The sequence below is a fragment of the Hydra vulgaris genome, chromosome 09 (assembly GCF_038396675.1).
Source record: "Hydra vulgaris chromosome 09, alternate assembly HydraT2T_AEP".
Lineage (NCBI taxonomy): Eukaryota > Metazoa > Cnidaria > Hydrozoa > Anthoathecata > Hydridae > Hydra > Hydra vulgaris.
The window spans coordinates 64,623,034-64,685,000 of NC_088928.1; the positions used below are offsets into that span (position 1 = coordinate 64,623,034).

The 61,967-nt window shown below is 28.3% G+C and overlaps 1 long non-coding RNA gene across 1 annotated transcript; it reads right to left on the bottom strand.

Annotated features, from left to right (window-relative positions):
- Positions 1-23,759: 23,759 nt before the first annotated feature.
- On the bottom strand, positions 23,760-45,472 carry LOC136084940 (uncharacterized). The gene is made up of 6 exons (XR_010640955.1): positions 45,387-45,472; positions 39,290-39,350; positions 28,759-28,806; positions 28,442-28,611; positions 24,527-24,686; positions 23,760-24,087 (listed from the first exon to the last, which is right to left on the bottom strand). It is a non-coding gene; the product is annotated as an uncharacterized LOC136084940 (long non-coding RNA).
- Between the last annotated feature and the right edge of the window lie 16,495 nt (positions 45,473-61,967).

Genomic DNA, 61,967 nt, shown 5'->3' on the forward strand with positions numbered 1-61,967 from the left:
TTATTTTGCATAGGAGACTAGAACATAGACTGTTTAAAATATAAAGTACACGCCAATACTAAAACCTTCTTTGATAATTTATTTCAGCACGGTATAATCCCATTAATAAATAAACCCACACAAGTCACTTCAACTTCAATTATTGCCATAGATAATATACTAACAAACTCATTTCTTGATGCATCTTATAAAACAGGAATTTTTAAAATAGAAATATCAGATCACTTCCGATTTTTTTTCACTTGCACAATACTCAACCTCATTAAACAATGCAAAAATTAATTAAAACATATAAAAGAAAAATTAACGAGTTTTTCTTTGCAAATTTAAAGAATCTTTATCGAAAACAAATTGGTTTATGTTCAATGCAATCAAAGGCTTACAAATGCTGCCTGTAACACATTTATAAACATTTTTCATGAACAATACACCTTCCACTTACAGAAAAAGAAATAAAAATTAAGTTATTGAAATGTCCATAGATTACAAAAGAAATAAAAAAATTCTCTAAGAAAAAACAAAAAGTATACAAAAAATATTTAAAAAATAGGAATCAAAAAAATCTCACGATCTATAAGCAATACAAAAACATTTTTAAAAAAGTTAAAAAAAATCTAAAAAGTTGTATTTTTCCCAATCAATTACAAAAACATAGTGATAGTATTAAAAAAAAATGGGGCGTTATGAAAGAAATTATTGGTAAAACTAAATTAAAATCAGAAACTTTACCCTCCAGAATCGAAGTGAATGGATTTGAGTATACAGATAAAGAAATCTCCGAAAAATTTAACAATTTTTTTGTAAATGTTTGCCCAAACCTAGCATTACAAATAAATAGCTGAAACAAATCATTTAATAACTATTTTACTGACCGTACTAGCTTACATCCTGATAATGATCTAAAGTTAGAGTAGTTTAAAGAAGCAAAAAAAATAACACAAAAAAAAAACAAAGCTTCAGGCATTGATGATATTTTCAGCAATGTAGTAATTGATATTTTACCCTTTATAAAAGATCCTCTTTTTAATATTTTTAACTCATCAACTCGAACAGGAGTTGTCCCAGAAAAATTAAAGATAGCGAAAATTTTACCAATATTTAAAACTGGAGACGCGGCATCACTAACCAATTACAGAAATATCTCAATTCTTCCAGTATTCTCCAAGCTTCTTGAAAGAATAATCTACAATAGACTCTATAAATATCTAACAGAAAACAAAATTTTAAGTAAATACCAGTACAGTTTTCTAACGAATCATTCAAGGGAACATGCAATCATAGACCTCACTAACAACATCAGTTCATCTTTTGATAAAGGACAGTTTGTATTGGGAGTCTTTATTGACCTTACAAAAACTTTCGATACGGTCAACCATAAAATTCTGATTGAAAAAATGAAAATGTATGGTATAAAAAACAAAACTATTAAATGGTTTACCAGATATTTAAATAATAGACAACAATGTATCATAATCGACGATATTTCTAATTCAAAGCTATTAAAAATAGAAGTTGGTGTCCTACAGGGATCAATTCTTGCCCACTTCTTTTTCCTTATATACATTAACGAATTTCCTAAAGCTACAAATCTTGATTGCATTATGTTCGCAGATGATACAAATCTGTTTTATTCATCTTCTTCCATCGATGACCTTTTTGACAAGTAAACCTTGAGCTTAAACATCTTAAAACATGGTTCAGTGCTAATAAGTTATCAATAAATGCACAAAAAACTAAATATATATTATTTCATTCAAAGCAACAAAAAAGGCACTTCTATCAATTTTTCCCCCGCTAAATATCGATTTCAATAATATTGAAAGAACCCAAACAATTAAAATTCTTGGAGTGGTTATAAACGAAAATGTTTCATGGACAGTCCAAATAAAGGCCATCAACACTCAAATATCTAAAAATCTTGGTTTAATTTTCAAAGTTAGAACATTTTCGCAAAAAAACTTAAAAATACTTCTCGTTTATAAATACTCATCTTACATACGCTAACATTGCATGGGGAAGCGCTCACAAGACAAAATTAATGTCTCTTTATCGACGGCAGAAACATGTTTCTAGAATTATATATCATATAAACAAACATACATACGCTAAACCTCTATTAAAAGAAATGAAAGCGCTAAACAATTATCAAATCAATATCTATGCTAGTATACTATTTATGCTAAAATATAAAATGGGATTAGTACCTTTACGATTCGCAGAAAACTTCTTTCATTCAAATACTACTAAGTTAAACACGAGAGCAACTGGTAACTTCATCGTATCCCAAAAAAAAAAAAATCTCTCAATTCTCTATCTCTTATCGCGGTCCCTATTTATATAACAAATTAATTCCGAAATACTCCTTAATTACTCTTCCTGACAATATATTTTCATTAAAGTCAAAACTTAAAAATGTTGTACTTAATACAGATAATTACATAGAATTGTTCTAGTACACATGATAAATCAAAATTTGAACTAAAACAATCTACAACGTGAGAAAAGTCGGATTTATATATATATCTAAAAAACATTGAATAAAAAAATAAAATACACACACAAACCATAATACAACTAAAAAAAGCAAAACAAAATTTTATCACAATAATATTTAAAATATTTGTGCATTAGAATCACAATGTTTATGTGTATCTTGCGTAACACCCCAAGGTTTTCGATGATAAGACTTATTCAGTCTTCAACGAGTTTCCTATAACAAAATAATATGTCTTTACAAGTCTTACATAATATACGCTTACAAAATATATGCTTACTAAATTTATTTTTTTCAATTGTTTCTTCTTTTTTAACTGAGTATTATTTTTTCTGTTAAATATATATATTAGCAGTATTTGGTTAAATAATCTTTTGTAACTGAAGTATATTTTAATTAAATTACGAAGTGAAAAAATTGTAACTAATATGTAGTTGTGAAAATGTAAATAAAAAAAAAAAAAAATGGCAGGGTTAAAAGTAAATTTGCTTAGATTCCCAATCTTATTAATCGATGACTTAATGATAGAGAATCAGCTTTAGGTGATAAAATACGAAAAATTTTTCGAGAACAAGGAGTGACAGTAGCAGTTATTCTTACAGCTATAGAAGCGATTATTGCAGCTAAAGTGGAAAATTTTTCAAAGCTAGGTGGTGCCCAAATTCATCAAAATCTAACCCTAAACCAAAAAAATATTTTAGATCATTTGGCTAACGGTTTAAGGTGGGTTGCTGGAAAATTTGGCCTTTCGGGTATCATATGAGGAGTTCTGTCATAGATATTCCGCGTTGCAGCTAACGTTGTCGGATGTTTAGCAAAAAATTTAAGGCTTCTTCTTATAGCTATTGACGTTTTAATTTTTAGAGTTGCTAGTAGTTATCTATAAAAAAGAAAAAGAGCTAGAAATAAAAAGCATTAATAAAAATATGAAAAATGAGTTACTATAGACCAGAAACAAGGTTATACTTAATACCAGATGACGCTCTTTGGTTTTTTTGATTTAAAGTATGCTTTAGTTAATGATAACACAATAAATATTAGAAAATCAAGTAAAGTTGCAAAATATTATGCTATTAAAGCGGATCAAGAAGTTCTACTAGAATGGCCACAAAAGTATCACATTCCAAATAGTAATCAAGATAAACTCCCAAGATTAGTTAACAAACTACCAACTGGAGGTGATGGTGATTACATAGGAGGTGGTTAACATTATTATCCTTATAATGAGTATAAAAAGTGTTTATTAATAAACCTCTTGAAGATCTACTAAATAATGTTCTTCGTTGTTTTAATGAGGCTAAACGTTTCACTTCCTAATGAAGCACGCTTTAATGCATGGAAATGCAATTATAATACAAGGTTTTAAATATTCATTCAGAAAAAAATACTAAGGCGTGGGAGTATGATTATGATCCAAAAAGGTTAGTTCAAGATGTAAAACCGGTGATTATTACATTATTAATTTAAGTGTAGGTTAAACTCCTGATGAAACGGATGGGATAACTAAAACTGGTTTTGTGGCTATTTCAGAAATCATTCGCGAATACGGTACTTGTCTTTTGTTGGCACAACTAGGCACTCGGATTACTTGTCTTATGTTGACACAACTAAGCACTCGAATTAACGCGTTGGAATTGCGTATTCATCGCCAAGAAAATAATACAGCTGGTATATCTAATTATTAAACAATAATGCAAAATGCTTCCAGACCAATTGATTGCTATGTAGTCCCATGCTCATTGCCCTTGTTAGTGCTCCTCTAGGCATAGCAACATTTACAAAATCAACGGACAGCTCGACGACTCAACAACCAAAACAACAAATACTATTGAAGAAAGCGGGAATGACTAGAGCAAGGAGCTGACAAGTATTATAATAGCGGGAGCTAAAATAGTTACCATTGTGTATGCTCTGAAGTATTAGACAGAAAAGGTAAATCGTTTATAAAAACACAACAAAGCAAACTCATATAACTCACCAAGAAAGTATTACAGGTACTATGACGGTTACTTTAACAGTACCGATTACAACAACAGCGCATGTTAAAATAGCTTTACGAAAAGTTATTTACTATGCAGGTGTTGATACTTCACCTGGTGCTATATATATATATATATATATATATATATATATATATATATATATATATATATATATATATATATATATATATTTTTATATATATATATATATATATATATATATATATATATATATATATATATATATATAATAGAATGTGATAAGATATCTTCAAACGCGGAAACAGTTAAAGGAAATCCTCAAAGAGTAATTGACACTATATTTACAACATCTTTTTTTTTTTTTTTTTTTTACATCTTCGCTTCCAACAAGGCTGCAAGCAGCCACTAATTAAAGTTGGAAGTTACTGAAAGAGAAAAGATGAAGATTGTAGAGCAAGATAACGATTGACGGACGACTTAAAAGATTGCAAATTATATGAATCAGGAAAGCAAGATGAAGGAAGCGAATTCCAAAGAGCTGATGTTCGAGGAAAAAAACTAGACGAATAAGCGTTTTTGGAGCACTTAGGAACAGTCACAGAAAAAGGATGACACTTAATTGAATGACGAGTAACACGAGAATGAATTTTAGTAGATGGCACAAGAGACGCTATCTCTTTAGAGCAGTGCCCATTATAGTATTTATAGAAAAGAGAAAGAGAAGCAACATTACGACGATGTGATAATGGTTGGAGGTTGGCTGCAAGAGCAGGTCCAACTATGTTTACAATGCGTTTTTGCACCTTGTCTAAAAGAGAAAGGGCATCATCAGAAGATCCGCCCCAGATATGGCAACAGTATTCCATACAAGGCCGGATTTGAGATTTATAGAGATAGAGAATAGAATCCGAAGTAAGAAAGTGACGAGCTCGATAAAGAGATGCAACCTTAGCAGATGCTAATTTTGCAACCGATTTGATATATGGTTTCCAAGAAAGATTGGAAGTAAGAGTTAATCCTAGAAGATGAAGAGTAGGTGACTCATCGAGTACATCACCGTTCATAAATATAGGAAGATCTAAACATCTGTGAGTCAGTTTTATTATTATGAGCCTAAATCTTTGAATTAGTTTTCTTTACATCCTTTTCAAGTAATTGACTGACTTACTTTTAAATTTATTGTTTATGATGGAACAGCAATTGGTTTTTCTCAAGCTGTTTTAGTTTTTGATGTTTAGCATAGATGTTGTTGCAAATTAAATTATAAAAATATAAAATTTCAAACATTTTTAAGATATGTTGATCAGTAGGTGCAAAAAACGGAAGCTGACGAGGTAGACAATTATCCAGAAACGCTTAAAGATATCTAAAAATATCTTACCATGAGACAAGCTTAGTTTAACAAACACTCCAGCAATCTTTTAATAGTTTTTTTGTTGGTTTAAAAGTGGGTTGAGCTTAAATACTCGAGTTTTGAACCCGAATAAAAAGATCTTGAGCTTGAATAAAAGGCGCTGATTTAATAATTGTAGGACCAGGCAGATCGTTATTTTTTCGAAAAAAGCATACAATGGCACCAACTTCATTAACAGCTTAAACAAATTATGCATTTTCAAAATTGAAAGAAAACTTTTCTTTAATGATCTATTGTTTTTACCTCTTTTTCTATTATTTTCATTTTTTTTTCTTCCAAGTTTAAAATTTTTTATTTTTTCTTACCAAGTTCAGAAAGTAAATCTTGTCGTTTGTCTTTTCGTTTAGCAGCAGCAGCTTACCCAGAGAGTATTTTCTTTTCAGATTAAGCTATGCTTCTTCCCATTCACAAAGTGTATTTGCTATACAGCAACTATTTCATTAGAGGCCACATTATTCAGTTCTTGGTAATTTAGCTTCCTACCAAGAAGTTTTAAACTGTTTCCTTTTGAAACGCATTCTGCTAGTCTTGACTTATACAAACTAACAGAGTCTGTTTTGTGTTTATATGTGTGTTTAACTAAAATTTCAACTAAGTCTTACACCGTCCCTTCCACTATAAGCTCTACTAAAATATCTTTCATCATACAGTTTTTAACATATTTTAATTTTTCATTTCTAAATATATTTTTCATTTCCAAATATATGTGATAACCATTCCTAAGATAAAAAAACCAAGCAAAGCTGAATTAATTATTTCTAAAATAATACCAGCTTAATTCTCTCATGTGCGTGAGAATGTAAATTTGTCAAAGCAGCAGCATAGAGTTTAGAATGAAGATGAATTTTTATTTGTTTTACTTGAGTATCACTAATAAATTGACCGTTTCTTCTATAATCAATTTGAAGCTAGTAATCTTTTAGCGGTATTATGACGATGCAGCTTAGCTGGTCTCGAACAACCCAAGGTATCTCTGTATACCATTGACCTAAAAGCCACAACGACTGTTTTATGTGGCAACCTAATATGCTAATCTTAGCTAGCAGTGACCTCCACGAATCCAAGTCAAGTTTTTATAAATACAATCGTCAACAATAAAAACACACTCATCTCTTTTCATTACATAGCTAATAAGTTTGCGAATGCATTGAACACCGCATCGATCGATCCAGAAAGGAGGTACAATGTTAAACCTTTGGTTGCGAACAATTTTTTCATTGTTTTTATAGGTCTCATTATATGCAATAGTTGAAGATATTAAAAATGTTTATGCTTCTCGCCGTCGATACAGCAAATGGAGCACAAGTTCTGTTCTACTTGAATTTGTTTCTCTCACAAAAAGTAGATGCCCTTCGATGAAATTTTTATCTAATTAAGATAAGGTTTTATATAAATAAAAAGTTTACCTTAAAATGAAAAACTTAAGTCCACTTCTCTTATACCTAACATCTTCCAAGCGAAGCAATTCGCCAAAAAGTTTAGAAATGACGATTTTGAATTTGTGCGACAGTTTTGTGTTAACTTTACATTAACAGAAAAATGGCTCGAGAGACTCGACTTTTTTAAACCTAGATGTGGAATAAAAATTTCTCAGTATTAAGCTTCAGAAAAATTCTTGGGGCGACACGTTTAGCTCTTATTTTGAGCAATGGTGTGTATTAATATATAAAACTACCGAGAAGACAGCTGTATGTTAAGTTTATTTCTGGAAATCTGGTATGACCGATTAAAAACACATAAAGAGAAACTAACTACAGCAAATTTTTATCGTATTGCGAAAAGCCTTGAACTTGTTAAAAGTCAAGCTGCAGGAGTCAGTTTACTGGACGTGCTGTTGGCATCCACGGTGATCTTGTCAGGAAATATAACCCTTTCTCAAAAAATTTCAGGAGGCTTTTAGTTCATAATAAACACGCGTGGCTCTTTGAGCGTGAAACTAAGGAGTTTGACCAAATCTTATTAAGGTGGTAGTATACCATTAAAAAAAAATCTTGCATTTCAACATTTTTTTCAATTTTTAATAGTTCATAACATATATTATATGAATAAAATAAAAGTAAAAATTTAAAAAAATTAATTATGCGCATAATTATTGATAGACAAAAGCCTAAAAATGAATAACTGGCGACAGGGTTTTTTCAGCAACCGTAAATAAATTTGAACTGAAATTTTGGCTTGTGATCCTTTACTTATGCAATTACAACATACACTAAAAGTTTTGCATTTTGACCAAAAAAAGTCAAAATATATGCATTTTAGTCATATTTGGAAGTTTTGGTGTTATTTGAGAACACAAAATCACTCACAAAAGTAGAACACAATTAGCTGTAAACATAATTCTAGTAGAGGTTGCAAATACATGTGTTACAAACAAGTGTACCAAATTTCAGATCAAATCGGTTATCGGTTTGAAAAATATCTCCGTCGCCAGGCTATAAAACATGATTTTGAGAAAAACTCAATTTAAAAATAAAAACAAAAAAAAATTGTTCAAAACTCCCCACTTCCATAAACTGCACCTTCTAATGTTTCATTTTGTTCACAAAAACCTTTTTGTATAGCTCTTAGTTTCTTGCGTCTTAATTTCACTATACTTGTGCATTGTTTTTCTGCTTTAGAAATGCGCTTTGAGTCATTTATAAGACAAAAGTTATGTAGATTGCAACCTACTGTTATTTCAAGCTTATCAAATAACGTCTCTAAAAACTGTAGTCCATTATTAAAGTATAGGACAGCTGATGCTACTCCAACACATAAGGCAGTTCTTTCAACAAATATATCTTTGGGACACCGCTTCCAAATCAATTGATTCAAGGATTCATTAGGATTTTGTGTTTTACCGTGCAAACACTTTTCTAAAAGAATATCACTTCCAAGATCTATAAATATTGGTTTTATAAAATCTCGAACAGCAGCAGGAATACTAATATTTTCTTTGTATGTTTTTTTTCCAGTTACTTTATCAGCCTGGAATTTGCACCAAGAATCCTTAGTGCGCAAACAAAATTGATGGCGTGTTTCATTGTCATAACTTTCAGAACAGTGAAAAAGAACAGCTGCTACACTTTTTTTCATTGCATATAAATTACCAATGTTCTGTCTGATTGCTTTGCCATAGTAATTTTGCAATGTGTTAATAACATTTTCTGTCAAACGACCTGCTCCTCCTAGTTTTTTACCATCACTTAAAGTTTCTTTGCTGCTTTTTTTCAAGTTTCTTAAACGCGTGCCAACTCGTTTTTGAATATGACCAATGCACTCTGCTTTTTTAATTTCTACATTATGTCCATAAGGTTTAGCAGCAACAACACTGGTATAAGAACTACTATCTCCGTCACCAAGATATGTGGTATACCTTAAATTGTTTTTCTTTTCAGAACGATGAAAAAGTTTTAAAACACCACTTGATTCCATAGCCGATGATGATCCAGTATGACTAATTTTACACTTTTGGTAATGTGATGACTGAAACTTTTCATATTCAACTGGGTACGTGTATTTTTTTAACTTCCATATTGAACATAATTTACATGTTTTTGTTTCTATTTGAAAGTCAATACATTTACCACTTTCAACTGAAATTGCAGAAACAACTCCGTTGTTTGAAGTAAAACCACGCTTTTGCCATGAACCATCAAAGCTACACATAATGTCTCTTGATGTTTCACCTGCAGGGATTAATTCATCAGCAGCATTTTTCATGTTCTGGTCAACTAAATTTTGATAAACATCTAACAGGTTATGTAAAGTTTTATTGTAGCTTTTTTTGTTCATAGGTGGCTTCATATTCATTATTCCACAAAATTTTTCTAATGATGATAACCCTTTACCCATTTCACGAAAAGCCACAATGACACGTGTGTTAATATCAAATGGTTTTTGTCCACTACATTTGCTTTTACTAGGCTCTTGTTGTTCGATTAAATTTTTTTTACAAAATGTAGCAGATGAAAAAAACTCAGTTTTCCAATTGCAACTGTTACAACATATTTTTAAACCAATACTTAAACCATACTTTTTTGAGGAATCAAACATTAAATAAACATTATCTTCACACAAATTCGGGCATTTCAGTAGCGATATAACGTTTTCCAACAGACTAAAGTTCATAACAAAGTTAAAATCTGAACTTTGAAAATCTTGAAAATCTCTATCAGCAATATTTAATTTTTTTGAAGAAGCAGAATGTGTGGCAGATTCAACAAAAGATAAAGTTTTCGTTTCTGAAGAAGGAATCTTTGTATATCTGTTTCCACGAAATTTTGCTTTTTTATTATTATATATTCTATTTGATAATTGTTTTCTCTTTGATCCACCCATATTATTTTTATTTTAAAAAGATAAAAGATTTACTATAGCATAAATAATAAAGTTTGAATGCAGCTTGAACCAAGAAGCGAATTACGTTAAATTAAAACCAATAGCGAAATACTAAACTAATTAACAAGAAGTCATTGCAGTCTACAACTTTTCACTTAAAAGAGTTGACAAGGTAAGTATTTTTTGGCTTTTTTATGGTTTAACTTGTTTCTAAAGCGCATAACAACGGAATAAACAAAGCGTTGCTAGGGGGGAAAATAAAAAACATTTTATACCGATACATTATAAACAAGTTTTAACATGTGAAGATTTTTTTATTTAATTAAATCAACTAAAAATTCGAAATCTGCGATGATTATATTGGTTAAATAATAAAAGCAAAAAAAAAATTTTTTTTCACTTTTATTGGTGTACTACCACCTTAAAGACACCCAAATAGCACAAAATAACATTATAATTGATAACAGAATAACATATCCTATTGATAATTAAATTTCCGAGTTACTATCAAGTTTTTGAAAACCACCGCCCAAACCCACAGGTGTACCGACAAAATATGTATCCATGGTTGAAGATTTACTTAGCGTTGAACCAGATGTGTGCAGCGTTGTGAAAAAAGTTTTGTTGAAAAAATTTTTTAAACTCTATGGGAGTTGCGATAAAGCAAGAAAAGATATTGCTAATATGATTTTTGGACTCTGCATTAAAAGCCGGAATCAAAAGCAAGTTGCCTCGGTGTTCTCTGACAAAAATGAAGCCAGAGAAACCGAATTCTATTCAGAAAGACTTGGAACTGGTTGTTTTTCTGTTAAACAAGATGTAAAAGATTTAACTGAAAGATACTTGCCCGTTGGTCGACTTGTTCTAGACAGAATGAGAAGACGTCTGCCTATGACTGTTATGGCTCTAGCTGCCGTTATTCTGCAAGAAGCTAAACTAAAAATTGTTAATTTTGAAAATCTTGGCAAAGAAGAAGTGCAATTTCTACAATTTGCAGCAACGAGATTGTCTATGATCTCATAGCTGCAAATTGTGGAAATTACATTTGTATAATGATATTTAAAAACGCTATTTAAGTATCATTATACAAATGTAATTAACAAATTATCATATATTCAAATAATAGTAATACTTCATGTTTTCATAATAAAGGTAACTTTAGTTTCAAAAAAAATATAAAATAAAATTTTGTTTTGCTGTTTTTTTGCCACTTCAGTACGTTTATCCAAACATTTTTCTCTGATATAAAGACCATCGATTGAGAGTATTTACTATTTTTGAAACCATCATGGGTGTAATGAAACAAATCTAATTTTTTTATAGTGTCTTAAATTAAATAGAAATTAATTAAAATTTAAAATTTCATTAAACAATCATTTGTTGTTAAAAAGTTATAGATATTTTAAATCTATAAAAAATATTTTTGATAAAGTTTTTATTAACATTTTCGAGTTTGAGCATGGTTGGCTCCGATCACATGGATTAAAAAAAAAAAAAAAAAATCTCGATCTTTTTTTTGAGAAGTTTAGTGATACTTAATATAACAAATTTATATCAAGAATTTTATATTTTACTTTTACAAACAAACTTTTCATAATATATAAGTTCCACTGAGAAGATGTACCAAACCGGTACATCTTCTCAGTGGAAACACTGACAAAAATTAATTAATTTTCTTTATTATTTATTCTATGTAAAATAACACTAAAATCCATAAAAAAAAAAAGATCAAAAACTTTTTTAATTTTTTTTAATCCAAGTGAAGGAAGCCAACCCTACTCAAAATCAAAACCTTTATCAAAAATACCAAAATAATTTTTTTTTCAGGGTACATGAGTTATTCGAAATACCCGACTTTGAACTTAAGAACTTTTCCCTAGTGTAAGACTCCTTTTTTTTTCAATTTTGTGTTAAAGAAAAATTAAAATTCATTGCCAGATTTCAAATTTCATCCGAAAAAAAAATGTTCGTTCAAAAGTTATAAACATTCAAAGTTATTTGTTGAGATCGACAATTAATAGACCTAAAATATTTATAGCTTTTTAATAACAAATTATTTATAGATGAAACTTTAAATTCTTGTAGACAGTTTGCGTAAAAGATTTAAACCAGTTTCTGATTTTTTGACAAAGCTTAATCTACAGTATACCGATGAAGCGTTGAAAGACATAGCATCTTATTTCATCCTCTTTAATGCTATACCTTTACTAGAGATTGACTTAAATTTAGAAGTTGCAAAGGACTTTTTTATTCCCCCAATCAAATCTAATGAGTGTTGATGATATACTGGCACTATCAAAAGATATTTTAACATTCGAAAAAAATATAACAATTTAAATGACACTTGCAAATATTGAAGAAATAGGGCAGTTAACTAAAGGTCAAAATAAAAACAATTTCTATTTAGTTTAGATATTATTTAAGATATTAATTTTATTTCACTACACCCATACATAAAATCAGGGACCCAAATTTTTAGTTTGAGCAAGTTCTCAGGTTCTCAGTATCAATATTAAACAGTTTCAAATTTGCACCATTCAGATTTAAATCCATTCAGGATCCGCTCCTTTAACCTTCCTTTATTTTATATTATATCGACAGAATATTTTCAAAATTTAGACTACAACTGTACAACGTTTCTGGCAGGACTGTGGAGTCGAAGTTGGAGTCGGAGTCTTGGAGTTGGAGCTCAACATAATCGCGACTCCGACTCCAATAATAAAACTTCTCGGTTTTGCACGTGCAAAAACTCACAATATATTAACCTTTAGGGTTAGGGTTTTTCATGTATTTAGGAAAAAAAAATTTATTTAAATTAACGCGTAATATTTTTTAAAGAATTAAAAGAATTTTTTTTAAAAATTTTGCTCTAGAGTCGGAGTTGGAGTCGGAGTTGTACTCCTAAAATTTCAATAATTGGAGTCGGAATTTTTTTTTACGACTCCACACCCTTGGTTTCTGGTTTTTTCACAAGCAATATTTCCACGAGGGTGTGTTATATTTATTTCAAAGTTTTATGAAAGTTTGTAAGAAAGAGATTATTGTTGAACCGATACATAAAAGTTAAATGCTGACAGATATCTATTTAATGTGTCAACACATTCGAATATGCCAACATTTTTGGTGCGCTATATTTGAATTTATTTGACCAAGCCAGAATAAATGTCTATTAGCAAGAGTACTTTATAATGTTATAACGGCTAATTTTTTATTACCTAAAAAACAAGCCATTATAAGACTAACCGTTTACAATAATATTAGACAACTTAAGGGAAAGATTTTCTTGACATTTTTTTTATGAAACAGTTTATGGTTAGCTTTTTCAACGTTAAGTGAGAGTGTCAGCCTAAACCATGTATTTACTTTATTTAGTTCAGGCATAATCTATCATAGTTTGTCATACATAATTTATCATATTCATATCTAAATGTAGTCCCTCGATCTATTATTTGCTTGTATAAAATAGGTTTGTATTATCAGCAATTTAGTTTTAAGAATGCTTTACTGAATTCAGTATCAAGAATGCTTTACAAAAATCATTTATATAAACTAATAATAGAAGCGGACTAAGAAAAAATCCTTGGGGGACTCCAAATAAGATATTTAATACTCAAGATTGGACAGTAAGCGCAAATTGCTTTTTATTGGTATGATTTTAATCAAGTAATTATTCCAAAGTACTTTATTTATTTATAAGTCCACTAAGAGGTTGCAATAGTCCACTGTATCATATGCTTTTTATAAGTCAATAAATACTTTTAAGTAAATGTGTTTTGTTTAAACCTTTCAGTTATTTGCTTTTTAAATTATTGAAAAGTTTAAATATCAATTATTTGATATTTAAACTTTTCAATAATTTTATGCAATTAAGTTGAAAGAGTTTTTTACAATCCAAACTGATTTGGGTAAGATAAATGGTTTTAAGTGAAGAAGTAGTTGATGTAATTATAATTTACACGTTTGAAGAATTTTGAAAATACAGAAAGATTGGATATTGTCAATATTGTGCAATTAATCATTACATTTGTATTGAGGTTTTACTTGTGCCATGGCCTTCTTGAAATACAGGCCTTGTCAACGCGCCGAAATTTTTATTGACTAGAGGCCGAGAGAAGCGCTAATAAGTAAAGTGGATGCGAACAAGGAAAGCAAAAAACTATAACAATATATACGAGCTGTCTTAAAAGTAAAACTACAATAAAGTTAATAAACTATAATATACTTCTTATATAATATAATAACATTTAAATAAAAACACATTTTCATGACAGTTTTAAAACCTTTTGCCTGGACTCCTTGGAGCATCTTGGAGATTTTATTATTGCTAGATTTTTTAGAAAAATATTTGCTAAAGTGCGGCAATGTCGGTCATAAATACCAAACTGAAACTTGTTTGATACAGATATGAATTGGTTCATCAAAAATGTTCGACAAAATTCATCTGATAACTAATCAAATAAAACCAAACAAATTATGCACCATTGAACAATATTGTCAAAGGGAATAACAACACCTCCTTTATTCAAGTTATCAATGTAGGCACCACATTTTTTATAATAAAATTGTGTATCAGTATAATCATAGCCATTTTTTCTTTGAGCATAACCAGCAATATATATAATTGAAAGTAATGATTCTGCTTGAACTTTATCCTCGAGTTCTGGTAAGTTATCAAAAATTTCGCACTCATGCTTGTTTAAACTACTAAAACAGTTTTTACAGGAATGATCATTGGTACAATTATCAAAAATATCCATTTCTAACTGTAAAGAAAGTTTAGCATGTTGGATTTTAACTTTTTCTATGACAGATTAAGCAGTAATGAAATAGGTTCCCCCAGAACCCTGGCGAAGCTTGCTAAAAGTTTTTTCTAATGGATCAGTTGTGAACCACCCCAGGATAACATAATCATTTCAACAATCCTAAAGATATCTTGAAATGTTGACTAACCCCCTACACACATGAGAAATACATTCAGAGGTATCTTTTGCAAGCTGCTTAATAAAGTTTTGCGCCTGATTTTTTCATTTTTTTAACCATATCTGCCACATCTAATAAGAATAGCAGGCTTTTGTCTGTGCGTGATCTTATAACTGCATGGAACTCATCTTTATAACGAATAACTGCTCCAACACCTTTCACATTACAAATTTTCCAAAACTTCACAAATATAGAAATAAATTTGATGGTGCCAATTACTTCATCTTTATTAATGGATGGATGATTTTTAAGTGCAGCAACCGTTTCATCACAGAAAACTCGTAAACAAGTGTCAACCTTCTGTCGCTCAATTAGACTTGGAGAGACGGAAATTTATTTTTAATTTGCTAAGTTTCAAAAGATTAGCAGATTCCAATTCCTAAAGATTTACTAAATCACTCCATCACTCAATCACTGTTTGTTACCTTTAAACTCAAAAACTAATTCTCCCCTTTTTTCAGTTAACCAATTATTACGAACACACTTCATGACATGAACATAATCAAACAACAAAAATGTGTTTTCATAATCTCCGCACCAAGGGTTTTTTTCAATTTTATTCATCATTTTAAACAACTTTTGATTTACTCTATTTCCATCAGTAATAATTTACAACAGTTTTGCATTGGGTTGATTGTTAATTGTTTCAATAATTGGTTTGCATTGTTTAAAAAGAAAATCAGAATCTAAGTGACTAATTGGAATCATTTTTACTAAAAACTCTGGTCCACCAAATAAATATTTTACCATTATAGCCAACATTGTTTTGGCAAGAACACCGGGTTGATCAGCAGAATTTCCAAATAATACACCATGATGGTAAGTTAATGTGGATTTAATATAAACTTCATCAACCAGCAATATACATTTACGTTGTGTATTTTCAATACTCATCATAACATTTTTCAAAAATTCCAGACTATCTTGTGATTCGACTTTTGAAGTGATTCTTGTCAAAGTTCTAATACTGGGTAATTTATAATCATTAGAAATTTGGCTGTACAGAGACCTAGATATAGCAAAATATTCAAATGCTCGATTAATTATATCAGGAGAGTAAGAAAATTCACCAACTTTCTCTTGAGACACACAGTTCATATGTTCGAGTAATACATTTTTTTTATGGCAAACATCTTTACTTTTTAAGTAACGTATGATTTCATCAAAAACTGACCAATACTTACAACATGATGATGTTGACATTAAAATGGGAATACTGCAAGATGACCCAGGATGAAATGAAGTTAATGGTAAATCCCTATTAATGATAACTAAAAACTTTGGAATACCACATACAAATTCTTTTGACTGAATGTAAATATTATCTTTATCGTCATTTATGTTGTATACAATAAGATCATTATTATGCAAGAGTCTCTCTTTTATTCTATAAAATCAAAAAAAATCATGTTTTCTAAAGCTATCCAGCTCATCTGACGTTGTATTTCTTATACTGGAAGATGACAATTTTGTTGTTCTGGGTTTAGAAAAAGGTAAACTCAGACAGCTAACTGGTATGTTGGAAAAGACAGTTGGTGGTTCTGTAGGACGTTTTTTTCCACGATAAAATATAAAAGATTTGCAATCTACAGGCCAATGAAGTCGGCACACTAATGTGTATTTACAATCTTAATTTATAACTTTTTAACGGCACACTATTGTGTATTTACAGGTTTAATTTATAACTTTTTGTTAGATAAATATGTTGCACTTACAAAAAGATTAACCTTAAACTGCCATTTTTTCGTTGCAGATTAAATAACGCTACACAGTCGCTAAAAATTTGTGTTTAGACCAATCGCACTTGATTATGACCATCGCAAAACAAAAATATTTCATTCCATGAAATCTATCCATAGAGAATTGGCCAGTCAAAAGAAATTTTATCGCGATGTATTTTTAGAAGGCCATGATTTGTGCTCATTTAAGTCCGAAAAAATCTCAGAGGTTATTGAACGCTTTAGTATATAGATTAGAAGTGATTTTGCTTGCAAGAAATAAACAACTAGATACTTCATGTAAATCTGGTGGTTTTTAAAGAGTACAATTTACCTTAAAATTCTTTTTAAATGAGTTTAAGTACATAAATAAAGGTAGTTTTTAAATGAATTTGAATGAAATGAAATGAGTTTGCAAGATTTGTACCAATATTTGAAAAATATTACGTTCTTCCGAGAACTTTTTACAGAATATGCCAGTGTTGTTGATAATAGTTTTTTTTTGACAGAGATGAATCTCTGTCCACCTAGATGGTGTTGTTGATAATAGTTTTTATAGAGATGGTGAATTTATCTTTTCTCTTCCTGTTATGCCATTAATGACGAACCACATTTCTTAACTATCAAATTTGCATTTGATAATTCGATTACCGTAGTGTTCTTATATAGCATTTTATTTTAAGTAACTTATTTTACAGGCCTGTAGCAACCGGAGATCAGTTAGGGCATTTGCCCCCTTTCCTCAATAATTTTTCAAATAAATAATTTCGATAAAAATTGACTGAAAAAATGACTTTAAAAAAAAAAAAAAGGTCCTTAAAACTATTGAGTAAGTTTTAATCCGGCACTGCCTTCCCCTCCTTTCCTCCTACCTCCGCCAATATAATTTTTGTTCCTGCCGACTTGTTTTATTCTAAATTTAGTAATCAAATTTTCGCTTTTTTTTTTCAATTTTAAAAGCGAATAATTAACAGCAAATAATATAATCCATTAACAATCATCTTTTTTTGTCTCATTTTTATGACCTCATGAGGAAAAGTTTCATTAAAATACTAAAAAAATGTACTTAAAAATTATTGAAAATACTTGGTTGGTATTGACGAGTTACTGAGGAGCTTTTTTTGTCTTCGTTATTTCCGGCTATAATTTATGCAAAACTATGTGAATAATGAAAATAAGGAAATTATTTTAAATTTTGATAAATGGTTTCCGAGTAATGACAATTTATGTTTGGTGCAATAACTCGTGAAGATTTGCTTAATTTTCTTGAAGGATTTATTGCACCAAATCTTGATATAATATTTAATTTTCAAATGCCATCTATGCAAAAGAGTTTTATTAAAGTAATTAAGATAAATTATTTTTTGTTAAGATTCAAAGCATTTATATTTACTGTTTTTATGATAAAAAGGATTCCAGGACTCGCTTCGTCCATCTCGGGCAATTGTATCAAAAGCAATTAAAGCCCTGTAAAACCCGTGAAAATTAACCTTAGTAAAAGAAAAAGAGCTTTTCCAAATTGTCAGAGTAAAAATAAGTTCATTTACATTTATAGATATCTGAAAAGATATGTAAAAATCTCAGGGCATGTTTCCCTAGTTTTGGGCAAATTAGACCAAAAACAACTAAAGTTCCGTTAAAACTATAAAAATTTTAACTTTCGTTTTAATAACAAAAGCTTTTTCAATTTGTCAGAGTAAGCAGTTTTATTTGAATTTTGAAATATCTAAAATATAAGTAAAACCTCAGGGCTTGTTTGCTAAAAATTTTAGAAAAAATTTTGTTCAATGGAATGTTCAACTATTTCAATAACAATAATCTATTATACAAAAATCAATTTGATTTAAAAAAAAATAACTCAACTGAACATGCAATTATTCAGTTTGTACGCAAAATCTCCTATTCCATTGAAAATTCTCAATTTACGTTGCGCATTATTAATGATCTATTTAAAGCATTTGGTACTGAACATCACTATATTTAGCTCCATAAACCTAAAAATTACGGAATAATCAGAGTTTTACAATAGTTTCAAAGCTATTCATAAAATCAAAACAATTTGTATATCATAATAAAATTTATTTAAAAAAGAAATTTGTTAGAAATATCCTGAGGTGTTCTGCAAGGTTCTATTCTAGGCCCACTTTGTTCTTGATTTACGTAAATGATTTTTATAAAGCCTCGAATCTTTTAAGTATCATGTTTGCAGATGATACCAATTTGTTTCTCTCTAATAATAATATTTAGCAGCTCTTTTCGACTATGAATGATGAACTGCAGAAAGTATGAATTACATATTTTTCAAAAAGTATCAAATTCTTTCAAATAAATCTTAAACATAAACAAAACAAAATAAGTTCTCTTTCGTTCCCTCTCCAAAAAACGTTTCTTGCCGACAAATATGTCGCAAATTTTTATTGATCAAGTTGAAATAAAAAGAGATTTAGTAACAAAATTATTAGGTGTTTTTTTTGACGAGAACATCGCATGGAAACAACACCTTAATTTCATTTGCGCAAGTGTCTAAAAGTATTGGAATCTTAAACAAGACCAGAATATATTTAAATAAAAAAAAGTTTAAAAAATGTTTAACTTTATTACTCATTAGTTCTCAGTTATAAAAATCATGCAGTTACTGCCTGGGGTAGTAGAGGCAAAAATAAGTTAAAACGTCTTTACCGCCGTCAGAAACATTCAATGCGTTTAATCAATTTTCCAGACCGATTCTCATATACCACAGCCCCAGCGGGCACACGAAGTTGGAATAACGTTGAAATAACGTTGATCAACGTCGATCAACGTCAATCAACGTTATTTCAATGTTATTCCAACGTCGTGTGCCCGCTGGGAGTTGGTCAGGTTGCTTATTTTTGTGTTAAATTTTTTTTATTAAATAATACTAAATTAGCTTTAAATAACATATTTGGAGCTTCTAAATATATTTTTAATCAAAAGAAAACTTTTTTTAGTTGTATTCTTAGTTTCATAGTATAATTTCTCAACGTTCAAAAATTAAGACTATATAAAATTTGCAACCCCCTGAAATTGAAAGGGGTTTAAACTTTATATGGTCATATTTTTTGAACACTTTAATATTTTACTATAAAATTTAAATTTTATCGATGAATATAAGTCTAGTTGAAAATAGTTCAAAAATTGTTTCATCAACTTGTTGCTCTTACGTTTGGGGCAGGGAGAAGGGCTAAAATTTTGGGGTTTTTTGTTCCCAGGCTCCAATTATCGCAATTTTTTGCAAAGCATCCTTATTTGTCATAAGTAAAACATATAAATGTTTGGAGTTTGCTCAATGTCTCAGAGCTAGATATCTTGAAGACCAAAAAATGCTTGCACCACCCCTTCCGATGTCTAAAAGTTATTTTTTAGACAAGGTGGTACTTTGTTGAGGCTCTAACCAATTTTAAATCATTATATATATACTTAATAAAGATTTTAAAGTATTTTCTGACTGGAGGATTTTGGAGCTTTTTTTAATTAACTAAAGAAAGTAAAAATTTGCATTCAAAAAACATACAAAAACACATCAACTTCAAAGTTTAATAGAATTTCTTACTTACAAGCAAAAAACTTGCAGCAAAGTTCTGTTGTTTAAAACAAAAAATCTGTCAATATCTAAAAAATTAATAGCGCATATAACTTTGATTCATAAAACAGTTTACGAATTGTGTGTGGAATTTTATGTTTTTTATTAATTTTTGTTTTGAAATTTACAAATCAAAATAAAAATTTTATCTTCAGCAGGTCATGTGAACTTTGATTTAAAAGCTAATGACTGACGAATATCATTTAATTGAGGCTTCGTGGGTATGGAAAACAACTGTTGCCATTGAACCTATATTAAACACATTTTTTTTTTGAATTTTGGCACACTCTGTGCATACTAGAATATTTTATGGAAACGAGATTACTCAACGTATATGAATTAAATGTATTTAATGTTTTATGTTTCATTTATATGTGTAAAAACGATTTATGCCTGTTTGGTTTTTAAAGATTTATTTAATTTGAAATCCATAAACAAATAAGCCTTAAGAAATAATAATTTTGTAAATGAACCGCTTTGTAAAACAAGATTTAATCAATTTTGTATTTCATATCGTTCACCACATCTATGGAATAGTTATACCAAATTTTGATTTGTTGATTACTCTTCCAGTCTTCAAAAATAAGTTAAAAAATTTCATTCTCTCAATTAAAAATATTTAAAATTTTTATTTTATTTTATATTTTTAAATATTTTTTAATATACGGTATATAATAAAACTTTATGATTCAATGTGTTTATTTATATTATAGGATCTATATCAGATACTTTTGTTTCTACTTTAATTTATATATATATATATATATATATATATATATATATATATATATATATATATATATATATATATATATATATATATATATATATATATATATATATATATATATATATTGTTACCAGACTCTGAATTTATAAGTCTACGGACTTTGAAAAGACTGTTATAAATAATTTTAGCATTTAATACAAACACAAAATATTAAAAAAAAAAAAAAAAAAAACCATAAAAATTAACATTAGTTAACAAATTGCAGATTTTATGGAAAAAAAATACAATTAATGCAAATGTAAAAATACACAAAACCAAAATTAAGAAAAAAGCAAACAGCGAATTTAAAATCATCATTAAGCTTTTTTTTTTGTTTAAATTATATCACAATCGCAGAAGCATTTAATCGTAGAAGCATTTAATCGTAGAAGCATTTAATCGTGGAAGCATTTAATCGTGATTATATTTTTCTGGAAGTAAAATAAAAAGTAAAAGTAAAATGTTAATAATAAATTTGGTCATCATTTGATTATCAATATTTGTTTACATTTAAATAACAACTTTACCAATAATAATAGAAAATAAAACTTTAAATAATAGTAAAAAAACTTTAAAGTGATCCTACCTTTTATAAAACTTTAACCTGATCCTACCTTTTATAACAAGATCATGTAACTAAATTCATTTACAATATTTGCTCTTTCAGAGATGCCTTCCTTTTGTACCTGCTTTGAATTGCTGTTTTATTTTCAAAACTGAATTTTTTTTTTGATTTTAACTCTACTTGGCGCTCTTTATGTTTTAACTTTATTTTTTCAACACAATGAGAAACTTTTTCTATTAACAAGTAACGCTCTTCTTATTTCTATGAAATCAATCAAAAGGGTTTTAGGTACTGTCTTAGTTGCAAAGTTAGTAGATGTAACTTGCAAAAAAAGTTTTACATTTTCTTAAACTTTTTGTAACAATTCTCTCTTTTCTTTAAACTAATAATTAAAAAAACAATAATGCACACACACAAAAAAAGTAAAAAATATTTTTTTTTTCTTAAAGCTTAAATTACATGAATCTCCATTATTTTCTTTTCAAAAAGTCTGAATGAACTTCTTTTCATTTTTTTTTACATATTGTGAAAACTTTTTGAGTTTATATATATTGAGTTTATATTTTTTGCATATTGTGAAAACTTATTTATTGAGTTTATATTTTTTACATATTGTGAAAACTTATTTATTGAGTTTATATATTGAGAAAAGTTAGTTTGTAAAAGTAAAATATAAAACGTTTATTGTAAATCTCTTATGTAAAATATCACTAAAGTCCATAAAAAAAGATCGAAATCTTCTATTTTTTAATTTATGTGTAATTTTTTAAATCCTACGATAATTTTCGATGTAGTTAAAGATATTATGAAAAAAATTAAATTTAATTTCATTACACCCATGCATGGGACCAGAGACCCATTTTTAGAGGGCAGATATTCTCAGGCATTAATCACCGCAAATATCTGTAAACATTATATGACTCCGGTATCAATATTCCAAAGTTTTAATTTAATGTTCAATATTAAATTAAAACTATTCAGCAATATTCAATATTATTGAGTTGTCTCTTTGTAACCTTTTAGGCTTTTCATTAAAATCCGGTATTGTACCAGAGTTCGAAAATTGTTAAAATCACACCTATTATCAAGACTAGTGATGTCACAAATATAATTATAGACCTCTTTGTTTTACCATGTTTATCGAAATTATTAGAACTTATTATGTATGTAAGACTGTAAAATTATTTATCTGAGAATAATATACTATATAATAAACAATTTGGGTTTAAAAAAATCACTCAACGGACCATGTCCGTTGAGTGATTTTTTTCACCAGTCATCGAACTAATACATTATTCATCCTATAGGTTCGATAACGATTGATTACTTACAATTATTTACATACACATGCGTACCCAAACAGCGCTTGTAAACGACCGTGCATCAATATTTCACCTTTTTTTTTGTAAAAAAAATGTTTTTATTTACAAATCGTGCTCTAAAATATATGGAATATTGTATATTAACCTAATAAAACAAACAAAAACAAAAACAAAAAAATTATAATAAAATACGAAATTTAGTATAACTCTATCGAAAATAAACAAATCAAAAAACTAGTGTATTAACTTAATAAAACGAATAATATATATATATATATATATATATATATATATATATATATATATATATATATATATATATATATACATATATTTATTTTTTTAAGTATAATTCATATCTTAATAATTATTCGGCATGTATGAATATTAAAAATAAAAAACGAAATAAATTTTTTTTAGCATTTTCAACTTTGTGTCAAAACTACAGACAATTTAACACCGAGTTATTTTCCATCACCACCAAGTTATTAATTTTCCATCGAATTTGCCGAATTATTTTTCTATTATATTTTTCTTTAATATATTACATTACAACAAAAATTTATTAAAATGATCGCCAAAAACGAATAAAAGAAAAAACTCTAATAGAACTTTTCTTGGAACCAATGCACAAATATTTTGATGTTAAAATTACTTAAAAACATAATAAAGATTTTAAAAATATCTTAATAAAAAAATTTATCGGATCATTATTTAATGTTTATAACTTACTAAATTGTTCAAGTATTCAAAATATGAGCAAAGTAAAAATATATTTTCAATTAGTAACAATATTTAAACTTTTTATTTTTTTTACTTAGAAGGTATTCCGCGTAAATTTTCGCGTAAGACACGAATTGTACTTAAGTAGTCATCCATGTTGATATAGCAACCACTCAAACTACGTTTTCCAGTAAATGATGTGCGTCCATGAAGAACTCTAAAATAATTCACGATCTCTTAAAATTATAGAAAAAAATAGAAAAAGACCAAAATAATATATTGCAATAGAAGATTGCACAAGAAAAGTAGATTAATCCCAGCCGGCACAAACACGTCTTTTAGACGTTTTTTTTTCGCATCTCAAACGTTAACACCTTTTAGAGGTCAAAATTCAGATAAATATAAGACATCTAATAGTAGTCTTCTTTTAGACGGCTTAAGGCAGCTATTATTTGTTGTCTCAAAGATAAATACAATTAGATGTCTTATAGTTATTTGAATTTAGACGTCTAAAAGGTGTTAACATTTTAGATTCTAAAAGTTCATTTTAGTGCCGGCTGGGATGTTTATTAATATATATGCATCATTAGGAACATTATGATATAAATGTTGAAAAAATTAAAATATGCAAATAAACTTTATTTATAAAAATAAACCTCCAGTTGTTGACAATTAATAAATTTCCAGAAGTTAGTTTAAGGTCGAAACTCTTGTTCCTTGCTATATATGATATCCAAAAAAGCTATGCAATGATTATAAAATTTTTCAATTTCATCAAATGATAAGCAATATAAAACATCACGATCTCCATTTATTCTAAAAACAAAAAACATCATGACCTCTATTATTTATTCTAAAAACACAAAACATCACGATCTCCATCATTTATTATAAAAATGCATAACTTTCCTCAGATTTTCAATTTATAGTTTTGTAAAGAAAACATCAAAATCAACTAATGATAATTATTTTAAATGAAACACACAACCACTTAGTTTTGTGATTTGACCCCAGATATTGTTATACATTGTTGGATTTGTTACAATGTGTAGATTTTAGGCGTGATATTTCATTGACATAACAAAATTCCTTTTATCAAAATATTTATGTTTTCAGGGGCCCATAGGGGCCAAATAACGAACTTTTGCTTCACATAACTTAGGCATTTAAAAAAAATCATTTTCTACTTTAAAAAGTTTAATAATAGATATATATATAAAATAATTTTCAAAAAAAAAATGTGATCATAAAACAAACAGAAAAAAGATTTGCCATTTTTGTGCACACAAAACATCAAGACTATTAAATGTTTAAAAGAGAAAGAGAAAATTCATTGTTCAAAACTAAAAATCCATTTGACATATGTGAAAATAAATACATAAATGTGGAAACAATATCACTCAAAAAAACCTACCCAGTGGGCATTGGGCGTCCTAACACGTCCATTGGACGTCCCTTTGACATTCTTCGGACATCTTAGGACGTCTAATGCCCACTAGGTAGATACTTTCTAGATTTAATAATAGACTGGGCTCTATTTTGAAATCTGGCAAATATTTTATTTAACGGGTAAACAATGTTAAGGCTTTAACCGGCAATTTGTCATTGCAACAATTTGTCAGTCACTGTCACTGCAAAATTTGCAAACTAACAAGTTTACATGGGAGAACCTGAACAAGAAGCAGTAGTAAGTTTTCCAAGTCGCGTTCCCCCCATAAAAAAATGTGTTAAACTTGCCTTTCAATCATCGGAAAGGGAAAGAAACACATATACGGAAATAAAATTTTAGATACAAAAATATTAGAAAAAACTTCAAACCTCAATTAAAGTTAAAGAACAGATTTTAAGTTCTCAGAAAAGTATAAAATTAAGGATAAAAAAAAAAGTAAATTTGCTACAAATATCTTTACAAATATCAGCATGTATCACTTGCTACAAGTGCCTTTACAAATATCAGTAGAATCCTTGAAAAATCAATCTTGAGATTATAAATTTAAAAAGGATTCAATCAAGATTAACTTAGTCCAACAAGAAACTGATACAGCCAGCTAAAGAACTAAGGTAAAACAATTTTTTGAAGGATATCATGTGGTAAAACAATTTTTTGAAGGATATCATGTTCTTTTTAACTAATATAGCTAATCTTAATGTTTAGACAAAATTAATTAAAATAAAAATTAGAAAATTAGAATAAAACATCAATTAAAGAAAAAGATTTCTTAGAAAACTATATTTCTTATTTTGCTGAAAACTTGAAATGCATAAATTCAAAATCAAGAGAGAAAAAGTTAACAATGGATACCCCGAGTGCTTTGCAAAAAACTTCTAAAAGATTAGCAAGCAGTGCCAAGTATTTGTTGAATTGCTGTGTATCTTATGTATTGTTAGGACATATGCAATCAGATGCACTTGAAAAACAGTTTGGGAAATATCAGCAAGGGTTAGGTGGCACATATCTGATAACTGTGCGAAATGTTATTCAAAAAATTTAGAATCGACAAAACTAGAATGTTGCTAGACGAGCAAGCAGATTTTACAATATTTCCTCTTGATCACCACCACTGTGATAACTGTGAACTTGATGTGGAGTTTGATATGTCAATATGTGAAAATTGTGAGGATCAGTTGCCAAATAAATGCAAATAAGGGCATTATATATTGCAGGTTTTATTGCTTACAAGCTTCCAGAATTACATGCAATTTAGTCTACTTTGTTATTTATTGTTTTTTTATATTTGAAGTGGCACTTGTGAATAACGTTTCACCATTGCTGTGCAAGAGAGGATTAATTGACATTTTTATTAACTGCAATAGTAAATTTCAATTGCTTGCTTGAAGTGTTAAAAAGGTTTCCTGCATTTTGGCAAACATTTTTTTAAACAATAATTGTAAAAAACACTTTGAAGATTTTGGGAAGGAATGTTTAATAAAACAGGCAAAACTTTCAACTTCAAAACAAAATACTTTGAGTCAAAAGAGTCAAAATAATTTTAATAAAATAAAGTTAATATATTTGTTTATTTTTATCAAAAAATTTATTATTTGTTACAAGTGTTAAACAGCTAAAATTAACATATAGTTTTAAAAATGAGATTTAGTCATTTTTAGCTAAACTCTAATACTTAAATTAAATAATTTAAATCTTTATTGTAATTAACTTATTTATAGATGTAAAAAAATTTCCTACAATATTTGCTTTCGAAATTTAATCAAAATATTTTGCCCTCATAAAGCTCTTTATTTGTTTCTGAAGTTTGTTTACTAAAGCAAGGATACAAAATAATTTAACAGTAAAAAAGTGGGCCTTCGTTAATTTTACAGAAAATGAGCTGTCGCAGCCTGTTTGAGATGGCCTTGTCTCAGATCAGAATCAGTAACCATTTGTGGTTAATGAATCTTCTGAGAAGCTAATTGTTTTATAATAATAATAACAATAATAATAAATATTGAAATAATCTAAATTTTTATTGAAACAACAGTAATTACTTAAACAATATAGTATAAAAATTGTGGTATAAAATTGGTAACCAATCTAGTATTAAAAACAATAGAAATCAATCTAGTATTAAAAACATTATTGATAAACAAAAGCATACCATCATTTTTGTATCAACTAGATAAGATTGTCACAATCTATAAGTTCTTGCTTTGAAAAATTAAATTATTATTTGTCCTTGTATATAGGACTGCTGTCATATTTAAGCTTAAACATCTAATAATGCCCTTTTCTAATTTAGAAAAGATGGAGAAAACATGAAAATGGATTTCTGCTCTAACTACTATTAAGCTTTAGGCTCTCTCCTATCATTGTAAGGTTGCACGTCATCAACTTTTTTACAAATACTACTTCTCTGCTTGAGTAACCTATTATCTCTTGTTCCATCAACCAAAACTCAATCTTTCCCTTCATGCTCTTAATTCATTAAAAAATTTATTTTTAGAAATTGCTCTCATCATGTTTTTCTAACTCCATACAATTGACAGTTTTCTAACTAACTTTTTCTCACTAACTCCTTCTTAATTTTAAAGTTAAATAGTTACTTGCTGCCATTTTGCTGAGAGTTTTGAAAAAAAAACACTTAGTTAAGTTGTCTGTGAAGGTGTCATAAACTTTGATATCTTATATCATTGATCTTAACAAAGGCTTGTTATGTATTAGTTTAGTTACTTTAATCGATGCATAGTTTTAACCAATCATAACCTGGTCAAACCTGGTTAAGCTGCATAAACATCAAAAATTTTGACTGGATGCAACCAGCTATTTTAAATGTTTTTACGGTTTTTCCTCGATCCTTTGAATCTTAAAAACTTAACCTATTTTTTTTGGACAGCATAAAAAAATTATTTGTCTATAATTAACTTTTGGCACTTTATTTGTTTTCAACAATTAATGTTTTTAAAATTAATTTTTTGAAAAATAAATGTTTTGAAAAACAAGTAGTCGATTTTTTTGAAATCTACTGTAATATAACTTGTTATAATTAAAAAATAACTCTTTATTACAACAATGAAATTTGTTATAATAACGCGAGACTATTGTTGTGATAACAGATCAAAAATAATGATGTTACCCAGGTGAATCTAAAAAATATGTTCCATCAGTATGACATGGAAGAGCAACATTTGAATATGCTAAGTCAGCATGATCTATATCTTCTTCTGATCTGTTTGTTGTTAGCCATACATCACCATAAAAAGTCTTAAGTGGATACCCAATAAGATTACTAATAGTTCTAACAGACTAAAAAATATAAACAGAATATATAAATAACAGAATTAAAAAAAAACTATTTTATCTAAATAAAATCCTTAAAAAAAAAATTGTTTAACAAGAAAAATAAAAAATTATTAGAAATTAAAATTATATTGAAATTCTGCTATTAATTACCTCAAGTGTCGTTGGGGTGTTTTTTACAATCGCAAAGCCATATATTGCCTATCAATCAAAATAAACAATGATTATGTAAGTATTTATGTATATGTATATAATATGTACATTTATGAACATTTTTGGAAATGACATAGTGGCAATAGATGAACTTTTACTTGTATTGCAAAAAAATATTTCACTGTGAAATTTTTCATGTTGGAAAAAAAATTGAAAATAAATATATAACACATAGCATATAACCCATAACACAATTGCTTATTAAAAAAACTTTATAACAAAGATTGTGCTATGTGTTTCAAACATTTCTACTATAAATTTTACTTAATGTAAATTTTTTTTATCGCTTAATGTATTAAAATTGGAGGTTGTCTCATGGAAAAAAAATTTACTATGTCCTTTATCAGGTTAAGAAAATACTGACTAACATATTAGATGTTTACTATATTATAGTAAAATGTTTGTAAATTTACAATTCAGTCCAAATTTAAATTGACTTTATAATATAATAATAAATTTAATATAATATAAAAATAATATAGTAATAAATTTCTATTAAGAAAATATCAATGTATAAATCTTTTTAGTTACAAAATCTTTAATGAATTCTTTTACTTTTAATTTGCCATTTAGAAACAAGATTTTTGATTTAAAAAGGAATAAAAAGAATTTGAACAAACACAAAACTATTTAGGCAAAAGTGTTGTTTTTTAAAGAGGAGAATGTATCCTCCTCTATTAAAAATGATCCATTAGGAAACAAACAAATGTTGGTTAGTGAAAAATTTGAGGAGACAATAAAATGTTTAGACACTTACCATAATGGAGATAATAAAATAGACATAGTCACCAGCCTTTTAGAAAATTTAAAAAGTCTGTTGTTCTTAATTTTATTTAAAAAAAAGTATTAAGAAACATTTAGCTCCGACTGAATTATGATTTGGAATAGGTTTGGCTGCACTGATTGCAAAATTTATGTTATAAATAACAGTTGGTAAAGCATTGACGGTAATTCAATTTCTAAGGAAAGTATTTTAAGGCAAAAACAATTAGGAACAAGTTAAGATAAGATTAAGTTAATATTTCCAATGGCTTCACATACCATGCTAGATTTAAAATGGCTTCACATACCATGCTAGATTAATGTCACAGGGAGTTTTTTATTAACATAACATCTTCTTCAGCCACAAATGAGTAGTTTGTGAATATAGTATCTGTGCAATAAAAAAAGCTGATTCATGAAATATGTGTCAAAGACACTTTAAAAACACAAAAAACACCGTTGGTATTTAAATGAAAGATTTGTGGCTATGTGCATAGCTAATTAATGTTTATCTGTAAACTAATTACATAATTAGATTTTTCTATTCCATAATTGGTTTTTCTTTGATTTGTTAAAAATATAACGAGATAGAAGGGCTGAAAACCAGTTGGGACTAGGATTTATTTCCAGATTATAAACGATGTTAACAATTTGTCACTGATCTTCTTGATCTTCTACATCACAGTGCAAAACGTGCTATTAATTTTAGTCAAGACTTCATTGAGTTATATAGAGAGATTTCAAGAATAACTGAGCATTCTGTTGGATTGGTTTAAAACCTAATGGTTTGGATGTTTTTTTTTTAAATGTTTTAATGTTGGAATGGTTTAAAACCTTAACCACTATTAAGTAGACTCCTCATCTGTAGTAGCCTTCTTGGCCTTGAGGAGGTGAATAACAACAACAACAACAAAAAAAAAAAAACTTGCTCTTAAACCACATTTTTGTGGTTTAAGAGCAAGGTTTCGAACCATTGGTTTTGAAAAACAATTTACAAAGAAGTTGCTAAAAAAGGTTTATCTCCAGCAACACCATAAAACTCTTTTACTTTATTTATATGATTAACTTATTTATAATTACTTTTTTAGTTTAACTAAACAATAAACTTCATTCACCTGGTATGTGTATTTGATGCTTTTAATCAAATCAAAAAAACACTTATATCATTATTTTTTCAACATTTGCAATCCACATTAAATAAGTGACAACTGCAAAAAATTTTATTAAAATAATACGTTGTTCTGTCAGTTGTAATAATGTATAAAACGTCCAAGAATTTTTGCTAGAGGAACTTAAAAATAGCATTATCAGGACTTCATATTCTCAATTAATGAGTTATTTATCTAATTCTTTTTAAAATATTATTATAGATTATAGATTTTTTTTTTATTGAATTAAAATGAAATTCCCCCACCCCCCCCCCCCCCCCAAAAAAAAAAAAAAAAAAAAAAAAGTTTAATATACACTACCTCAGATCTAATAAAAAAATAAAATTAAAATTAAAATTTGAAAGAATTTGTTATTAAAATAAATTCAATAATGTCCCTTGTAGTTTTCAAGAGGAGTATTAAAAATATCAGAAAATTCTGCTTTTTGCATTCATCAAAGTTTAAAAAAAAATATATTTTTAAAATTTTATTAAATATTTAAAAACAAAATTTTTTAAAGGATTTTTGAATTTTAAAAATTCATATTTTGTAAACATTTTTTGAATAGAATATCAATATTTATTTAATGACTAGTTAAGGCGATATGGATGGTTAAGCACCAAACCAACCTATACTAAAAAAATAAAAAATAAAAAATGATTTATGCAGTGTTTCTTTGCAAACAACAATATACTATACTTATAATTTTTAAGTGAACTGGACAGCAGTTACTTTGAATTTGCTTGGTGTTGAAAACTATTTAATTTTGCACCTCCTTTCAACATATTTGTTGTTTAGGCTAGTTAAGTGCTATGCCCTGGACAAAAAAAAGGTAGAAAAAAAAATTAGGTAACTTCTCCCTCCCCCTTCAGGATTTTTTTGAAAACAAAACAAAACATATACTAATAAGACTATAGAATTGTTAGTATAATTTAATGTATATTTTAATATATTGTAATAATAATTTTAATTTTTTTTTTTTTTTTCAACATCTTTACTTCCAACAAGGCTGCAAGCAACGACTATTAGAGTTAAAAGTTACTGGAAAAAAATAGATGAAGTTTATAGAGCAAGATAACAATTGACAGACAACTTAAAAGATTGCAAAATATATCAATCAGGAAAGCAGGTTTGGAGGTTGGCTGGTTGGCTGCAAGGCATGTCCATTTATGTTTGCAATCTGTTTTTGTATCTTGTCTAAAAAAAAAAGAGCATCATTGGAAGTTACTAATTTGTTACTAAAAATTACTACTTTGTTAGATAAACACAGCATGGAAAAATCAGTTTAATCGGTTAATCCTTTAATCAGTTGCAAAAAGCCAACAAAAAACATGATATAGTCACAGACACTCTTCCAGTAGATGATTTTATTAAAAAAACTTGTCAACAAATAGACCAATTTAGAGACTATCACTATATAGCCAAAAATCAAGCCACTTATTTGCAGTATCTGAAAATAAAATTACCAACCAATCATATTTTATATTTAGATTTTGTTGAATATTGAGATGCAGTACAAGGTTTCCATAGGAACAACAGTCTTGCAACAAAGCATCTTTTAGTTATTTACAAATATGGAAATTTGGAAGCCTATCTTTTATAAAAACTAACAAAAATATGTCTTTTTACTTTTTAAATTGGAGGTTTTGTTTATTGACCTATCAAAATTCAACTTTTTATATTTGCTAACAAACTTTAAGGTAGCCATTATGTATAAAAGGAGACATTCAAAAATTCAATGTCAAAGTTTTATTATAGTCTAGAGTTGCATACAATAAAAAACTAGAAGGTTTTTTGAAATTTTGTTTTTAAAATATAGAGCTTCAAAGTATGAACAAAACATGTTTTTCCTACTGAAGTTTATATTTTTGGATAAAACAGAAATTTCAAATGGCGATATCTCATAAACCACAAAAGCTGGAAATTTCAGCTTTATGCTGAAATTTCAGGTACTGCTTTTCTCATTGATATAAACCAACCCACCAATTTATATCTGAGGTGGTCCATGTTGGACCTTGGTCCACTTAGCATGCAATAACTCATAGGCAAAAATACTGAATGATAAAAAATACTGTATGTTTTGATTACTGGAATAAACACAGTTTGAGATCAAAACAGATTTTTTCTCACTTTCCTTCAAAAGTTTATTAAATGTTAAATGAATTTTTTATAAATGAATTTTTTTGAATTAAATGAATTTGATATAATAACTAGAAATATTATTCTTTAAAGTCTAAATAAACAATAATGCAGGCTTTTGATCAGTGGGTAAAACTGGAGAACATAAAAACAATTTAAGCAGTTTAAACAATTTAATTTTGCTTGAAATGTTATTAAGATCTCAAAAGTTTGAGATCATTAAATGCCAAAACAATGTGTTTTAAGTAATAAAATTAAATAGAAAGTATAAAATGATCATTATAATAAATTGGTGGCAGGAAAAATATGACAGGTGGCGGGAAAAAAATTGTTCGACAATTTTTCATTTAATAAGAAATCAGTTACGTAGAGCCGCTGTATTCTCCGGATACAGATCAGAGTTAAAAGTAAAACTTAATGAAAGAAAGTTATAATTAAAAACATCAAATAGGTGGAAGTTTTTTGTTCAAAAAATTTCGATTTGGGTGATTCAAAACGATATGCTAAAAAGGCTATACAGAAAAGTGATAAGGTTTATTGCGAATTAAAAGCAAAATATAAAAATAAATGTTTTACTAAAAGATTAATCTTAAATAATGATTTTTTTAATAATTGACTTCAGCCGATCAGTATTGATCAGCAACCTTAAAATAATTATTTCCAGTGTTGGTTTAATGTTTCTGGTGCTACCTGGTATTTAGGTTTTTCCAAATTTAGTGGCACAAAAAAATACACACAAGTTGTTTTAATTTATTAAACTTCCAAATTGTTTCAATTTATGTTATAAATATTTTTGTTAATTTATCTTTTTCAAAATTTCCAAGACTTACTTGCACTATATAAGATAAATTCATTTTCATTAAATTTATTTTCTGATCTCAGTGTTGATGGCTACTATCCTCTGCTTCCAAAAGAAATTCCCTTTATTATATATATATATATATATATATATATATATATATATATATATATATATATATATATATATATATATATATATATATATATATATATATATATATATATATGCATCTCTTTATTATTTCTACAAATAATATAATGGTTGCTGCTCAAAAGAGCATCTCTAGTTACATCAACCAAAACTCATTCTCACATGACTTGACTTTGACAATGTTGCATCCTTCTACTGTATCTGTCACTTCATGCTCTGAAGAGTTTTTATATGGTTTTTTTAATATAGTTATTTAACTATATTTCATATAATTTTTCCCTGCACTTAAATGGTTTGAAATTCTCTCACACTGAGAGAATTTCAAACCATTGAAATTAAAAACTTGACAAAAGACTTAAAACCTTTAAGTTTTCAAGTGTTCTGTCAACCTTTCCTTGCTCTTTAACAATATTCTTTGTTTATTGGATGCGAATTTTATCTTAAAAGATGCTGTTTTTTTTAGGCAATGAAAGCTTTTCTTAATATCAATGAACAAATATTATACATATTTGGCAAAATGATATGTAATGATAAATGATATGTAATGTAACCCAGTACAATCTGCTTCATGTCCTGCTGCCTTGTAGGATACGCCTATTTAGGCAAAGGCTAGGAGATGCCAACTCCGATTTAAAACACCCCCTGCCTTGGGGCTCTTGGTTGAGTAAAGGCTAGAGATGGTGTCTCGATAAAAATACTCATCTTGGGCAGATGTTAAATGCACCCAGCTACTGTCTTGTAGAAGGCCTCCTAGGCAAAGACTTAAGGGGTAAACAGATTCTATCTGTTGACCAGCCTCGCACCCCTTCTTCATCTATTAGGCTGGCACAGATGTATTTTTAATACATTGTTTCCAGTTTAGGATGTTGAATGCTGGATCTTCTTGACTCAATGCATGGGTTTGCTTGTGTCACTGTTTTTATGACTAAGCAACTCATTCTATTATCTCCTTATGAGGGTACAGCTTTAAAACTCAGTTTTATGGTTCTGAGGCCGGCTGGTAGTCAGGTTTCCCGAACTCTGTGGTAGCTCTCAGAGAGGCTGATTCCATCAACAGCTGAAAAATATCAAAGTACTAACAGTGCCATGTTGCGCATGGATGGTGTCCCTGTTTGTACTTTTGGTGTGCATTGCGGAGGCCACATTTGGAGCCCTTTGTTACGGCTTAGGGTTAATTAGTAGTAATGAGGCAATTGCTTGGGCTATTAAACGGTGTTCTGAGTACTATCTATGCTTTGAGTCAAGTTCTTCAATCTAATTTAAAAATGAATAAAGTACCAAAAACTATAAAACACAAAAAACCATCATCATCACCAAGTTCTCTAAACCTATCATTCACTAATATTCGTGGTCTTCGAAGTAACTTTTCTTCTGTTGAGTCTTATCTCTTGCAAAGTTCACCAGACCTACTTGCTCTTTGTGAGACTAATTTGAGTTCGGCTGTCTCATCTTGTGATCTTAGTGTTGATGGTTATCTTCCTCTGATTCGTAAAGACTCCAATAGTCACATGCTTGGCCTGGGCATTTACATTCATAAGAATTCACCTGTTTGTCGTGAAACTAGGTTTGAATCCACAGACTATTCTTTCATGTGCTTTTGTTTAGCACCACTTCACTCTATTGCCTTTCTCTTTGTTCTATATCGCTCTCCTTCATCTCAAGACTGCACTCTTTTTGATGTTATTTCTGATCATATTGACCAAGCCCTCTCTCTTTATCCATCAGCTAATATAGTTGTTGTCGGTGACTTTAATGCTCACCACTCTGAATGGCTTGGCTCTAGTGTCAGTGACTCTGCAGGCATTAAAGCCCACAACTTTTACCTTTCTCAATCCCTAACTCAAATAGTCAACTTTCCAACTCGCTTTCCTGACAACCCTAATCATTTACCTTCTCTACTCGACTTATGTCTTGTTTCTGATCCTAGTCAGTGCTCAGTTTCTCCGCATTCACCCTTAGGTTCTTCTGATCACAGTTTGATCTCTCTAAAACTAATATCTCATTCTTCTTCATCACCTGAATCCCCCTATTACCAAACCTCTTTCAACTACAGTAAAGCTGACTGGGATTCTTTCCGTGACTTTCTTCGTGATGGCCCTTGGGTAGAAATCTTTCAACTTCCTGTCGACAAATGTGCTTCTTACATAACTTCGTGGATTCAAGCTGGCATGGAATCTTTTATTCCCTCTCGACGATTCCAGGTCAAGCCTCACTCTCCTCCATGGTTTTCCTCACACTGTGCTGCTGCGATTGCCAATCGAAACCGTTACTTCCATATTTATCAGCAAAACAATTCTCCAGAAAACAGACGTCTGTTTATTACTGCTAGAAACAACTGTAAAAAGGTTTTGTCTAACGCCAAAACCCGCTATTCTCAGGTCATGAAATCTCGTATCTCATCTCAAAAATTAGGCTCTCGTGACTTCTGGAGAATCTTTAATAATATCAATAATAAGGGCAAATCTATAATTCCACCTCTCTTGTATGGTTCAGACTTTGTCACCTCACCTAAAGACAAAGCCGAACTGTTTGCTAAAAACTTTTCATCAATATCATCTCTTGATTCCACTAATTGCGTTCTACCTGATATTGCCAACAAACAGGTTGATCCATTGCTTGACATTCATATCACTCCAGCATCTGTATCTAAAGTGATTTCCTGCTTAGACTCTTCTACAGCTTGTGGCCCAGACAACATACCTGTTATTGTCTTGCAGAAGTGTTCTCCGGAGCTGTCGTCTATACTCTCAAAACTATTCAACAAGTGCTTATCAGAGTCTTATTTTCCAGCCTGCTGGAAAGCCGCATCTGTTATCCCTATCTTCAAAAATTCTGGAGAGCGATCCGATTCGTCTAACTACTGTCCCATAAGTCTTCTTCCTATCATAAGCAAGGTTTTTGAATCTTTAATTAACAAACACTTAATTTCTCATCTTGAATCTAATAACTTACTTTCTGACCATCAATATGGATTTCGATCTTCTCGTTCTACAGCTGATTTGCTAACAGTAATAACTGACAGGTTTTATCGTGCATTAGATGAAGGTGGAGAGGTTAAGGCCATCGCTCTTGACATTTCAAAAGCATTTGATAAAGTTTGGCATGCTGGTCTTCTCCATAAGCTTTCTTCTTATGGTGTATCCAGCAACATCTTTAAGATCATTGAATCCTTCCTTTTCAATCGTAGCATAAAAGTTGTCCTCGATGGACAACACTCTTCTTCTTATTCTGTAACTTCAGGGGTTCCTCAAGGTTCTATCCTTGGCCCTATACTCTTTTTAATTTACATTAACGATCTTCCAGATATTCTCACATCTAAGGTGGCATTGTTTGCTGATGATACTACCATTTATTCTTGTCGTGATAAGAAACCAACACCCTCTGATTGCTTGGAGGGGGCATTTGAGCTTGAAAAGGATCTCACTTCTGCTACAGCATGGGGCTCACAGTGGCTGGTGAACTTTAATTCAGATAAAACTCAATTTTTTTCAGCCAATCGTTATCGCAATAATTTAGATCTTCCTATATTTATGAACGGTGATGTACTCGATGAGTCACCCACTCTTCATCTTCTAGGATTAACTCTTACTTCCAATCTTTCTTGGAAACCATATATCAAATCGGTTGCAAAATTAGCATCTGCTAAGGTTGCATCTCTTTATTGAGCTCGTCACTTTCTTACTTCGGATTCTATTCTCTATCTCTATAAATCTCAAATCCGGCCTTGTATGGAATACTGTTGCCATATCTGGGGCGGATCTTCTGATGATGCCCTTTCTCTTTTAGACAAGGTGCAAAAACGCATTGTAAACATAGTTGGACCTGCTCTTGCAGCCAACCTCCAACCATTATCACATCGTCGTAATGTTGCTTCTCTTTCTCTTTTCTACAAATACTATAATGGACACTGCTCTAAAGAGCTAGCGTCTCTTGTGCCATCTACTAAAATTCATTCTCGTGTTACTCGTCATTCAATTAAGTGTCATCCTTTTTCTGTGACTGTTCCTAAGTGCTCCAAAAACGCTTATTCGTCTAGTTTTTTTCCTCGAACATCAGCTCTTTGGAATTCGCTTCCTTCATCATGCTTTCCTGATTCGTATAATTTGCAATCTTTTAAATCGTCCGTCAATCGTTATCTTGCTCTACAATCTTCATCTTTTCTCTTACAGTAACTTCCAACTTTAATTAGTGGCTGCTTGCAGCCTTTTTGGAATTTAATATTTTTAAAAAAAAAAAAAAAAAAAAAAAAAAAAGAAAAAAAATACAGAAGAACTTTATTTTTTAATTGAAACTGCAATTTATCCTAAACTAATTAAACGTCAAAATGTGTCAATTGTTTTGGATAATTTGTGATGAGACTGTAACTGCTTTAAAAACTAATCTATAAAAAATGTTGACAACACAGTTTTTATAGATGGATGAATTTTTAAAATTGTTAATGTTGAAGGAATTTATGAAGATACTTTTACTAAGGATAAAAATTGTGCTGTTTTTTCATCAAACAATGATAAACGTTTAAACTTTCCTATAAATTTGGCTGATGGTCGAAAAAATGCCTCTTGAAAAACAAAGTCATAAAATAAAAAAATTTAATATAAGATACTTCTTGTGCTTTTTTCCATCAATGTCATGAAATAGTTGAACTTGTAAAACATTTACTAACGACAAGTCATAAGTAAGTCTGTCACATTTTACTAGTGACCCTATTGGAAAAGCATTTGGAAGACTTTGACTTTTGAAGGATCAGGTGGTACCTATTTTATAAATGCTTAGCAAATATTACAAAAAAGTTGACAATAAAAAAACTAAACTTTGTTTGAATACTGGTATCACTGCTAATGATTTAAAAGTTTTATCAAACCATTTTTGTGACAAATGTAAGTATGTAAAACAAGATGACATTTTGTTTAATGTGTTTCATAATCTTCTGGTTAATGAAAGCAATTTGTCTAAAAAAACTAAAACATCTTAGGTTTACATTGATGGCAGTAGAAGATAATCCAGTTAAAGATACATTTTATATCTAATGATATGACTTGGATTTAAAATAAAATTTTTTATTTTAGTGACTTTATTAATGACGTTTTAAATTTAATTAAGAACTTTTAATTTATAATTATATATTATATACTATAATTATATATTATATATATAACCGAATATTTTATAATTATAATTATAACAACCTTATTTTATAACTATAGTTATATTAACAACTCATTAATTATTAAAAACAAAAAAAGAAAAGCAAATGCTTCCATGAAAAAAGACTTTTTGAAAAATTACAGTTTTTTTAAAGCTGTATGTTTACACGGCTTGTCATTATAGTAGGCCATGGTATAAATACATTACACCTTTGAGGAATTTTTCTTTATTTTCTGATAAACATGCAGAAAAGTAATAAAAAAATAATAAAACAACTAATGAAATACTAATCATAATAAGAGAGTAGTTGAAAATAATAACTTACATTCTATACTTAGACATCCATTATCAAGAGAAACATGAAGAGGGTAAATATTAGCAGGTATCTATAGATAATAAACATTAGCAAGTTATATAAAATAAAAAAAAGAGAATAAAAACAAAGCATTTTTTATGTAGAAAATCAAGTCGAAAATAAAGCAATTAAAAGTAAGTAAAAGTAAACAAATTTACAAAAAATTTTATTTAAAATAGTTTATATATAAAAAAACTTTAAAAAAGCTAATTTATATCTTATGAACAAATGTTATAAAAAATGTGGAAAAATTTAAATCCTTGCCCCCATTTGTAATAAAATAAAATTAGCTATTGAGTCATTCCATGCCAACTGGACCAAGGTCCAACATGGACCCCCTCAGATTTTGATGAAACTTATTAGGTTTGTTAATATCAATGAGAAAAGCAATTCCTGAAAATTTCAGCATAAAATCTTATGTGGTTCATAAGGTGTAGTCGTTTGAAATTTCTGATTTTTCCAAAAATAAAAACTTAAGTAGCAAAAACATGTCTTGTTCATACTTTGATGCTCTATATTTTAAAAACAAAATTTCAGAAAACCTTCTAGCTTTTTTTATTGTATACAACTATTGACTTACTTTAATAAAACTTTGACATTGAATTCTCAAATGTCACATTTTTTCCATAATGACTACCTAAAATAGCTAAAAAATTATTTGCAAATATAAAATGTTGATTTTTGATGAGTCAATATACAAAATCTGCAATTTAAGAAGTGAAAAGACATATTTTTTGGGTACTATGGGGAAGTTACAAAATCAAAACAATGGAAATTGCCCAAAATGCATTAAAAACAATAAAAACAAAGTTATTGTTGTACTTTAGTTTGTGTTATATATTCTAATACAAAGTATGTATGAATTTAAAAGTATTTCACAATAAGTACTAGAAATAAGTTTTTAATTAAGCTTGAATTAAACTCAGTTTTTAAATAGCCCTAGCTCCTACCTGCCCCCTCCCCCCCCCCTATCCCAAGCATTTACTTTTTAACATGCACATTTTTGTCTAGAACTTAGAAAGAAATATGTCTGATGTATGAAGTCTCTATATACACAAACAAAGAATTCAACATACACATTTAAAAGCTGTGACATAAAAAACAAGCAAATTATTGAGTTTTCTTTTTATATCTTTATATATCTTTTTATATCTTTTTTTTTATTTACAAATTTTATCAATTCCTATATATTTATTGTGCCAAAACTTATAGAAACCTTAGTTTCAAAACTTGTTTTTAAATAAATCTTTTTAGGTATTAATAAAAAGTGAATGGCAAGTGCATTGCTAGATCTAACTCAATGTTCCATTGGAAAAGCATTAAATTATAGTTGTCATGAAGTAAAATTTACCAAAATCAAAAAAATTTGTAATTGGACACTTTTTATAACACGGTGTGTCTGGTTTTATCTCTCATGTATGAAGTGCTATAATACCCAAACACACCACTAAACATACACATATAAAAACTGTGAAATTTAGTTTTAAATGTCAGACAGTAAAAAGACTATATATAAAACTTATAAGTAGCCTATTAGGTTAAAATGAAAAAAAAGACTTTCTAGTCTAATTTACCCAATATTTAATACCATGGCCATAAATTTTGTAATATTTTTCCAATACACTCACTATTCCACCCCTCCCCATTAATTTGACTTATTCATTATCATGTTCAAATTTAGATTACAACTTATACCAAGTTAATATAATAACTTATATAAGTTATTTGATTTGTCAACACAATGCACAAGTTGATTGTGTAATAAAAAATATTATCTAATAAACAATCAATAAACATTGCATCTTTCTAATAAATTTTTGCTAAAAAACTATGGTGAATTGATAGGATCTGTTAGTGATTGTAAACTGGCCCTAGCTACAAGTCTTTTGACAGAGCCCCCAACGCCATCACAAGCACTCTTTTCATGTGATGTGGCAAAAAAATGCCATTCTGCAGATACTTTATGATCTAGTTCATGGTAACATAAATTAGATGCTTTTATAATTTTTATATTGTGAACCTGCACCATCACTAAAATAAATGCAGTGGTTAAAGTAAGGCATCAACTCTTTTAAATGATTTATTACTTCATAAATGAAACAATGAACTGAGTTTGTATTGTGTTGCAAATGATCTGAAATAATACAAACAATTTTACATTTTATCATACTTTCTTCCATATAGTAAATAACAAAAGGATGTCGTTTGACTGTTATTCCAATGGAAACCTTGTACTGCATCTTCAATTAAAAAACTGTAATTTTCAGCGAAGTCAAGTTATGCTAAAATATGATTACTTGGTAATGTTATTTTTAGATGCTGCAAATATGCTGCTTGATTTTTGGCTATATAATAATGATCTCTTAATTGGTCTATTTGTTGACAAGCTTTTTCAATAAAATCATATACTGGAAGAGTTAGTGTAACTATATCATGTTTTTTGTTGGTTTTTTGCCACTGATTTAAGGTGATTTCTACCAAGCTGTGCTTATCAAATAAAGCAGTAAGATACTTTTTAAGTGTGTTGGTATCTGGACAGTTATCGCAACTGTGCAGCATACAATCTCGATTTGTTAAGTCACATGCAACTAATGTCAAGAGGTCTTTATAGTCTTAAATATCTGGTATTTTTAATGCTAAAAGTTTTGCATTTTTGTGGTACTCACAAACACATACTAAATGGAGACCTGAAGCACCTCCAATAGGAATACACCACTTAGGTCTAAGTTCACAGAACTTAGAAAACCCAATCTTGGCGTCAACTGAAATTTTAATGAACTCTAAATAAAGTTCTTTTATATTAACTAATAGAAGTCTTTTTTGAAAATGTTGTCTTTTACCATTAACTTGGATTGAGACATACTGTTTCATACCTGGACACATTCGAGAGTATTCATCTGATTTTTAAAATTCATGAACTTGATTTTTTACTTTATCACTAATAGATTTTCCTTCTTTTTTAGATAGTTCTGCCATTATGCCACACATTTGTTTCAAATTCCTTGCAGCTTTTATCATTCTAAGGAAAGCAGAAAAATAGTTTCGTGCATAATTAATGCTCCAACTCTCAGGAACCAAAGTCAGTAATTTAAGTTTTTCTGATTTCAAAGAAACTTCAAATTTTGCTTTAACTAATTCCATTAATGAATCCAAGTCTTGTTTACTTTCGCAACACAGCTCTTTTGTTTTTGGTTCATCCTTAATTAAAGCTGGAGAAACTCCCAAAACAGTTGCTATTTTCTTTTGGGTTGCAGTATGGATTTTGTTCATTTTTCTTTTTGCATAGCTGACCCTGTCTTTATGAGCTACTAGTTTTAAAGGTGAACAACCAACGCTATTAATGCTTGAATCAAAGTTTTCTTTTAAAATGTTAATCTCATTAAAATCATTATCTTTATGTTGACATGAATCGCTTCCATAATCTTCTTTGTTATTTCTTAAATACAGCATTTTTTGACATTCTGTATAAAGCTTATGACCAGGTATTAAATCAAACTCCTTCGCAACATCCAAACTGATTACTCTGATAGATTCTAAATGGTAACACAATGATAAAACATTAAAGAAGCCATTATCTTTTAAAAAATTAATTAAATTATGATTTATATATGTCAAATTTTTTTTAAAAACTTTTTAATTTAACTTTGTGTTTGCTGAATGGATCACAACAAAAGCTTCCATCATACAAAGTCTCAAATCTATCCAAGTAGACCTTTTCATGGTGATTACAAATAGTTTGAATATGATTGACTTTACTCCGCAAGTGTACAAGTTCTTGATCTTTTTTTGTTAATTCCTCAAAACCTTTAATTTTTTTGATTTTGGTAAATTTTACTTCATGACAACTATAATTTAATGCTTTTCCATTGGAACATTGAGTTAGATCTAGCAATGCACTTGCCATTTACTTTTTATTAATACCTAAAAAGATTTATTTAAAAACAAGTTTTGAAACTAAGGTTTCTATAAGTTTTGGCACAATAAATATATAGGAATTGATAAAATTTGTAAATAAAAAAAAAGTTATAAAAAGATATAAAGATATATAAAGATATAAAAAGAAAACTCAATAATTTGCTTGTTTTTTATGTCACAGCTTTTAAATGTGTATGTTGAATTCTTTGTTTGTGTATATAGAGACTTCATACATCAGACATATTTCTTTCTAAGTTCTAGACAAAAATGTGCATGTTAAAAAGTAAATGCTTGGGATAGGGGGGGGGGGAGGGGGCAGGTAGGACCTAGGGCTATTTAAAAACTGAGTTTAATTCAAGCTTAATTAAAAACTTATTTCTAGTACTTATTGTGAAATACTTTTAAATTCATACATACTTTGTATTAGAATATATAACACAAACTAAAGTACAAAAATAACTTTGTTTTTATTGTTTTTAATGCATTTTGGGCAATTTCCATTGTTTTGATTTTGTAACTTCCCCATAGTACCCACTATTTTTTTTTCTGAAATCACTGAAATAAAGTCTATCAAATTAGAAGAAAAAAAAAAATTAAAACCAGTGTTGGTCCTTGGTTACCGGTGGTTTGAAGTGAAGGCACATTTTCCTAAGATTTAGCTGCAGCCATTTTTAGAAGTCTATAATTTTTTACTGATTTGTATCTTATCAGTAAATTTTAAAAAATTTGGAAGCCTACCATACATAGAAACTAAAAAAATATGTCTTTTCACTTCTTAAATTGCAGATTTTGTATATTGACTCATCAAAAATCAACATTTTATATTTGCAAACAATTTTTTAGCTATTTTAGGTAGCCATTATGGAAAAAATGTGACATTTGAGAATTCAATGTCAAAGTTTTATTAAAGTAAGTCAAGAGTTGTATACAATAAAAAAAGCTAGAAGGTTTTCTGAAACTTTGTTTTTAAAATATAGAGCATCAAAGTATGAACAAGACATGTTTTTGCTACTTAAGTTTTTATTTTTGGAAAAATCAGAAATTTCAAATGACTGCACCTTATGAACCACATAAGATTTTACGCTGAAATTTTCAGGAATTGCTTTTCTCATTGATATTAACAAACCTAATAAGTTTCATCAAAATTTGAGGGGGTCTATGTTAAAATCCTAAAATTTTGGTCCATTTGGCATGGAATGACTCTTTTTATATCTTAAACTAAATAGAAATTATTTGTAGGATTTAAAATTTTATCAAAAATTCAATTGTTGGTAAGAAAACTCCAACAAATAGCTTTAAATGCTCACAACAAAAAATTATTTTCTGATGAAATTTAAAAATCTGGCAAGGAATTTTAACTTTCGTCAATATAAAATTGAATATATATATATATATATATATATATATATATATATTTTATATATATATATTTTATATATAATATATATATATATATATATATATATATATACACATATACATATATATATATATATATATATATTTTTTTTATAAATATATATATATATATATATATATATATATATATATATATATATATATATATATATATATATATATAAAAAGGGATGTTACGCTAGAAAAGGATGGTTAGGATCAAGGTAGGGTAATTCTTGTATCACTCACACGTCGTTTTTTTTATAAAGTTATCATTTAAACTTTTGACTTTGAGTAAACCTGATAAAAAGTTAAATACAAAATAATAATAATATTTAATAGTGATTCGTTTCTGGAAACTAATTTGTTAAATAAATTGGGACCACGATATGTTATTGAGAATTTTAAGAGTCTTGTTGTTTCGAAAGGTATTTTAAAGTTGCCTGTTGCTCTTGTTTTAGATTTATTTATATTGTTTTCAAATAGTTTGTTGCAAAATGTTCTGGAACCAGACTTAGTTTATATTTAAACATGAAAAGTATTTTTTGAAAAATATTTATTTGAAATATATTTAGTGCGTTCATTTGTTCCAGTAAGGAACAAATGAACGCACTAAATATATTTCAAATAAATATTCCAGTAAATTTTTGAAAATATAGAAAATTTTAGACAAAACAAAAAATTACCAAAAAGTTTTTAATAATTTAAAACTTTTTATTAAAAGAAAAATTTTATCTGATAAAATATCTCTCACTTTTTATTTGTCAGGTTTTGAACTTCATATGGATAACTTGACTATTTCCTACAAATGCAAAAATCTTCCAGCACAAATTAAAAACCTAATTTGCTGTCAACGGTAAAACTGATCATGCAAATGATTTTTTTTTATGATTAACTTTAAATACTTAATAAAAATAATTACGTAAATGACGTCACTTTTTTCAAAGATATTTAAAGCAATAAATCAGGAATTTTTATGCTTAGCAGTTAGTTTTGATTTTAAAAATAGTCTAGAACATCATTTTCAAACCTAATAATAATAGCCAGCAAAAAAATTTGGACTAAACCAAAATTTACCCTGAGGGTCGCAGGGGAACTCTATGTCATTGTTGATCGCAAATAATTTTCGATAGTCTTTAGTCTACTGAAACATTATTATCTCATCATTAGCACGTAAAACATAAAGATTCAATTAGGTTTTGTAGAGTATAGACAGATTAGAAATGCATGGTGTAATCTGTTTCTCAATTAAAAATAAAAATGCGTCTTTTATTAGCATCTTTGTCGCTACTGTAAATTTCACATAAGCTTCTAAATAAATCTTTATTTTCTTCAGATAAATTTAACGGATCAAAAGAAATACAGCTGCTAAGGTCATTAAACCTTTTAAAAATATCTAATTGGTTATGAATAAATTTAAACTTTAAAGAAGGTTTCACATTTAAAGCGCATAATTGAACCCAATCATCAACTCATTTGTCTCGTCAAAGTTCTTCTGCCATCCTTTTTTTTTTTAAATTAACATTAGCCGATGCCATTAGTTAAATGCAGTTGCATTTTGTTTTAAATAAGTTTATTTTATTAAATAGGCAGTTAAGTTGGGTATATAAAAAAAGTTAAATCAATGTATTGTTTTATTATTGTTATTACTACTGTTTTATTATTATTGGTATTTTTATTTTTATTATTATTGTTATTGTTTTTAAGTAAAACTTATTTTGATGATAAAGTAAAACTCTCAGCCTCCATCAAATTTAAGTAAAACTAAATTTGATGGAGGCTGAGAATAAAAAAGCCCCAAAATTTTTGCAACACCTGCCCCAAACGTAAGAGCAACAAGACAATAAAATATTTTTTTACTAATCTTATATAAATTTATATTTGTCGATAAATTTTAAGTTTCATAGTATTATACTTCAGCGTTCAAAAATTTTGACCGCACAAAGTTTGAACTTGAATACCCCCCTCCTCCCCTTAAATTGAGGGATTGGAAATTTATATGGTCATAACTTTAGAACACTAAAAAATTATTCAATGAAACTTAAAATTTACCAACAGATATAAATTTAGATGAGAATAGTAAAAAAATTATTTTATCTACTTGAATATATATATATATATATATATATATATATATATATATATATATATATATATATATATATTTACATATCGTTTGATTTAGTGTTGTATTAAAATAATACAAAACTCTTGTTCGTTGAAAAGTGCTCAATATTTAGGAAATTTATTTTGATTATATATAAATTTCAAAACAGAGCGATTTATAATTATAATTAAAAACGATAAAGAAAAAACTTTTATTATGGAACTTTCAGTTTCATGCCTAACGGCAATCATCAGCCATATATTACAAAATTAACGATATAAACGCTCCACCAGTCGAGCACTCTACTTGAATTCGTCCACAAGATGGAGAAATTAAACTTGCAATACTCAATTAAAAATATCTCAATACCATCAGAGAAAGAATATATTTTACAATTACTGGCAAAGCCCGAAACGCTTATTAAAGCAATGAGGTGAAAAGCAATTTTTTTCATTAACAAACAATCGAATAAAAAGATTCTCTCGATTACATTAACTACGGTATTAACTCTTTTAAATGTCCTCCGTAAATTAAGGAAATATGTGCTTTCGAAAATAATTTAATTAATCTTGTTAAAACCATCAAATTTCGGAAAATCAACAATATTTTTCAAGAAAAAATAGCAAACGATGTAAAATCTATACGAGCCTCGAAAAAAAACTTTAACTCAAGCCGACAAAACATCAAACATGTACAAACTATCCAAAGATTAATACAACCACCTCCTTAATAACGCAATTACTTCCACGTATAAAAAGTGTACAATAAAATCGAAATTAACAGTACTGCAGATGGTTTCATAACTCTAAAAGATAACAAAGAGAACTTCCTTGATAAACCAACTGTTAGACTTATTAATCCTGCTAAAAATGAGATTAGAAGAATTTCAAAATCTATAGTATCCAACATCAATTCCGAGCTGAGAAAGAAGCTATTTTTGAACTAATAGCAAAACACTCAAAATGTTATACATTGGTTTCAAACCATAAAAGAAAAGCAATTCTGTAAGTTCTTAGTCTTTGATATTAATGATTTTTATCCATCGATTAATGAAAACCTACTAAAAAATGCAATAACTTTTGCAGAGCAACATCTAACAATAAATAGCGAACAAAAGAGTTTATACACCATGCAAGAAAATCATTATTATTTAGCAATGGAACTGCTTGGATTAAGAAAAAGGGAGGATTATTCGATGTCACTATGGGGCCTTTGATGGCGCGGAGATTTGCGAATTAGTTGGGATTTTGATTTGGCATCAAATCTCGCAGTTTTATGATAAAAGCGATTTCGGTATATATCGAGATGATGGACTAGCTATGTTTAGGAATAAAAGTGGTCAGGAAACGGAGAGGATAAAGAAACATTTTGTACAAATTTTTAAAAATAAAAATCTTCTTATCTCTATTAAATGTAATTTGAAAATAGTTAACTATCTCGATTCAACGCTAAACCTTAACGATTGTTCTTTTTAGCCATATCGCAAACCAGATAATATACTGAATTATATACATATTAGTTCTAATCATCCACTGAGTGTAAAAAAAAGTATTCCTAAGACTATTGAATTAAGATTATCAGCAGCATCGTCAAGTGAATCGATTTAGAGACTACTATACGTAGGATTCCCATATCTCCGGATTTGCCCGGAGATCTCCGGATTTTAAGGCAAAAAATATGCCTCCGGGGGATTTCAGAAAAAAACATGAAATCTCCTCTTTTTGGAGATTTCATTTAATTTTTATAAAAATTTCATTTTTAATACTTAAATTTTGAGTATATGTAAAACTGAAAATGTAAAAACTATTTAGTGTAAATTTTTTTTTGTCATTCTCCCAATTTATTGAAAATGCTCAAACAACACGTGTTCATTACACAATGTTGAAAAATGCGCGCGCATCCAATATCGCAAAAACGAAAGTAGCAACCATTAAGGTTATGAAGTATTTTGGTTTTTACTACACATAAAATTATTCCTTGAATTTAAATTTGGCGTTTAAAAAGTAAAAGAATTGCGACACCATCAATAATGTTGTCCAAAAAAATGTTTTCTAGTTTAAGAAAGGGAGAAATGATTGTGAAGCCAAATTCAAAATTTGGCCAGCTGTATCATATATTTTTGTTTCTCACAAAGATAAACAAATTTCCTTATGTTAATCTTATTTATCTAATGCATCTTACAATAATAAATAAGTCAGGATTATGCAATTGGCATAACCTTTGACCTGTTATTAGTCCTAATACTAAGGGTTAAAAGCTTTCATTTGGATGAAGCTTGACAGTATCCATATTTGGGATCAAGTTTAAGGCTCTATTTTATTTGTAAAAGAAAAAGCCTTTTTTTATGTGCCGTGACCAATTATCCAATTTATGAGTTCAATAAGTATTTGTTATCAAGCAAAAACTTATTGAAAACATGGTTTCAACAAAAATATATATTTGGTATGATTCATCTTTCCCTGTTTATAGTTCTTGCTCTGTTCTAACAAATGATTGGTCAATGACAGTGAAATTGAGAACTGATGCAAGTAATTAGTTAGATACAAGTAAATAATGGTTACAAGATAATAATAGAAAAAAGTTATATAATTAAGATTTAATTCATGGCTTGCATTTATATAGTTTTAACTTTTCGTATATTATTTTGTATGTACATATTTTGTATGTGTTTTGTAAATTATATTGTAAATGGTATATTTCAATATGGAATAACTTATTCTATATTAAAAACTACCGTTTTAAAGATTTAATCAAGACGCAATAATTGTAAGGCAGCAATAAAATTGAATGTATATGTTTTGCGATTAATTAAATTAATTTTAATTACAAATTCAGCTATTTGCACTAAAAAAACAAATGACTTTTTTTGTTTTTTTACGTGGTTTTTTTAAAAAAAAAAGGGTTTCATTCATTTAACACGCTTAGTAAAATCTCCTCTTTTTCGATGATTATCATATGGTAACCCTAACAATATGGTTAATTTATATTGTAAAAGTAAAGTTTAATTAGAGACCGCCAATCCGCTACTGTTTATCGGGTTGTCGGATTGTGCACCGAACTATCTATGCTGAACGGTTCAAATTACTTACGGATTGATTTGATCCGAAAGTAATGTATCGGAAAAAAATTTGTTAAAATTTTTTCGGACTGCAATCCAATTCGATGAACTCGGATTGGATTGCAATTCGAAATTTTTTTTCGAATTGGAATCCGAATTATTTTTACGGATTTATACGGATTCAGAATAAAGAATGCTTTTGAAATAAGATTCGTTTTAATTTATTTACAATATTTAAATATACAATGAAACGAAATGGTTTTCATGTTAAGAAATAAAAAAAGTCAAAATCACACTGAAAATGAATCATTTTCCAAATTCATTTTCTGGCCACTCAATCTCTTAAATTTTGCTGAGTTGCTTAGTGTTTTCTGTCATATATACCAACATTTCAACCTTTGAGATTGAAAGATTAGTTCTTCTCGAGCTGTATATATTCCCTGCTGTTTAGAAAACTCTTACAGATGATGATGAAGTAGCTGGTTTTTTCTGGCAAGCCTTGACATTTTTGGTTAAATATACTGGTTTTGTTTCCAGAACTCCAGTACATTTGAATTTGCTGGAACTGGTTTTGAATTCAAATATCCTTCAACTTCAGCAGAAATGGCTTTCTTGGTGCTTGTTTCACTTCCAGGAATAATGTAACCTGCACCAAACACTTTCTTCCTCAGTTGTTCAGTGAAATCAAAGTTGTCACTATCTTCATCATCTAACATTAAAGGGGAAGAAGTGTTTTGGCTAGCCTAATTTTTTTTTTTTTGACAGTTCTTCCATAGCTTTCTTTACTGCAGTTTTGACTACTTCAAATTTGTTCCCCTAATCCACAAAGCACATGCCCTTGCTGTTAGGATCTAAAAAATGAGCAATAGAGAATTCAATATTTATCAGCTCACCTTCGAATCTTTTGTTTAGATCTTCATTGAAGTAGTGAGCAAGCTTTGATGAAACTTCGGTTTTTGGCTTGATCATCTCCCTTGCTAATCTTCCTCTGACATTGTATAGACAATTAATAACGGAATAAATGCTAACATTCTTTTCGCTGCTACATTTCTCAGAGAATTCTGAGAAACCTCTTAAAAACCGGATTGAATAGATTCCAATTCATCTTCTGTTGGTAAAAGATCTGCCAACTTTCAACCTATAGAAACAGTAGGGTTCGGATTCTTTAAAGAATGCATCGCCGGAAGAAGATCCACCACAGACTCCATTTGATGGAGGTCAGAGTCCCATCTTGTGGGGCATCTCTGCACTAACTTCGTTCTGGAGTTATTTAAGGCTTTGGCAGCATTAACTAAAGTCATAGCTTTTTGAGAGGACTGGTTGAAGTGACCTACTAATTTTTTTATTTTGTGGTTGAGAATTGACCACTTCGGACATCTTTTATCATCGACAGCACCACTGACAACTAGATTTAGACGGCGGTCAACGCACCAAATTGCACTTTGAACACCAATTAATTTCCTAACAATATATTCTTTGCTGTAATGGCTCTGAATTGACCGTTAGTTGCAGTTTTCATCATCCGGGTGAATGCGCCAGTTTCTACAATAGAAAATGGTCGACTATCCTCAATCACCCATTTAGTAATGTCAACAACAGTTCTTATTTGATTGATGTCAGTAACTTCCCATTCTGGTTTGGTAGCCTGTTTTCTACCTTTCTGTGTTAGTGTGTTGGGAGTGCCATAAGTTCCACTTGGTCCAGACTGTGGCGATGCTGGTGCAACTTTTTGTGTTTGTGGACATTTCCTCTTTTTTCCTCTTTCTTGTGTTTGCTCAAAGTCTGAGTCTTCAGAGGCAAGCTCATTAAAAATGTCTGGTATTGTTGATTTTTGCTTGTCTTTCCTTTCTAAATGTTTATATAAATTCGAGTTTACTCTTTTCAAATGATTCCTTAAAGGACTTGTGGTGCTTTTATTGATTAAGTATATTTTGCTACAGGCCTTACATTTTGCCTTGTTTTCCTCCACATTTTTGAAGAATTCCAAAATATTAGACAGCTTAGGCATCTAAAAAAAAAAAAAAATTAAAAAAAAAGAAACTAATCGGATTAAGTTTGCCAGATCGGATCAGACGAGTATTTTGGATTATTTATTGAATTTAAAATCCACAAAAACGGATCAGGGAGCGTGTTCAGAAAACTTTTTTTTTTGCATAAGTTTATGCGTAAGTTCAAAACAGTGAAATTCGTATTCACTAAACTTGCGCAACTGCGTTTAACAAAACTTTCGTAAGTTCTTTCGTAAGTTCAGCGCAAAAAAATCGGTATTCACCAAACTAAAATGGTATTCACCAAACTTTTTGAAAACTGGCTCACCTCAATTTAAGCAAGAAAAGTTACGTTAGCTATGAGCTGCCTTAACTTAGGCATAACGTTAAAATCACTAAATATTAGAAATGGTGTAATATTATTATGATTCATATATTGTCAGATTAATATAGATTTTTACTATAAATTATAATATAGACGGGTAGTGATCAATTAGATTACAATAAGAAATTAATATTAGCAAACAAGGAAACGTTACCGTTCCAGTATCCAATCGATAAGCGTTCGAACTGAAGCCAATAAGACTGCTGTTACTAGTAAACTGTATCAATGGAACCAAGTAAAGAGAATGGCTGAAGCATCATCATTGAAAAATACATCCTTTAATAGACCAAAACGTAATGATTTACCATGTGAAATAAGATCAGCTAAAAGTGCTGTAAAAAATTATTCCATTAATGCAGAAGAATCCATAAAAAATTTGGGTCTAGATAAAATTCGAGAACTACAAAAGGTTATGCCTAAAGCAGCGTGTTTTAATTACGTAAATGTTTTAGAAAAATACTGACGGTACATTGACATCTAATTATATGTCCAGAACCTTTCACAAGTCTGTTTGATTATGAAGCAATTAATTTAGATGATTCTGCTTTAATAGAGAGATGTTTTTTAAAATTCAAAAAATATAAATCAATTTACACCTCAAGTTCATTTGATTTTTTGTCTGAAATTACTAAACTCCAGAGTTTACCCAGTACATGGAAAATTCACAGAGCAGGGAGAATTACAGCCTCTAATTTTTATGAAGTTATGCATTTCAAATATAACAACTCAAGTAAGTCATTGCTTAATAAGCTAATGTGTTATACGAAAGTACATAACACACCTTCCTTAACTTATAGCAAAGAAATGGAATGTAACACTATGAAACCATAATGAAAGATAAACACAAAAACTTCCAATTGACAACTTCAAGCCTTCACATTTTATACAATAAACCATACTTAGGATCTTCACCTGACTCTATAGTAAGCAGTGACGGATCCAGGATTTTTTGGTGGGGGGGTGGGGTGGGGTGGGGAGGATGTTGATACCAAAAGGGATGGGGGGATGTTGATACCATTTTGGTGGGGAGGGGGGATGTTGATACCATTATAACAGCCAGACATAGCTGATGCGCCATCATAACCTTGACCTACTAAGTAAGTAAGGTCAAGACTATGTCCTTTCAGAGTTTGAATAAATAGTTCACCTAACCCTTTACCACTAAGATCATTAGCTTTCTTAAAGTTTAAAAATTCTGTTAATAATTATATATATATATATATATATATATATATATATATATATATATATATATATATATATATATATATATATATACACACAATTATATATATATATATATATATATATACACACACAATTATATATATATATATATATATATATATATATATATATATATATATATATATGATATATATACACATATATATATATATATATATATATATATATATATATATATATATATATATATATATATACACAATATATATATATATATACACACACTATTATATATATATGTATATATATACACATATATATATATATATATATATATATATATATATATATATATATATATAGTTTAAACTTACCTTAAAATTTAAATGTTTTCTAAAGTTTTTTAGTGCGAAAAAAAATAAAGTACCAGAAAGTAAAATTGTGCGGCGCAATGGTATCTTTTTTGTATGGTTAAATCAAAGTGAAAAAAAAATGAATGAAACATTAGGCATTTCTCATGGAAGAATTTAAGATCAAGAGCGAAGATTTTTCCAATAGTTTCAATATTTTGATTATTGCAGGGTATGTATTTTCTGGTGGGGGGAGGAGGATGCATCCCCATCATCCCACCCCCCTCCCTGGATCCGTCACTGATAGTAAGGTGTTCTTGCCATACTGTCGGTTTGCTAGAAATAAAATGTCCATTCAATTATCGAAAAAGTTTAGTGAACTGGGAAACAGATAAAAATTTCCCTATTGATTCATTTGAAAACATGAAGAAAAATCATAAATATTATGCACAAGTGCAAGGTTAACTTTATGTTCTAAATAAAGAATATTGTGATTTTTTTGTTTGGGTTTTAAATCATTATTTATTAGTTCGAGTTACAAGAGACTTAAAATTTATTGATGAAATGATGTCTTTACTCTGGAAATTATTCATTGAGTGTTTACCTCCTGAAGTTGTTACATGCAAAAATGATGTATGTTTATACAATAAACAAAAGTATTACTGTATTTGGAAAAGACCCTGTTTTGAACCAATGATAGCATGTGATAAACCAGGTTGTAAAGTTGAGTGATTTCATTATTTTTGTGTGAAAATTACACGAGCTCCAGTTGGTTCCTGGATATGCAACAGTTGCTTGAAATAAAATTATATTTAATAGGGTTCTTCTGTCTACACGATTATTTTGCAATGTATTTCGGCTTATAAAAAACTTTTATTTTTATAGCCACGTATTGTTAAAAACATGATTTGGAATTTGATTTTGCCTTTGAAATGATTTTTTTAAAGATTTAGACATTCATTAATCAATTCTTTTATAAAGCTTCAAATATTTTCCTTTTTTTTCCATTAAACTTTATTTTTTATTTTAAAACTTTTTTTTTGAAAGACCTTAAAGGCTTTCTTTAAGGATGTTTTGGTATATGAGTTAAAGTTACTTATAGTATTTTATACTAATTCTCATAAAAAAGTTTTGTCAAATATTTCCTTGTCAAAATAATGTAAACAAAATCATAGTAATTTTTTTTATATTGATTGTGTCCACAATTAGAGATGATGTGTTTTTTTTTGCGCTAATCTTGATTTTTTTAAAATATTTTTGAAGATTTCTTTTTTTTTTTTTTGTGGCTCTATGTCAGGTTTTGTGTAGTTGGAATTCTTTATTTGACCAGTAAAAGTGTACAAAAGATAAAATACACAAAGCTCTGTTGTTAACAAATATTTATTGACTTTGTTTTATCAAAATCTTACTTAATTGCCTTCCTTTATTTTTTATTTTAAGTTGCTCGGACTAAAATAAAATTTATCTTTATGCGGCAACAACATTAATTTCTTCAAGTATACTCTAGTCTTATAATTAGATGTTATAATTATATAAAAAGGTTTGAAAACTACCCTTTTATTCCTGATAGATTTATGCTTACACCAAATACATTTAATAGCCTTTGTTTAAATTTGTATAATTTCTTATTGATTATGTTTTGCTGGGATAAAAAATAACTACTGTTTAACATGGTAAAATACAAAGATTCTGACCACATCTTTAGAAGTTTTATACGAAGTCCAGCATAAACCCACGACGATTTGCTTTGACTGCCAAGAATTTGCGCATGCGTGCATCAACAGACAAACTCAAAACAATTCCAACCCGTCTATATACAATAGACATTTCTCTAATTCGATTGCGCAACTATTTTCTTAACATTAAAACGAGGCCTGTAAGGACAAAAATGTAAACAAATAGCGACAAATCGCTTAAACAATTCTTCTTAGTTACTAATTATTCTGTTTATCTATTAAAAAAAAGAAAACTTTGAATTTTTGGTAAAACAATTTACAGAAGACAATAAAAAAATCACAAATGTCAAAGACATGTTAAATCATAATAAAATTGTTGAAACTGGATTATAAGATTAACCATGCATTCCTTGTTTTGGTGCAAGTCCATATGGACTTGTAAATGAATTTTAGGAATATATATATATAAATACATATATATATATATATATATATATATATATATATATATATATAATTTGCCGGGAAACTATTTCTTAAGAAGAATCACTTATTTGGCTATTATGCACAAGTCCAAGTAGCAATGAGTTTATTTGGACTGAATCAATGTTTGTTTATAGATACGTTTGTTTATGAAATGACTTATAGTGGAATTATTATTGTAAACATTAATTTTGATAAATGTGATTTTTTAGATGTTGTAGATAAGTTGGAGTATTTTTATAAAAAATGTATTTTATCTCAATTATAAATAGTACATTTCATGTATTTTTACAGTTTTATAAGAAGATCTATAAAGTAAAAATGACACATTCTACATGAATTTGTAAAGCTGCTATAGTTTGACTTTCTATAACTTCTTTGTGTAATAGTTGATTTCTTCCATTACGTGTTATACCAAAGGGCATAAGCAAATCAGATATTAAAAATCTTTATCAGCCATTACAGAATATCCACTCTTCTATAGCTCTCTTTTCAAAAGTCCTTATTTCTTAACTATTTTAATATCAGAAATAGAACCAACAAGTAGTTCACTTACAATATGTTATTGTACCAAAAAAAGCAGTTCCAACTAATCCTTTAAAGATAAAATGGTGCTTATAGTGGGAAAACAAACTACTTTGAACTGTAAGGCTTGAATTTCTTTGACAAACCAATTCAAAACAGTCAATAATAACTTTTGTTTTAGGATAAGTCTATTTGAAACATTGCGACATGTTAAGTTTTTGGTCATATAAATTAGACCAAAATAGTATTGCACCAAGTTTAAGGTATATCAAATTTAACCATATAATAAGATCTTGACACAATAGATTTTGGTGTCTTAAACCAGGAAGTAAAATTTAAATAAAAAAAGTCAAAGCCATGTTAATAACAAGAATAGTTGGTCAATCGATAGTTGGTCTATCATGTTTCACCTATAACCAGACATGTAAAATATGAAGGATATGTAAACAATTCTTTGGGTAACTTTTATTCAGAATGATGTTCAGGATGATAATACTTCATACTTTCACGTTCATTTCTAGGATTTAAATATTCAAATAAAATGCCAAAAATTTCTTGCCAATCAACGAGTTAAAACTTTTATCATCTTTTTTGTAACCAAAAATTTTTACAATTTTACAATTTTACAATTGGTCGTTGATTATTTCTAAACTTTTATATTCTTCTGGCAAGCTTTATTAGTTTTCATAAACTACTACTAATCTTTTTTAAACGATTGTTTTTTTCGGATGGCAACAGCTTACAGTTTCACAATTTTAACTATTTGTGAAATCCAGTAATGTATAAAGTTTTTTATCGCTTAACTTAGTTGTGAAGTCTGGCTATTTTGACCTTTTACATGGAGATTTTCAAGTAATTTTTCTTGCGTCGTCTTAAATGAACACAAGCTTTAAACTTCATTTCTTTTTTTTAAGATTTTTTACTGCAATTAATTTTTATCTACTAAGGCCTAAAGTGAAACTCTCGCACTTTAGTGTGTTTCATTATTTCAAAATTATCAGCACCTTCTTTACATCTATATTAACATATTTTGTTACACCAAGCTTTGTGAACATCGAGTTTTTTCTCTTGGTCGGGAAAGAAAACAGACCGATATTTGTTTTTTTTATATTGATATTATAAAATGAATTTCTATACAATGATATACAATAATACTTCCCTCTTCTACTTTTTTTCAATATTAGTCTGATAATGCTAGAGTTAAAATAAGACATTTTTATTTAGTACGAATATAGTTTGTTTACAATTTTGTCCTTATTGGCCTCTTTTTGAAGCTGAGAAATCAGTTGCGCAATCGAATTAGAGAAATGTCTATTTGGTAATGGGACGTTAGAGCGAAAAGTTTAAAAGCGACAGAACGTGAAATCGAAAAGTTTAAAAGCGAAAGAACGTTAAAGCGAAAAGTTTAAAAGCCAAAGCGAAAAGTCAGGAAATCAAAATCCGGGAAATCGAGTATCGTGATAAGTTCAAGGTTTCAAACCTTAATATTATATTGTAATATACAAATAAATATATATATATATTTATTATATATTTAAATTAAATATATAATACATATATAAATTTTAATCTATAAAAAAAAAAGTAAAAGTTATCAATAGCAGAAATGGATTGTTCAATTAAGTTTATTGAAACTGGAAGAAAAACAGTATATGCTATTTTTCCAGAAAATATTTTCAGAAAAGATTCTTCGCGTAATGATAAAGATTATTGGAGATGTACTTTGAATAGGATTGGTTGCAAAGCGAGAATTACCACACTTAATGGGTTATACTTGATGTCTTCCTCTTCTCACAATCACGAACCAGATTATACAGGAGTGCGAAAAAAATAATTTTATGCTAAAATTAGAGATGCTGTTAGAAAATCTCCAACAAAACCTATGCAAAAGTTAAGCTTAATCATTTTCCTTTATGTAAAAATAATAATTAATAAAAAATAAAAATTTATATAATTTTAATGTTACATTGGTTATATGTTTGATTATAGCTATATATATATATATATATATATATATATATATATATATATATATATATATATATATATATATATATATATATATATATATATATATATATATATATATATATACATATATATATATATATATATATATATATATATATATATATATATATATATATATATATATATATATATATATATATATATATATATACAGAATATTTACAAAGATATAGTTGTTTTTTTGTTAATACATACAGTGTTTTGTTAATATTTATAAAGATATAGTTGTTATTTTGTTAATATATTAATTCAATATATATATATATATATATATATATATATATATATATATATATATATATATATATATATATATATATATATATATATATATATATATATATATATATATATATATTGAATTAATATATTAACAAAATAACAACTATATCTTTATAAATATTAACAAAACACTGTATGTATTAACAAAAAAACAACTATGTCTTTGTAAATATTCTATTTCACAGTTTTTTGTTAAATGGTACATGTCTCATTAAGTTTAACGATCATAGTTTATTTAGTTGTTTCAATAGTTTGATTTAGTTTTAGTTTAAATGGAAGTTCAGTTAATTTGGTCAAGATCAAATCTAGCGTTAAGCACAATATGTTGCTTTAAACGATTACTATGATGTAGAATGTGTTCAAAAATTTCATTTGTATAAAAATAAATAGAGGTAGTCAACACACTAACAATGATTTGTCACCAATCATGTTGAGGAGCAACCCAATTTCTTCAGAATCAAAAATGCTAATATCAATGAGGCTTTTTTCAAAGTAACTGGGAGTTTTCAAAAAGCAATTCAAAAAAAATAAGTAATAAAAAAAGTGCAATCTTTTGATTATTTATTGTTTAATATCGTTGTTGTTAATTGACTGTTATGAATGAAGCTTGAAAGAGTTGATTTATCGACGACTTACTTTAGCTTTTTTCCTTTTTCAGAGATGTCAAATGATATCCTTGATAAAGGTTTTTATCTTTTCTATTTCTGAATTAAAAAAGACATTGGAATATAATCCTAATGGAGATTTCCACTTTTCCTTGCTAACAGTCCATTTAATCAGCTAACTACACCAGAGAAAATATATTTCAATAAAGTTCACCTTCAGGTAGATAGTGAAGTGGAGCAATTCTTTGATTATCTCAATAACAATAGGAGGTCACAAGAGAGGTGGAGCACTTCAGTGATCCTAACATATGCTCACCCAAAGAATATATTGCAAAATATATTTTATGTGCAATTTGCTGCAAAACCTTTACAATTGCTTAGGATTAGATATTTCAAATAACATAAACTTTGACAGGACAATGATGAAGATGATGTTGAACATAGTCTTCATCAATGATGATGAGGACTATTTTCAGGCTGAATTAACACAAGTCAACCAATTCGACTTGGCATTGTACAAAGAACTTTAATTAAAACTTTGTTTTTAAATCAAAGGCGATAATATATTGTTAAATATTACAAAGATTTTTTATAAATGTTTTATATATGACTTGTTTAAGCATAATTCAAACTCCAAACTTATGCTCATGCTTATGTCAAATTAGCATACAAGTTTTTAATTATTTGCATTTTAAAAATTATACTATTTATGTGAAAGTTTTTTTATTTTTTATTAATTGTATATTAAACAATTGTCAAAATTTATCTGCCCTTTATAACTTCTTTGTAGAATAATCAATTCTGAACCTCTTTCTATCTCTTTTCTACTTTAAATTATTTTCCTAATTTTCATAGTAATGTTTTTTACTTAATAAATATTCAATAAAAAGTATTTAGTTTTTATTGCGTCTTATAAAAATATCATTATCATTATCTTAGGCTGTAAAAAATATTAATTAGTAATAATCCCTTATTTAAGTTAGTTAAAATTATATGAATTCAATATTAGAAAAGTTTGTTTTATAAAATTACGAAAACTTGGTTCATTCAAAAAAAAAATCAACTTGGTTGTTTTTTGCGTAAATTTTTTCGTAAGTTCAGCGCAACTCATGCGCAACCATAACTTTACGGTTAATTTAACTTTACGGTTACTATACGGCAACCCTAACATTACGGAAAATTTAATGGTGATGCGAACGGAACGCGATTCGTATAATTCGCTAAGCGAATTAAAGTTAAATTGATTCGTAAAAGTTTTTCGGATTAATAATACGAACATCAAAAAAAATCCGCCAAATAAAAATCCGCCAGCATTTCGTAAAAATTTTTCGGATTAATAATCCGAACAGCAAAGACTATCCGAAAAAAAAAAATTCGCTATTAATTCGTAAATTATTTTTCGGATTATGGTTTGTAAAATATTTAACGATCGGACTGTTTTAATCCGCAAAATCAGTCGGTCTGACTTTTTGCGGACTTTATGTACCGGCGGTGCCTAAGTAAAATAATATATACAATTTTTAAATTTTTATAGATTATTTTTATAGACGAATTCTTCCAGAGCGGTGCAATTAAGTTTCTTTTTTTTAGCAATTGGTTTAATTTTTTCACAAGCAACGCTTCTTCTAATTGTTGTTTTTATTGTTTGGTGACGCGTTGTTGAATAATCCATAAGTGACTGAAGCTTTTTTTTTTTAAAATTTTATTAATTCTGAAGAAAAAGAGTACTTAATAAAAAAACAAAAACGAAATTAAACAATGTTTTTTTTTTAATTTTGTTCTTTAATCTTTAATAGTTACAAAGTCGTGTTATTTAGTAAACCGTGATCGAAATAAAGCAATATCTTTCACATATGCTATATAATAAACTGCATATACAGTAATTAAAATCGTGCACACATATATATATATATATATATATATATATATATATATATATATATATATATATATATATATATATCGTATTACAATTAAAAATAGTTGGAATTCGTAATATATAATAAACCGTTAACAAAATATAGGATAGCAAAACACGAAATATAATAGATTGCTTTTATAATGTTTAATCGTTTACGTATATAGTAAATTGTTTATTGGGTATTCAATATATTAAACGATTTTGGAATACACAAAATTACAATTAAGTAGTGGCACATTTTATGGAACGCGTGAAACTTGCAGAAGACTAAAGATCTTATCATCAAGGAACCGCTTTTTCGTACCTTATGATATTTTTTTGTACAATTTCTTTGTAATAACTTTATATTTATGAACCACGTCATGTCCATAGTCTTTTCTCTGTCTCGGTAACAGAATAAAAGAATGCTAAAAAGCAGATAAATTCTCTCAACAATATAAGTGCTAAATTTGATTATTTTATTCAATATACTTTAATTATTTTAAATGTTATTCAATACATTTTATATATTTTAGATTTTAACAGTATGTATAATTTTGAAACTTTTGTTTTGCAAACAAACCGATTCAGCAGATTTCAAATAAATATTATTATTTTTAAATAATTTTTTCATGCATAAAGTAATAACAAATATTCTTGGAGAAAAAAAGTTTATAAAAATTGAAATGCGCATGCTTTTTTGTTATTTATTCTGAAATGACGGAGGCGCGGGTGGTAAATGGGATGTGTGCATTCC